A 72,089-nucleotide genomic window follows, 5' to 3' on the forward strand; every position below is an offset into this window, starting at 1 on the left:
ACAATAATAATAGTAGGTACCCCTATATACCTTAATTCGTGTTTATATCGGATAAAAAAGGGTATGGAGATACATGTATTTAAAGTGGGAACCCCATAACCTATTTCTAAATCAGAGACCCCGTAACTGGCCATATGTGTGAATATATATATATATATATATATATATATATATATATATATATATATATATATATATATATATATATGTATGTATATATACACTCACACATATGTTCACACATATGGCCAGTTACGGTGTCTCCGATTTAAAAAGTATCTCCATACCCTTTTTTATCCGATATTAACACGAATTAAGGTATATAGGGGTATGCAAAACGAAATCAAAATTGCTTGCATGCTTCCATTTGCTCGTGCAGAACGAGGAAACCGAAGCCGCGCGGTCCAGAAGTGTAAGAACGGCATGACTTATAGTAGTTTAATGCAAGGATTTGTAGAAATTGCTCCTAAACAACAATGCGCACTTTAATGGCAATGTCTTGATCTGTTTTTAGAAATAAGAAATATAAAAGTGAAGTGTTTGACGAGCCTTTAAGTGTATATTCATTTATGGCTTGCTACAGCATAATTACTATGTTGTCGCAAAAATAGCTGAGTGCACAATATAAGGCACTTTAAGCTTTAAACAGAGAACAAAACTACTCATGATTTTCATGATAAACAACTAAATAATTTCATTTCCAAGTAAACAATTCAAATTATTTTCTAAACGTTGCTTAAAAATATATGTGGTATGAACTGCTTAGTAAATAACAAAACATATATAACATCAATTGGTTGGGTCGAAGGCGGAAATTTAAATATTTTTATGTCAAGTTTCAAAGCTAAACGTTTACGGGCTTATATAAAATGCGAGTTAAAGCTGCTTCGTCACTGCTACGATGTATCTTGTTTATTGATAAATCTTTGTTCACAGTTTGTGAACATAACAAAACTGAAAAACATTGTTTACAATGCATTATCACAAGATACTTTTAACTATAACTATTTCAAATTTCATTGATGACACGATATTGGAGCTCCAAACTTTCTGGTTATGCAATCGTTGAGGTCAGTTTAAAAAGTGTCTCAACTCTCAAGTCGGTTTTTAGCTTTCAGAAACATTTGGTTGTTGTCTGAAATTATCAAGTGAGCGACACTAAGCAATCACATTCACTCACAGGCTACACTTGCTAACAAAAACAAACAAAAACAAGACTAATAGCGTTTGGTATTGTGAATGACTTAAGTGTAGCTGCTTGTACATGCTCTTGTCACGTGGAAGGTTATGTCCTTTAATGCAATATCACAACATACCGGGTACGAATAGAATGTGTCAGACGAATGTCACCATTTATTCGGTATTAGTCAAACTGAAACTTTAACTAAGAGATGGTATTTATCGATCAATCCTATAATGTTGAATAATAAAGACAAGACAAGTGACCGGAAACAGATGCGACGGATAATACTGTTCACTCTTTTCAGCGACGACACAGATGACAACTAAGATTCAGTTGTAACGGCGATAGTTATTCTAATCACAAATCTGACGACGGCTTCTGGAATCGGCGGTAATATGGCAGTTACCTGAGCAAGTCGTGGTCTAGAAACATGCGATACGGAGACTACAATAATAATGTCTCCGTTTCATAGACAAAGTACAGTAGTACTCCATTCAAATGTATGTACAACCATGCCATAGCTGTCAATGACTGAGTCTCATATCTTCTTTACCCATTTCGCATATCCATGTTCTGATGGCTTATATTAAAATGTTTTGAGTAGTAGCGATATTGACGATACACCTCTCTGCAGTCGTATTCTAAAACGAATGTTATTTGACTCGGTAACGTATTTATCAGCTTTTTTTTACAAATACATGTTTGTTGCTTTTCATATTCATCTATGTATCGGTCAAATATCTCATAGTCAGAAAAATAAATATGGTCGGCCTCTTCATCCCAATTTTCGTCCATCAAATGTTCATATGACGACTGAAAATAGGGTAGACATTCAATCTGATTTTGTTCTTCATGATCGACGCCATTGATTTCGTCCGCAAAACGATTGTTGGTTTCTTCTTTATATTTTCCTCCAAAAACCGTTCGTTAGATTCGAAAAACTGATCTTCTATCGTATCATCGATATCACTGAATGTGCAAACCCAACACATTTTTCTATCATTTATTTTTTCATCTTGATCATTGGAACCTTTTAGAGTAATGTAATTATCATCGTCGTTTCTGTCCTGGCAGTATATTTGTTAATCTCGTTTTGCATTGCGTATTTTGTTCTTCGTTTTGAAAGTTGCCTTTGCGAACGCCTTTGTTCAGCCTTTTTACGCTGCTTTTCAGTTTGTTTTCGATAAGATTTGGGATGGGTACGAGTACAAGACTTTTCAATATTCGCCGTAAGCAGTTCATCCAAAATCACTATAATCATCGTATTCGTCATTATTTTGATCATCTTTGGTTTGATCAACATATTTATTTGAACATGTTTGGTTATCATCGCTTGAACAACTATCTTGATCGCTTTCTGTTTCCACAATTCCATAATTCTCTCTTTGATATTGCTTTTCAAACTCGTTTTGCAAGTACCCATCGAATAACTCATTGTCAAGAAATTCAAATTCAAAAGGACAAGCCCTGCGGAACCGTCGATGACTGAGTCTTACTTCTTCTTATGTGTTCATGATCCAACCGAACACAAACGTGCAAACGGGACACAGCTGTCGATGCCTAAGTCTCACATCTGCTTTGCCCAAATGGAAATGTGCGCATAGCAAAACACGCATCGAACGCAATTAAAAATAGTGTTGTACAACTCAATAGGGTCGGAAATTACACAAGGGTCGTAGATTAACGCTTGGTTAGCCAGGTTTTCCTTTGACACGTCGTAACGGGATGGCCTGTTTTCAAAGGTTTGAAGTCTCTGATACACCGACATGTTTGCGAAAGAACGTTCTTAGACGTTTATACAAAAATTGGAACCTAAATTTTTATATCCACTCATGTACCTATCAAATGCCTCATTGTCAGAAAAATAAAACGCCCGGCAAAATTAGCTTGGGGGGGGGTCTTTTTATTCAACCCTCTGATCATTTTCCGGGCATATAATATAGCGCCGCATCCAATCCCTAAAATGGACCCAAGAAAAAAGTACTATTTGTTTTAAATACTTTGTTATTTCAGCATAGTATGATAAATCCAACAAAAACACGTATCTTACGCCTTCATCAGGATAACACAAATAATAACAGAAAGCGGGTGTTACGTCATTGACTTAACGTACATTAAATTGCGGGAAAATGTACGTCAATAAAATTAACGTTAATTTAATGAAGCTTAACTTTCGGATTCAAGAATACACAATTTCCTATAAAATTATATATAAAATTCGAATAGGAAAAAACAAAAGTTAGCTTAATAAATTGCAGAGCTAGTCTTTTATGATAAAAAGAACTTTGTTATTCAAACCATTAGGGTGTTATGTTTAAATCTATGTATCCAGTAAGTTTCTTTACACAGACGATTTATGTTGTTACTAACAACATCTATTGGCATAAAGGAAAAGTCATTTGTGCTGTGCTGATCTTCATTAAAATGTGTTGCGACCAATGTTGAAAATTCAGGGTCAGAAAAGTTTCTTATGACAAATCAATGACTGTTCATTCTCTTTGACACCGGTTGCATGGTTTGTCCAACGTACTGCTTCTTACACTGTTTACATGTAATGAAGTATATTGGTTTAAACACTATTTATTTAGTTCATTGAAAGTACATTTAAGCAATACAATACAAACATACATATTATATTTGAGCAATATGCTAGGCAGGTAGAATTGCAGTATTGCTTTACATAAAGGCTGTACAATACAATTGGACAGAATTGAGAAGGAAGCTCGAGGCCTATACTATGTCTCTCTTCTGTCAGTTAGAAGCGCTGCTGTAATGGTGTAAAAAACCAAACGTATAACAACTATTTAAAAACATGTCAAAATTACGAACAATACATTACAGTGATAGATAATTGCATACTGGTTAGAAATGTAAAAATAATATAACTTATAATACAAAAAGTATAACAGTGTAATGTAGATAGCATAAGAGCTAATAAGTGGAGAAGGAAAGGGATAGCAGTGGAAGAGTAGAGTTTCAGAATAAAAGAAGTTGCAGTGAGAAAGGAAGCAGTTGCGGGAACGGGGCATCGTTAGCAGAATAAGTATATTACATCTTTAGATGCACAGTTCACATTCTTCTGTAAATTAAAATGCTCGCCTGTTACTGCACTTATAAAATTTTCTCCGACGTGTATGGATTCACAGTGGGAGCAACGTGTTCTTCCGCAGGAACTGGACGCACGTGAACTGTTCAAACTGTTCGTAATTTGAGCACGTGTAATGTAGTTTCCTATATTATTTGGCCTTTTAAACGCCAGCATGGGCTTATAAGTTTCATACACACTTCGTTCTTCTTCTTTCTGTGACAGGTTAAGTATGTCCCTATACTTGTTTATTGCGGCTCCTATGTTTGACAATGACGCATTATATTCTACTGTAAATGGGATTACTTTTGTTTTTGCTTTATTGCAGGACTGTAATGCGTTTTCTTGAGATAGAGCAGAATTTTTTTCAAACGCACAATCGATAACTTTTTTCTGGATAATCTCGTCCGATATAATACGTCTATATCGCTTCGCCTGACTGTATGGTATCCCGTCCTTACACTGTTTAGGGTGACATATAGTCAAGATATTGGTGGTTTTTGGTCTTCTTTATGTGTATATCTGTTTGAAGTGTTAAGTCGTCATTAAAAGAAACAGCCACATCGAGAAAAGACACGATTTTCTTAGAATCTGAATACGTAAACTTTATGTTGGGGTGAAAACGATTTAATGCTTCAATAAACAACGCAAGCTTCTCTAAAGAGTGGTCCCAAATCATAAATATATCATCTAAAAAGCGAAACCACAGTGTCGGTTTATGTTCGCATATTTCAAGGAAGTCTTTTTCAAGTTTTCCCATAAATAGTGAGGCATATGCTGGCGCCATTGGACTACCCATAGCGGTACCCATTTTTTGTAAGTAGAATTCATCATCAAATTGAAAATATTTATCTTCAAGTACATGTCGGAACAACTTAGAAACTATGTTGCTATTAATGTTGCTATTATGCAAAAACTGTTCACAAGCCTTGATTTAATCGTCGTGTGGGATGTTCTTGTAAAGCGATGACACGTCTAAAGGGACGAGGTAGGTTTTTTACTATTGACTGTCTTAATTTTGAGCTTTTGTATGAAGTCCGTTGTATCTTTGATAAAAGACGGCAATTCAAACATGTATGGTTTGAGAATAGAGTCTATATATTTCGAAATATTCTCAGTAGGTGAATTACATGCTGACACTATTGGACGACCGGGATATTTCAGCGGAAGATTTTTATTTGTTTCTTTGTGAATCTTTGGTAAAATGTAGAAAAATGTAGACCTTATATCCTTTGGTAACGCATCAAATTCGTTTACAATGCTGGCATATGAATTTTGTATATCTGCAGTGCAATTGATGATACATTTTTTTTAAACATTTTCTGAGGGGTCGCTGGGGAGTTTTTCGTAATGAATTTCATTGTTAAGTTGACGTAAAACTTTATAATCTATTTTGTTCATAATCACAATAGTGTTAGATTTGTCGGCTTTCTTGATAACACTGCCATCATCTTGGGACAGTTTTCGAAGTGAACCTAGTTCCTCCTCAGTAATATTATTAGACTGTGGTTTTTTTTTACTAGTGGACTGTAATATTTCGTCTGTGATAGCTGTGATATAAAAGTCAAGGTACATGTCTCTACCGGCGAAAGGAGAAAACGTAGATACGCGTTTATTGAATAATGACTGTTGAAAGTCTTCATCATTATTAATAAAAGTAGACTGGGTATCAGGGTTATTTAAGTCATTCAAAAATTCTTTTAGTCTTAAACGCCTACTGAATTTAAATGTTTCTTCGGCCAACTTAATTTTATCATGAGAACGTATCTTGGGACAAATTTTAAACATTTTTTTGTTATTCCAGCTGTGGTCTGTCGTGTCTAAATTATACGACTAATCCGCTATACACTTTTGGTATGTCGTATCCCCAAGATACGACTACACCGCATTACACTTTTTGATATGTCGTATCTAGTTGATACGACTACCCCACTATTCACTTTCATGGAGAGCCCTGCTTTAACATTCGAAAGATGCGCTGTATCAGATGCGCTGCATTTAAATAGTTAAAGCCGACGTAATGCCACATTGCAGGTTTCATGTCGGTTTGTTCTTGACGATAAACTTACTTTTGGGATGGTTCAAACATATCGGATATATGAATAATCATCGACATATATTTATCCTGTCAAAAATAATAATGTTGTAACAATATAAAATTCGTTTAATACCAATACCCGCATTCCTTAAAGGTATGTTTGTCTTGAAGCATTAAACTTAACAAAACTCATTGAACAAAAATATGTAAATAAAACACAGACGACTAAGGCGTTAATGTTTTGAATACGTTTTATTGTTAAATGCTTTGTGTTCGTTTTGTTTGACTTTACTGCAGGCAAACTCGGTGATTTTTGTATTAACATGTGTTTGAAGAGTTACCTTATTAATTCCATGTCTAATAAAAGTATGGACACTGTCTCTATTAAAGAAAACGTCGACAATTTCCTTAACATTATTATGTTAACTGAATAAAACTTTACATGTGACGCTCAGCTTTATTTGTTTTTTAATGAGTTTCTTCCGGTAATCTGTTCTTATTTCCGCCTCGCATATAAACCAGGTAGAATAACAATTGTATGTTTTAACGTTCATGTTCTAGAAGGATCAATCTGGTTAAATCATAAACCAAATTGTGCTTTGTCTTGGATCGGAAAAGAAAACGGATAACGATCAATATTACACAAACTTTAAAATCGCTCAAAATTGAAGGACGAGACACCGCTGTTTCTGCCATACAATTTTGAGAGGAAATTTCTGTTTTAGCGATAAAAGTAAAGTAGGCCACAGCATCGGTAACAATGGAAGAATGTTACGCGGTTACTTCTGCCACAGATGCTGGTGTGACAGAGGTCGACGCTACACTGATCAAAGGAAAATATCTCATAGAGTCGGCCACGATGGAAGGACGTGACGAGGTTACTTCTGCCACAGAGACTGGTGTGACGGAAGGCATAACGATCCAAAAGATCTTGGATCGAGCTCTGCAATGCAACGGTAAACAAACAAACAATCTATCTGAGTAAGTAGTAATATGCCATACATTGAGGTCAATCAATCATTGAGATATTCTTATCCGGCATCTTGAAAGTTTACGTATGAATTCGTTAGACATCATGCATGAACTGATGCACTTTAAATTTAATAAGTGATATATAATATTGATTAATTTAGGATTTAGAATTTTAATTAGTTAAATTTTACAATTAAATTGAATCTTGTCAAATTGCCAATAAGTCTACAGTTCTTTTCCTTTGATATTTGTTTGGGGATAAGTTGGGCCAAGAACGGATATTAACTGGAATGGAGTGGAAATGTATTGAGGTTTCGGTTATTATAGGCGCTTTTTTCCGTCCAATTAAAGATCACAAATATTCTTAATAAAATAACTCTGGTCACATTACATCTTAAGACGGACGTAGTATGTTTTAAAATGTCCTTTTTATTTATCTATAAAATTACACGTGATTTCGTAATTATAGTACAAATACATAATAAACTGCAGAATCGATCCGATTCACTAATTGTGGCACCCGATATTTGCTTGATAAGGCTCAGTAAGGACCAGAATATCTCAAATCCTATAAGGTTACATTGGCTTTACATGACAAATAAAGTAACGTTATATTTTTTTAATGTCCCATGATTGTTTTTATAAACTCATATGCCTGTCTGTCTATAATAGTCTGTAATTTTATTCAAAAGTACACTAAAACTATCATGATTTTTTTCGGATGCATGCGTCTAAATTCAGGCATAAGCATAACCTGTGCGGATGAGCTTATTATTGTTGACAGTTTATAAAACGATATTTTGGTAGAAAATTGCAGTGACTTTCCTTTTAATAAAACAACGTTTCAAACCAAATGGATTTTACTTGAGAATGCTCTACCCACCTTCAACTTTTTAGGGGAGATAATCACTTCGACGAAATGGACAAACTCTTCTAAGCGGTTATCTGTTTTATTGATAAACGGCATCACAGCTATCACATGTTAAATTTAAAGTGTTTAATTTTTATCCGAATAGAAAAATATCAATAAAAACATACATAATAAAATGACTTGTACTCTCGTTATCCGTCGCGCGTAACACAAACTGCATCAGAGTTGTTGCATTATTTAAAGGCATTTTTCGTTTGTCGCGAGTGACTAAAATCCTCTTGGTACATAAGAAATTAAACTGCAAACAAATTAATTAAACTTATGAAAATGGTTGTTTGCTGATTTCATCCCCCTAAAAGAAATACAGACAAGTTATGGATACGCGCTAGTCGTCCGTCCACCCGAACAGGTGGTCAATTGAATGTGTCTGTCTGTTTTTCTGTCCGTCAATCTGTCTGACTATGTCTGGTCGTCTGTCTGTCTGTCTCAGTGTGTGTATGTGTGTGTGCGCATGTGTGCGTATGTGAGCGTGTGTGTGTGCGTGTGCGTGTGTGTGTTTATTTGTAAGTTTATGAGGTCCTTATCGAGCAGATCCTGCATTGTGCACCGACTCGGAGTGTGTCCCAGTACCAAAGTTGGGACGAATTTCGAATTATAGTTGCGATTTTAAGCTAGTTCGTGTTTACTGAAAGATTTATCAAATTATAGTGTGGTCTTGTGTTTTGTGGGGTCGGGGGATCATGAGTATCCGGAGGAAACCCCACCTGTCCGGTATGGTCCAAAACGCACATGCTTCCGGGAACGCTAATTAAATTGATCGCCTAGGTGAAAAGCGACAACCACAGCCATAACCGGACAGCCTAAAGATCAATAAATATTATCACATTATGTTTAGGATAGTGTGTTACTTTATTACCTATTTTCGAGACATGTTCTCTTTAAATATTCTAAAATGAAAATTACAAATGTGTTTTATAAATAGAAAATAAGTAACATGCATGTACATTAAAGATAAGTAATCGGGAATTTAACACATTACATTTCTGCTTCTTCATGAGATGTATTACTATGACCTGGAATGTATATTATATCATGTTAGGCTCTGAAGTCATCATCAAGAAATGAATGAGCTGACAGTTAAACGTTTTGGCCACGACGACGCAGCTAACTCGGGTTAAACCTTCGGGACAAAAAGCAACATATTTCTTGATCACCATATACGACAATATTGAAAATTGCTACATGAACAAATAAATTACATTGAGGATCACACTCGCATATTTCATTTTAAATGAATGTATATATTTCGCCACTTGCATAAGTTTAAAATGTTCTTCGAAGTCCTCATAAAGTATTGCATGTTTTTTTACATCTCGTCGATACTAAATATAGCTGAAAGAAGTTCTCGGAAACGAAATATCAATACTATCGCAACATAAATACCAATGGTTTAAAACATGCAAGTTTTTCGTGCAACGTGAACGTTTTTTAGTCATAACGAAGACGGATCGTGAAAACGTTCGCAATATGTACACGAAAGTCTTAAAGTCCTATTTGATTCAACGGGTAGAGGATTAATTATAGCAATCAACACAGTTTCTACATAACAAATATTTATTAAAGAAGATTTACTTAATGTAAATTATTCGGGCTAGATCATTTTAAACACGGTTAAAGTTGTCACATAACCGAACCAGGACTTTTTAAAGTTGTTACAAATGTCCCTTGTGGCGTTCCACCGGACCCCAATTACTGTGTCGGCTTAAATTTGCCCAGACACACTACAATAATTGCATTAACTTCCTTTAATCATGGCTACAAAATTGTCATTTCTGTTGCTCTAGTGTTTCTTATTCATTGATAAATGAAAGTGCAATTCAAATGAATTATTTTTCTCTATTTCTTGTGTTAAAAAAGATAGCGATGCTATGCGGTAAATGTATTTTACACTTTTATGTTTTGTTATTACATCTCGGCTTAGTGTAATGTATTGCCATCATTCAACACGATTTAAATCACCAATATGCTACTTTGGCCGGCGGTGACCTAAGTTGTTATCATTGCTTAATATTTGACCCAAATTGAACCCTTTAAACATTCTTAACACGTTGCATAAAGGGTGAGCAATAAAAGTGGTAATAAGGCTCTTCTAATACTTGACCCGATGACTTTGTTTTATACCAAAAATTGACCAAACATATTTAAACTTGGCCTAGGTATGTTCAATGCAATAATTTAAATCATCAAATGGTAATAAATCTGTAATTATCAGAGCAGATCAGAAAGAAATCAACATTGCGATGTACTGTAATGGAAAGGACACAACTAGTATTGTCTTGACAAAGCAGCAGCCATGAGTTATTTGTATTGAGTTTTAAATCTGTGTGAATCTATGAATAAAGTGAGTTACCCACCAACGAGTTCTGAGTTATTACAATCATGACCTCATAATCTTGTTTTTACGACATGATAACATGTTTTTTAAAGGTGACGTGTTTTAAGCATATGAAGAAGCGATTTTGAACTGAATGAACTTTTTTTCTTAGCATACATACACTGATAAGTTCATTTAATGTAAGTTCTAGTTTAAGAACAGTTTAATACTGAACATTTTTACAACATAACATGATCTTCTGGAGAGTTACATATTCCTAGCATATGATGAAATAATACTATAACATATATAATTAAATTTCTCGTAGACAAAACACTGAGCTCAATTCACACATTGACCAAACGTAATGCTAAAACAATATTTTGACATAATGCCAGGTCGTTTTGATTTAATGATTATCCTTCACAACACAATGCAATCTCGTTAATTACATCATAAGTCGTGGTTAAATATCATGAGACCTTAAATTTAAAGTTCGGGTCGGTTGTAAAGAATTACCAATTTCTCACTACATAGCCTGTGAAAATGCTCATGTCTTGGACTAAATAGGCGTTCAATAACCTCTAGTTATGGAAGATAGATCTTCACGAACAGGTATGCATTTGTTCTGCCAAAACGTTGTAGTAACTAGATCATCATATAATGCTTCTATGTCACTTGTTAAAAGGACGCGTAATTTAAGTGTTATACTAGTAAGCTGCTTAAATGTTACCGTTTGTAACTGCAGGTATGCATATTAACAACGAAACTGATTTTTACAACATTATTGTTGTATATTTTTAACATATAAAACGGAATGAATGTCATAAAAAAAACGAATTATCCCTGCTACTTTCGTTTCTCATAAGGCTATAATGACGCGGGCAGTGTCTACTTTCGATTTCTATTGATTAATGAAACATGTTTACAGACGGGTTCTTGCTGGGTTCACATTGTAATTTCATTAACATAGACGTTAGTGCGCTTTGTCATATAAGTGTAGTAAAAACATTTTGATACACTGAAAGCAAACAATGTTCACTACTATTTAGTAGGATCAATTTTTCTCAGAACTCCAAAAATCCAAAATTTCCACCATATATATTAATCCACGTTTTAAACTATGCTAGTTAAATAACGCATTGTGTCGTATTAAGTAAACATTCTAAACTTATTATGTTTTAATGTTATAAAAACTTACGTCGCTTTTTTGATTGCACGTTAACTAGACGTTAAATCCAGTTCCACGAACGAGAAACGGAAACTTTTTTTCTTAAATGAAAGTGACCATCTGGGTAACATTTTGACACAGGACATAATACAAATGATTTAAAATGCGCTTACCACCCTGATTTGGTAAATGCGAAACATTTTACTGGGCCCGAAACATTTTTAATGGGACCATTATACTTCACACTAAGATCAGACTTCATACTATAACCGTTCAATGCACACAGCAATATTAATGATTTTGACATTCAAACCTTTACACTTGCGAGTCATATCTAAATTGTTGAATATACGCATCTCACAACAATTAATACATCTTTATTTATATATAAATAACGATATTGCGGATATTGTTAGTATAGTATAACACATTCTGCAATTCCTATTGGAATTTTGTTTTGTATGGGATCAGTGATTCTAGCTGTGAAATATCGATAAACAAGCGGTTATTATGCACGGACAACGAACACAATCGCTATTACTACTTTATATGGAATGGTTTACGCTGTGTATAATTATGTGATTCTTCAGTGAGGCAAGTTAACACTCGTGTATTGATTTCACTGGTAATACTTGCTACCGGAATAACATGCTTTAACGCATCCCTAATAATTGAAATTTATGTCCAATACTTACGACAATTGGACACTATACGGTGTAATATTCGAGTCGCGCGTCATGTTTTGGCGTTCATGTTTTTTATTTGACCGTTCGAAGGCAATGGGAACATTTTTGATGATTTCATTCATGTTTATAGTTTGTTTTCTGTTATAAAAGTAATTGATAAGAATAAGAAGTTCTCTTCTGATATAGTGTCTGTAGTTTCATTGTTAGCCACATCAAGTACCAACTTAAAAACTTCAAACTTCAAATAACATGTCGACGTGTTATTGTTACTGTTTTGACTTATTATAAGCTAACGATTTCATGATGTAGATCTAGCGTATAAAATAAATCCATACAATAAGATTATTTAATATTCGTAACAAAAAATTGTGTTTATTTTCATACTTTTGAACTTATTTTCTTATATACTTACTTTCATGCTTATACTTTACAGACTCATGATGTTTTTTAAAGTAAGTGTTTTCAATTACTAAATGGTAGGAAAGCGACCAGAGCAACAGAGTTACAACTTTTTGAGGAACGATGAAATGAAATTACGAACACGTGTCAACTACATCCCTTCTTTTTAGAAAACGATTTAAGAATATAGCATCATAAAGTTAATATTTCAGATCATGCCTTTCATATGTATCAAATTTTGCAAGTATTGTATCATTTAAAAATATATGTCTTTTTCCAATAATTGCAGTAAAAAATATACATTCTCCAAACATCTAAGCACGTAACATTCATTTAAATGCTAAACATGGTTTCGGCAGTGAGATTTCGACAAAAGTACCGTACTTTAATAAACGGAGCCCAAACGTTCATTTTTCAACGTTGTCCCCATTTAAATGCACCAAAATGTTGCAGACGCATATAGGGTGTCGGAAATAACCACAAAAGGCCTTGTTGCGAGCAAAACATTTATATTTAACCAGAAGATACAAAGACCTTTTTAGGGACCAAGGGGTAATACACAATAATTTTTTGTGCGGTTCCCGCGAAATACCCGCCAACGAATAAAAACCTACGTTATTTTTCTGTATCATTTGATTGGATCCTACCATAAGGTGGTTAAATATCCTGATTGCTTAAATTTAACGTTCAGTTCGGTTTTAAAGAATTTTAGATTTCTCACAGCCTGTGACAACGCTCATGTCTTTGACTAAAAAGGCTTAAAAGCTTCTCAAGCTATGGGAAATATGTCTTAACAAACATGTATGCATATGTTCTGCCAAAAGTTTAAGGCACTTGATCATCGAATAATGCTTCTATGTCTAGCGAAAAATAGGTGGAGAATTATTAGTTTTATACTAGTAAGCTGCTTACATATAACCATTTGCAGCTACATGTAACTTAATCAATATCGTTACTTATTTTTACAACATTCATTTTGTGTATTGTTAACATATAAAACGGAATAAAATGTTTCGCATTTACCGAATCAAGTGGTAAACGTATTTTACATCATCCTTGATGCGGTGCTGTGTCAAATCGTTACCTAGGTGGTGATTTTACCTTTAAAAATGAAGTTTTCTTTGCTTGTTTGTAGAACTAGTTTTAAATCGAAGTAAGTCGAAAAAATATGAATACCATAAAAACAGAATATGTTTAGAATTGTTACCTAATTCGACACAGTGTGCTATTTAACTACCATAGTTTCAAACGTTGTTTTATAGATCTGGCGGCGATTTTGGATTTTAAGAGTTATGTCGAATCGTATTTGTGTTGTTAAATTAATGGCACCACAATGAATAAATCTTCAGTTCTGTATAAAAAACGATATTGCGGATATTTTGATTTAAGTATAATACATTCTGCACGTCCGATTCGATTATTTTTCTGAATGGGATACGCGCTTCTAACTGTGAAATATTTTTAAACCAGCGGTTTGTTTGCACGGACAACAAAATAATTGCTATTACTAATGTACATGAATGGTATACACTGTGTTTCATTATTTGATTCTTCAGCGAGACAGGTAAACACTCGTGTGTTGATTTCACATGGAAGAATTGCTACCCGAATTACGTGCGTAAACCTATCCCTTTATCATTTAAATTTATCTTTTTGATACTTACGACTCTTGGACATTAAACGGTGCAATATTCGATTCGCGCGTTACGTTTTGGCGTTCATGTATTTTCTGTCTGAATACGCGCATTTAGTTTGTGATTAATTCTGGGATAAGTGTGAGGTTCTGCTAGTCCTTAAACCGGTTCAAATCCCAATGCTTTGATTTGACCGTTCCAAGGCGATGATTCCATTTTTGATCATGTTATATGTATAGTATATGTTTTGTCATAAAAGTAGTGGGTAAGAACAACAATTACTCTACTGATGTAGTTTCTGGAGTTTTCTTGTTTGTTACATCAAATACTAACTTAAAACTTCAAATATCATGTAACCTGTTATTGTTACTGTTTTGACTTACTATAAGCTCATGATTTCATGATGAAGATCTAGCCTATACAATAAATCCACGCAATAAGATTTTAATATCAATAATAAAGATTGTGTTAATTTTCATAAAACATCAGACTTATGTTGTTTTGAATTGTTCTTTAAAGCAATCGGTTTCATTTTTTGAAGTGTATTTTATGATAAATACAGTTCGCAGTCTACATTGTCATTAAGGCAATGCATAACGCGAAATTCTTCCTGGTCGTTCATTGGACTCAAATGGATTTAAACATGTACACCACAGAAGGAGTTTGAGTAAACTGAATCCAAATCAGTATAGCGCATATTCCAAATTTGAGGACATATAACAAAACACATTATAAATACATAGCTGCACTTTGAATTGAAACGAGACATTGTTAAGCGTGCTTGACACTTGATCTTGTGTAACGTCGGTATGGAGGGCTGTATTCCATATCTATACTAAATGTGAGATCATTTTTTTAAATTTGTTTGATGGATTCCCATTGGCATTTCACAATTGGCAAATATTAATAAGAATCAATCAACAGACAAGCGTCAAACATTAACTGTTAACTTGTATTTAGCAAACACATAATATAACTGTCAGTAACACGCATGAATCACGGGCCTACCATAGAGTTGCAATGCATACCGTTCTGTTGCAAGTTTAAGCATGTCATTTGATCAAAACTGAAAGAAAGAGACAGAGCATCGGACAAGTACTTATAACTTCTGAACAGCACGCCGTTACAAAACTTTATACTAAATGCCAAGGATGTAATATAATATAAATAGAACGCAGCATATGTTACAAGATGTGTTTTATTCCTTCTTTCGTTTTCCGATAAACTGTAATGGATGGTATTTATGCACATTACGGAAAATGTGTGTGCATTTTAGAATGAAGAATTTTAAATTATAATGTGTCAGACTATGAACATGTAAAGACGGATTGATTTTATGATCTCCGAATATAGGTTGTACTTATTATAGCGTGTACCTGAACAGTAATGTTCTTTCATGTTAACATAATTATGAACAGTTTGTGCTAATGATCTATGTGTTAAGGTTGATGGATTCATATAAATATATTTGTGAAAAGTTTGGGATGGATCGTGTTTAGGAGATGTTAATTTCATTTATTTGATTATTAAGGTATGCATTTGATAATTATTTAAGAACATTAAGTACGTTATAAAAACATAATTATTTAAATTATTATATATATTTATTAAGTGATACATTATTTACTACATGAACATAGTATGGTAATACATTATGTCGCTTGTTCCATTATTTAAAATTATTGTGTTCCCCTGTACCATATAGCTGGTACCCGGCTTGTACCCGGATTGTGCGCCTGACACATCACAATAATGTCAGACGCAATGCTTTATTTGCCCTATATTTTGTCGACAAAACAGACGTTGATATAAAAAGCATAAGGTTTTATTTTAATATCAAATATACATTGAATGCTATAAAACGATGATTGCATGCGGCGTGGAAACTAGCAATGCTTTATTCGATGAAGTAAACGAATAATGTTTCAATCTGTTTGTTATACTTGTTTACGTATACAAATAATTAAAGAGTGGTAATTTTTGACCACTCTTCTCATAATAAAGTCAGCAAATAGTTAATGAATATAATTTGTTAACTCTTTAAAACAATTATTGATTACAAATTGCTGGAAAACATAACTTAAGAAGCCGACATATGTCTCCACATTGTTTTATCCGTTTATTCTTCAAGATTAATTTTTCAGTATCAAGTTTCAAAGATATATATCATCATAGAAAAAGTCGCGGTTGCAACAAACGGGCAGCTTTTTCACTTTCCGGTTTTCAAATTCACTGTTAATATGTTTTTACTTGTAATAAGGTACATTGTATAAATCTTTTGTAAAACCGTGTTAGAATCGAAATAATTCGTGTACGTTATAGTTTGTTGTCGAATAGCCCAAGGCCGGAAGTTTAGATGATTGGTTTTAAATCACTCGTGCTTCGCACTCATGATTTAATCCATACGCATTTAAACTTCCGACCGTGGGTTATTCGACAACAAACTAAAACGTACACGAATTATTTCTTGAGTATACCAACATTCGGTATATTTCTAAATATCCTAACCATGGGAACGTTATATTTGGACATGTTTCTTGAGGTACGTAATTCAGTGTGTCTAAAGCATTGTCGTACTAACCATTAACAATTAAGACATAACCTGATGGAACACACGAAAGAGATGCTTGTATTTAGCCATGTAAAGTCTTGTGAGTTTCAACTAAATATGTACAATTTAATTAATTACAGTTCTGATAGTTGACGTTTATACCTTTATACAATATATGTCTACAAGTGACATTTTAAACTATGCAAATGTCAAAAGCTTTTCATATTTCAAAGTTAAACGTGCAGGAAGTTCAATCAATTAAACTCAAATAATATAGTTTCACACACATAGTAGTTTTGAGTAACACATCCTTTGCAGGTGAGAAAATACATGCATGTTTTATTTTGTTGAACTGTTGAATGTCAATAGCCATTTAGAGAAAGATTAAACAGATAGACGTCGTTTTTAATGTAACGTCTTTATATCAAAAGATCCCTTATTTAATATCAGCATATTAGTATATGACAATTAATTGAACATTGACGTCTTGCCCTTCCTCCCATTTCAACACAGTGCAACAAATCTAACCCCTCAGTGGGGTCGTCTTTCGTACCGGCCGGTGTTCTTTTTTTCTAAATATAATACACGACGCGGATGAAAAACGTCAGTATCAGGATCGATACATTGGAACTTAATTACAATAGGTGCTATATAAAACATGACTGCGTTCTATCAAGTGAGCTTACACACAATGACGTGTGAGTCATTCAACAATCACTTATTAGACTTATTACAGTATTTAGCTAAAATAACTAAATGAAGATAATCTTATTTTATTTTTTTCTTTCTACAATTATTTAGTGAACTTTAAAACGATAGAGGTGTCTAGTTATGAAGTAATTTTGGATTCATTATAATTTACATTGTACAAAAAATTTAATAATCGCAATTTGGGGATGGTAACTCGGTTCAAATTCACATTCTTTAATGTCAACGAATTATTTAAATATTTTACACGGTACGTTGTTGTCTCATTTATTATAGGAATTATCTGCTTTTGACATATCTTAAAGGTTTATTAATGACATCGAAATGTGTATATAGTAACGCGAAATATCTTATTAAATACGATTAACTGTTGAAATTAATCAAAGACGACATCTTTGCAGGACTTATACAATTGTATTAAATCCATCATTTTTAAACGTTCATTTTATGACATAAAAACTTCAGGGCACGAACAGTTTCATTCCAATGAAATAATGTTTATCAACTTTTGAAAGTGTCTGGGTAATGATCTTTCACCTGTTGACATGTCTTTTCTTTGACAAAATATCACGCACAATTATTAAATTCACGTCAGACCCCGATTTCACGATAGTGAATAAGGACAACGTGATCAAAGAATATTTCCACTGCACCGCGTCATTTTGACTTATACAATCCGTGACAAAACACTGCATACTTAAGTAACTAGACTGTTAACGTTAGATCTGTTTTATTTCTTGCAATAACGGCTCACATTGGGGATGTTATCAAAGCATTTGGCAAAATGGTTTACATGTTCATAATTGGATGGATGCTGAGTATTTACGTTTCAATGTATGTTATGTGCACTGTTTTTGTATTAAATTTATAAAATACTTGAAGTGCTTGTAGCTAAACTTAAGGGCAAAGTTCAAGTTCGAATGTTAATTGCATGAAACATTTTAGAAAATTCTCAAAATAAACTCAAATTCAAATAGACAATATACATGCCAAAATCAGCCGTTTAGTAGGGACAATTATATGTGGAAAAGTTATACATATGTTCTTTTATATTAAGAATACAGATAAGTATTGTTCGTTATATAAGCAATACGAAAAGCGTTTAAGTCTCATTCATACAGTCTTATTAGCAGCATATACTCTTGTAAATTGAAACAAATACATTAATTAATGAAGCTTTATGTCAATGAAACATTTTAACATACGGTAAACATGTTTCGATCAGACTAGTTAAGAACACTTCAGATAATAAAGTTATCAAACAAAAGTAATGATTTCTCATAAAGGTATACAAGACAAAATCCTCTTTCATTACGATTATTAATTTCAATCTTGCAAATTCATTTACAATCATTTATAATATTAAATCTAAATAGTTAAATGTAATATGAAACATATACTTTAAAACATCTCTTTGAACAAAAATGACATTTGAATGGAAACAGTTATATAAATCAAACACATATTTATTTATACATACAATCTTGTCAAATTAAATCATAGTTTACAATTAAGATGTCACACTGCAAATGTAGATGCACCACTTCCCTCTGTATTAAAGAGCGGTATTTATTTAAGCTCACCTTTAACATTTCGTGATGACCCTGAGAAGGCTATGTGCGGCGTCCGTCGTCGTCTGGTGTGATGTGTCAATGTTTAGCTCGCTACCACTATATTAGCAGCTTTTTTTCAAATCTTATTCTATCATGGTCTTAATGTTTACATAGACAATATCAAAGACGAGTTTGAATCTGGGTCACGTGCGTCTAAAAACAAGATAAAAAGGATCAAACCTTTGAAAAACCTGTTAAGCACCCAGAGGCCACAAGTAAAACTAATCTGTATGGACCTTGGTCACACTTTTTATCTGAGTCAGGTTTGAATGCAGGTTGCGTTCGTCTAAAAATATCTCTAGGTTAAGTTTTGGAAATCCATGTTACCACAACGGATCGTATTTAACCCTTATTATATGCTTGACAGATTTCACTCAGATTTGTACATGTGAATTACCCACATGTAAAGATGTTAAGATGTTAAGAAGGAAAGACATTTTTTCTGCGACCACTTTTGGCCGAAATATGGCCTTGTGACTATTTTTATACTATTAAATGCATGCATGGGTCTCATAAATTTGCGAACTAAACTTTTTAATTGTTGTTTTATTATTTCGTGGCAAGTTTAACAGCTTAATAAGCTGAATGTGGGGTTGATTTTAAGTTTGATTGCGACCAATTTTAGCGGAACAATGCCATTAGCCTTTGCGATCATTGTGAAAATAAAGTGTAGAAACATGTTTCGGCGGGGCATCAATGTATGTTACCCATATAAATTGTATGAGCTCTTTAGTTTCTTTCTTGTTTGAAATGAATTTGCAAATAGGTCAACCATCCTTAATATCATTCTTTCAGAACGATGCATTGATGCGCATTACTGGTCACAATCTACAACATAATGAACGGACAGAGATTAAGTAAGACTTCTTAAATTAAGGTTGTTATAATAATAATAATAATGATAAAGAATGATACTAATAAACATACTTCTACTACTACTTCTACTACTAGTGCTGTTGCTGCTACTACTACTTCTACTACTATAACTACTACTACTACTACTACTACTACTACTACTACTGCTGCTGCTACTACTACTACTACTACTACTACTACTACTACTACTACTACTACTACTACTACTACTACTACTACTACTACTACTACTACTACTACTACTACTACTACTACAACTACTACAACTACTACTACTACTACTACTACTACTACTACTACTACTACTACTACTACTACTTCTACTACTACTACTACTACTACTACTACTACTACTACTACTACTACTACTACTACTACTACTACTACTACTACTACTACTACTACTACTACTACTACTACTACTACTACTACTACTACTGCTACTACTACTACTACTACTACTACTACTACTACTACTACTACTACTACTACTACTACTACTACTACTACTACTACTACTACTACTACTACTACTACTACTACTACTACTACTACTACTACTACTACTACTACTACTACTACTACTACTACTACTACTACTACTACAACTACTACTACTACTACTCCTACTACTACTACTACTACTACTACTACTACTACTTCTACTACTACTACTTCTTCTACTACTACAACTACTACTTCTACTTCTACTTCTTCTACTACTCTACTACTACTACTACTACTACTACTACTACTACTACTACTACTACTACTACTACTACTACTACTACTACTACTACTACTACTACTACTACTCTACTACTACTACTACTACTACTACTACTACTACTACTACTACTACTACTACTACTACTACTACTACTACTACTACTACAACTACTTCTACTACTACTACTACTACATCTACTACTACTACTACTACTACTACTACTACTACTACTACTACTACTACTTCTACTACTACTACTACTACTACTACTACTACTACTACTACTACTACTACTACTACTACTACTACTACTACTACTACTACTACTACTACTACTACTAGTACGACTACTACTACTACTACTACTACTACTACTACCACTTAGTATTATAATTATAATTACGAAATACTACTACTAATAATAATGATGATTATAACAATTATGATTTTAAATATAACAATGCTTATAAAATTATAGTGATAATTATTATTAATATTACTATACTGCTTATTGAGATGTGCATATATACATGAATTAAAAATGCTTGACCCTGTGATATTATAAACTTTGCGAAAGTGTACTCGCTATAATTAATTCATGTCTATAGATCCAATACGATTACTCACTATATTTTGTATCATTTTGTATCAAATCTCCAGTAAGTTTATATATTTATGATAATTACAGCCGATGACATATGTCGAAGCGTCCTGAACAGGGCTCACAAGAAAATTGTTGAGGAGATGGACCCAGAAAAGGTGCTGGAGAAACTACGAGAACGAGAATTTCTAACGCATGAGGATTACAGTGCCATTGGGGTATACAATGCATTCACAAAGCCTGGTTACACAATACATTAGTGGTGTAACTATGAATTAATATTTCAAATGTTTAATGAATCGAGAACACTTAACGTGCTTCTTTGAGATAGCGTTTATAGCGAAACGGTATTTTTCAAAATTATTTTACTTGCTTTTGACAAGAGTGGTATTAATAAGAATAAATCGTCAATGGGATGCATACAAACACAATTGGATATAGCTTTGCATTGCATTGCCAAAAAATATTTTTTGCTTTTACATGTGGCAATTTAATCTCATTAAAAGTGTTTAATTTGTTGACATTATGTATTTTCAGAGAGTGGCCGACAGGTCCACGAAAAATCGCAGTATTGTCGGTAAGATCAGACAAAGCGGCAAAAAGACGTATTGCGATTTCAAAACAATTCTTGAGGAAAACGGTCAGAAAGTAATAATTCTAGAGCTCGAGTTAAAAGAAAGAGAGTTAGGAATCGAGAATTCTGAATATTCTTTGCACCCGGCTGAAACTACTACTACTACTACTACTAGTACGACTACTACTACTACTACTACTACTACTACTACTACTACCAGTTAGTATTATAATTATTATTACGAAATACTACTACTAATAATAATGATGATTATAACAATTATGATTTTAAATATAACAATGCTTATAAAATTATAGTGATAATTATTATTAATTTTACTATACTGCTTATTGAGATGTGCATATATACATGAATTAAAAATGCTTGACCCTGTGATATTATAAACTTTGCGAAAGTGTACTCGCTATAATAATTAATTCATGTCTGTAGATCCAATACGATTACTCACTATATTTTGTATCATTTTGTATCAAATCTCCAGTAAGTTTATATATTTATAATAATTACAGCTGATGACATATGTCGAAGCGTCCTGAACAGGGCTCACAAGAAAATTGTTGAGGAGATGGACCCAGAAAAGGTGCTGGAGAAACTACGAGAACAAGGATTTCTAACGCATGAGGATTACAGTGCCATTCGGGTATACAATGCATTCACAAAGCCTGGCTACACAATACATTAGTGGTGTAACTATGAATTAATATTTCAAATTTTTAATGAATCGGGAACACTTAACGTGCTTCTGTGAGATAGCGTTTATAGCCAAACGGTATTTTTCAAAATTATTTTACTTGCTTTTGACAAGAGTGGTATTAAAAGAATAAATCGTCAATGGGATGCATACAAACACAATTGGATATAGCTTTGCATTGCATTGCCAAAATATATTTTTTGCTTTTACATGTGGCAATTTAATCTCATTAAAAGTGTTTAATTTGTTGACATTATGTATTTTCAGAGAGTGGCCGACAGGTCCACGAAAAAGCGCAGTATTGTCGGTAAGATCAAACAAAGCGGCAAAAAGACGTATTGCGATTTCAAAACAATTCTTGAGGAAAACGGTCAGAAAGTAATAATTCGAGAGCTCGAGTTAAAAGAAAGAGAGTTAGGAATCGAGAATGCTGAATATTCTTCGCACCCGGCTGAAAGGTGAGTAACCGATTCAATAATATACGAAAGGTGGTTTTTAATTTATTATAATGGGTAACAATGTATTTATTGTGCAAAGACAATCAAGAACAACGTGTATTTAATAATGCCGTATAAGCATAGAAAACAAGATACTTGTGAGTTTACAACCGATATATTCAATATGTCAAAAACTCGCATAGCTCAAGATAAGTTTTTGTTAAGAGGCTATGAGAACAAACTAACACTACCAGGCGAGTTCGAAATATATACAAAAAATTGTTTCGGACAGTAGCTTGAAATGTACCAGAAACGCTATCATGAAATATATTCTTGTCCGCTAGTCTTTATTAAAGGCCAGTGACAAACTACTAGAAAATAGTAATGAACGAAAACATTTTAATTGGTAAATACTTAACATATTGAATTCAGACTGACAAGTCACCTGATTTGAAGTATTTAATATGTAGCAGGTATCAGTTAATTTGTCTCAAAAAATTTCATTTCGTTTGCGTATCGAAATTGTGTTGAACGCCTGTACGCAATTTCATGGCAAACTGCTTATATAACGCTATCTGAGCAGGAACGTATGTACAAAGGTCACTTTACAAACGAGGATAAGGTTTCTTATGAAAGCTGTTTTGGTTATTTATTTTACAATAAAACATATGCTATAAACGGAAATAGAGATTATATCTCTGTCTAATAAGTCAACCCACATCTAAAAACATTCAACCTTCGACGAAAAGTGTATTTCTTATGTTTTACCATTTTTACGACGATACCATGAGATTGTTTAATTGTTATTTCACCAGAGCACTCAAGATGAGCTATTGTTATCACCTTGTGTCCATCGTCGTGCTGTGGGCTGTATGCGGCGTTCTCTTTATGTCGTAAAATTTTAGCTTGTTACCACTGAAGAGGTTTTATTGTTCATCCAAACTCGATTTTTGGAAAAGGCCACATGTACGGCTCGATCTGGAAGGAGCTTGGTCATATTGTTTATCTTAAAAATTGTCTTGGTTAATTTTGAATCTTTGTTACGAGGCTCTTCAACCTAGTTTACGATAGCAAATCTTCAAAAAACATGGTACCACTAAAGGCCACATTTATGACTCACTATTGATACAAATTGTCAAAATCTTGACAATATCCAGTACGAGTTCGAATCTGGGTCACGTGCATTTAAACTTGGGCACAATGTCATCTTAAACTTGAATAATGTTTTTTATGCATAATACTATGGCTGAACTAGTATTTGGGTCACATGCCATATTCAAACTAGGTAACCTGGTCGAATGTTATTGACAAAAGTAGTAACCACGCTATAGACCCTATTTGTCAATCAGTCTTAATTCAAAATGATCAAACTATTCCTATTTACAATATCTGGAACAGGTTCGACGCTAGGTCAAGTGCGTCTAAAAAGTATGTCACATGGTCCAGATTTAGACAAACAATGTTACCATTATAGTCCACATTTGTGCCTTATTATCGATGCAACCGATCAGAATGTTTATCTTTCCAATAACTTAGTCGATTCCATTTATTGGTCATGCTCTTTAGAAACCATGTCTTCGGGTCTTATAAAACCAAAGCCAAAATGAGAGTGGCTGCTATATGAACTGTTATACAAAAAGGATCGAACTTCTTAATTATTTCTCAAGCGATTAAATATAATCTTAAAGTATGCAATTCCCATATATTTTACCTTCGAAATACAATTGTTTCTATCGAAATCGCACACTTATGCCTGTGTTATTTTAGCTCGAACGTAGCAATTTGCATGGCTTTCATTTACCAATTTATCTTGCGATTGACCTGAATCTTGAGATTTGTGAACGTCATGAAGTATGCATGTGAAATATTATTCATTTTAAGTAAAATGGTACACCTATGCCTGAGTAATGTGTCCTTGAACTGAGACAGAGACGTGGCTGTCATATCACATGCTATTATTTGTGAAGTGAATCATTGCAACATATATCAAGCGATTACATTAACACTTGAAATAGAGGTCACTTCAATATATTTTTACATTGACAATATACAATTTCTGCCATTAATGTGACAAATATATGCGGGTATTAGTAACGTTTGTGATAAAGCGTTATTGTTTAGGATGGAAACTGACCAAACACCAGAACCACCTGCACAAATGCGGCGGCAACCTACAGCGGACAATCCATTGTTCAATTAAGATCGTAGAGTTCTTGTTTAAAAACAATTAAAAAAGACTTGCATGACGGGCGACTGATTAAGCTTGACAACATTATGGTTGATCAGTTGAAGAGTATTTGTAGGACGGAAAATAAACTAAAAGGTGGATTTGGAAAAGTGTACATATGTGAGTATTATAGTTAAGCTGCCGAAAACAACTATGTTAAATAACAATGAGATACATTAGTGCTAGCATGCTATATAACACAGTACTAACCGATAAACATAAACTCGAGAAAAGATGAGAACAGCAGCTTAGAATGGTCAAAGCATAAACATTGTCGGCTTGAGCGTGTTAGCCAAACCACCGTCAACGTAGTACGCAACTAGTCACCAAATACATACGTTTAAGTACCTATCAACACCATTATATTGCATATTAAACATAACATAAATAATTAAGGATATCAATTCCATTATAAGAAGTGTCGTCTGCGGACTCAACATAGTAATTTTGTCCTGACATGAAATCACAAGCATTATATGGATTTTAACAAAATAATTCCACCTGTTCTAGCTAACGAGCGAGCTCCAGGATTCAACATCAGAGTTGTCCTAGAAGAAATTGATTTGCAAACAGTGGATTTGTCTCAAACTCGAAAGCTAGGATCAGTTGCAAATGCAAGTTGTTTGCGTTTGATTTATATTTTGTTGTATGTGCAGTTTTTTCGCATGCGCAGAGCTCTTCAGAAGTATTTCCTCTTGTAAGCATTAATGCAGTGTAGTGTAAATCATCTGAATCAATACGGACTTATCATTTGTATATAATTTTATTGCTTATCTGAAGAAAGTTTTATATATATATATATATATATATATATATATATATATATATATATATATATATATATATATATATATATATATATATATATATATATATATATATATATATAAACACCTCTTCCTTATATCAAGCATTGTAAATTTTCCGGCTACGCGCATGGATTTGCGATGTTCCTATTAACATGGCCACGTCCCTTGTTATCAAAAGAAGAATGATTTTGAATGTTAAAACGACTTCATGTATGGACCAATTCACGCGTGACGACACAATCAAGTATCTGATCTCGTACGGGCACGAAGGTAAACATAAAGCATAACAAAGGCCGATGAAATAGAGCGTAGTCGACAAGTTTTTTTGGATTTGACAAGTTTATTTTTAGACATGCCTACGAGTTGTTGTTCTACAGGATGCAAACAGATGAAAACTTATGGTAGCACTATACAGTTTTTTAGCCTTAGTGTCGAATTGGCAGGGGAGAAATTTCTAATAAATAGGGATACAATGAAACTGAGCAACAATAACAGTGTTTTACAAGTTTAAAGTACATGTATCAGATTTGAGTGGTGGTGGTTTGAAATGCATGCTTAGTGAATTCGAAAATGTGTCCAGTGCATAGCCAGTGTCTCTGCTGGGCTGCCAAGGTCATGAAATACGAACATGCTGGTTTCTAGCTCCAAAGGCTAATTTTGCATGAATTTTAAAGGTGCCTCCACTCAACTGAATTTCTGTGAAAATCCACGTGGATGACCCTAGGATTCTTCGGTGTCGGTCAAATATCTGGTTAGTGATGCAGTAAAACAGAAAGTGTTTAATGAACTGGCATTTGCAGTTTAGTGGTAAATTTGTGTTGAAAATCACGGAAATGGCCGCCAAAACAGGTGACATTCAGACCCCAAAATTGGCTGATTTTTCATGATAAGAATATAGAGCACGTGGCTGCACCATGGCTATCCATGTATTGTTTGGAAGAATTACCCCAAACAATACTGAATATATGTTTTGTATGATTTCAGGTGTAGACGTTGTGTCAGCAGTGAGGACGGACAGTGCCCCCACCCCGGCAGCCAGTAGCCGATTTGTGAAAAACTGTAGTGTTTCCCCTTAAGGTTCAGTAATTCGGTTTTATCGCTTAACTTAAGATAAAAATCGAAGAATGAAATGGAGAACTGCAACGAAACGAATATAGGTCGAAAACCACAACAAGCTGTGGGAACCATCATATCACGTGAGACGGTGCAGTCTTCATGTTGTGTCCGGTACTTAAAACTTAGTATTTACGATAGAGAAAAAACTAATTTAAATTAATTATTTTAAACAGTTAAAACTGTACTTGTTTATCTGTCTTTTAACATGATGTGTAGTTTGTAGAGTTTATCACTTTTCAAGGCAGTAGCAACATTATTAATTGAAGCGTTGTTGTTTTGTTGTCTCATAAAAAGAAACAAATAAAATAATTAAAAGAATATTGCGGACGTCATCATGTCGTACTATTACATATTGTTTTACAGGTCAACCGTCTACACATGATTTTTCTTCTAATAAGTTTATGTGAAATAAATAATGTTTCGAAGGTATTTAAAGTGCTGAACCTGAGATCATCTGTATGTTTTCAATAACAACACCTTTCAGCTACCCTTTCCTTATATATATATTTATAAACTATTGATTCGAATTTCGCTTTCATGTAAAGTTTTTTTTTATATGTTAAGCAAAATGTAGATGTTTAATACAATTACAGTGTCGAATTCAACATATATATTTCCTAGAATATTCTATCTTTGCCTATGTAATTAGTTAGACAATTATTAGAAAAAAGTAACATGCTAGTCAAATTCACTATTTCTGCTGCATGTGTATATAATTATATTGATAAATCAAACCAGATTAAAGTGTTTATATTATTGTAATTTTTTTTCTACAAAATGAACATGCGTGTCACTGTATATTATTATATGGAAACTACACAATTAAACCAAATACAAGTGTTTATATAATGTTACTTGTTCTTCAAAATCTACATGCTTGTCAAATGTTTCTCTTGTATGTTTATATTGTTTACAATTTATTCTGCAAATTAAGGCAAACACATATGATCTTATGATCAAATTAAGTCAAAAAAAAATATTATGTATATGTAATGATCCTGATAAAACTAATTCTGTACAAATTTACATGCATTAAATCACCTCAATAAATAGCAATTCATTATATTAAAATAATTAAACTTAAAAAAGTGCTTACTTCTGCACTAGAGTGTTTGATCTTAAAAAATCTCTGTATAATACTGTTTGTCATAGCGACTGACTTATCAACCTATATATTTGCTCTGTTTATCTGATATTTTTATGACTGAATTATTAAACTTATATATCTTCAATTTCTCTATAATAACTTTTTCCGGAGGTTTTACGCAAAGCTTTCAGATATTAAGCTGATTTTTATGCCCCAATATGTTGGCATAGTAGAGCAGTCGGTCAATCTGTCAGGCAATCCGTCTGTCCGTGTCCGTCTGTATGTATGTTGACCTACATGACCTACAGATGAAGTATTAAATTCGTTCCGGTCCGTTGATTTTTTAAGACAAACGTGCCTTTGACTGATCAGATTTTTTTCAAGGGAAGTAATAAGCTTTAGAACGTGATACATTTTATTTTTCATTCGTTATGTACAAGGGCTATTTTCGACAATGGAAGTAATTTTTTTTAAAGGATATAATCCAAGATATGAGCTAATATTAATACAACGTAAAATGCATGGAGATGTGAGACAAAAGTGGGTATATATCTTTTCTCTATTATAACCGTTTTCCCGATGGTTTTACACAACGTTTTCAGATATTGATCTTACTTTGGTATGTGAGTCTATATAAATGACTAACAGATGCAGTGTGGAATTCGTTCCTTTCCGTTGATCTGTGGCGAAATTATGGGCCTTTGACTTAAAGCAATTTTGTCAATATTAACCGTGTTCCATGTTTTATTTTACGCAAAGCTATCAGATATTGAGCTATTTGCATCTACCTAAATGAACTACAGAAATTTGTTTTCTATAATAACGGTTTAAAGATATTTAGCTGATTTGTATGCTCCCCTGTAGTCTGTCTGTCTGTCCGTGTCCGTCTGTCTTTCCGTCCGGAATTCCGTTTTCCGGAGGTTTTTTACCCAACGCTTTAAGATATTGAGCTGTTTTTGGTATATGAGTCGACCTACATGACCTACAGATACAGAGTGAAATTCGTTTCTGTTCGCGACGAAGATATGGGTCTTTGATAAATCAACTCCGGAAAACGATTATTATAAGGAACTTATAATAATCGTTTTTCCGGAGTTGTTTTACGCAAAGCTTTCAGATAATAGGCTAATTTTTGGTATGTGAGTACCAACCTGCCAATAACGACCACTCAAGGCATTTGGTCGTTGTGGTCTTTGTTCACATGTGGTCTTTATTGGCAGGGTCGATTGAAATTTTGCAAAATATGCTAGTAGGCTTTTAACAGGTACCTTAACTACCAATGTACGCGTTCATCCAAGTTCAAGAACTTGCGCTTGGATGCCATAATGGTTAACGTTTACTGACAATTTACTTTAATCTATAATCTATGCACGTCTTATCACGGAGAAATTTAAGTAAGGAATGAATATCAAAATGTATGTGCGTAGTTGGCATCGTTATTGTAACGAAACCGTAAATTTCATTAATTTGTTGGTGTAAGCCCCAAACTTTTCTTTGATATTTTTCGGCAATAAGTACCTTAATCGCGATACATTAAAATAAAAAAGCAACTCTTCTTACACTTTTGACAAACTGTGAAATGCATAAACGAAGCAGGCGGCTACCCATAAGCAATGTGTGTTTAAAAAAAACAACTGCTATCGAGTAAAGTGAACTGTGACTTGCCAATATCTCCATTACGACCGACCAGTGCACTGGTCAGATGTTTATCACGTGACTATCACAGCATCATGGCGGCCTTAGTTTTATTGACGGTTGTGAAAGGAATACAAGATTATTTTTTTTTGCAAACCGATGAGAACGTACAATGTTTAATAGAAAATGCTGCAAAAATATCGTATCGTTGTATTAATAAGTTAATGTATGCTGTTTTGTCAAATCAAAATTATTTGTATTAAAACGATTTTGTTAGTAAATCAACTTTAAATTTGGGAATGTAAAATGGTGGTCGCTGGTCATTGGAGTGGTCGTTGTAAGCTATCAAAATCGACTTTGGGAATGTAAAATGGACGTCGCTTGTCGTTGTTGGCAGGTGGGTGTTATTCGCAGGTTCCATATATAGTGAAATCGTTCGGGGAGAAATCGATGTGGTCGTTATTGACAAGTGGTCGCTATTCAAAGGCGGTCGCTCCGGCAGGTTAGACTGTATGCCTTCATTATCCACAGATAAAGTGTGAAATGCGTTCCGGTCCATTGATTTTGGGCGAAGAAATTGGGGTTGGACTTAGTAATGTCCTCTAAAATAACCGTTTTGAGAGTTGTTTTACGCAACGATTTCATATGTTGAGTTGATAATGTGTATGTAAGGTTACCTAAATGACAAACGGATGAAGTGTGAAATTTGTTCCGGTCAATTGATTTTTAGCGAAGTTATTAGGCCTTGGAGTTAGAAAGTATCTGTATTATAACCTTTTCCGCTTTCTTTATACTGGACGCTTTCAGATATTTAGCTGAGTTTGGGTAGTTGAGTCTATCTACATGACAGGTGAGTTTCGTTTTGTTACATTGATTGTTGGCTAAGTTATGGGCCTTGTTTTCTCTCAAATATTGTCGTGCGGCTTCAAAGCGCAGTTTGGCGCATTGTGTTTCACAAACGCAGCTTTTGTTTAAATCATGGTTTGAAACACGCCTTCATTTAGTTGGTTACTTGATGCGCAACGCTGAACTTTCAACCTTTTACTGTTATGATGAGTTTTGAAAAGTATTGAATTTCAATCATTTCCTATTTTTCATAGGAATTATTAACGCAGTTAAACAAAAATATCACGCTTAAGCACTTATAAAGCGTTTAAAAGCCTTTTATTCCCAGTAGCCTACGATTCATCTTAGCTCACACAAAGGGTACACAAACTATGAACGAAATAATTAACCAAAACGAGTTTACGCCAATTTGCATGAATAAATTGTCAAATAGTTTTAGAAATATTGAAACAAAATAATGGCGACACACACTTAAAGCAGCAAAATTGTACCTGTCCTAACATGGCCTTGTACTACATGTTTTGTTTTTTTAAATAATCTGAGGTTATGTAATGAATGGGTACTTTTGTCAAGACTTTTTCAGTAGTTGTTAAAAGTAGTTATGAATTGTCAAATATTCCTTTTACAATTGTTGTTTATATTGCCACCACTTATCCAGTTCTTGTGAAAAGAGACATAAGAAGTCAGGTATTGTCAAATATTTCTTTTTTTGCAAATGTTGTTTATATTGCCATGTTAAAGCTTTTGACGGTAAAATGTATAAGATGTATTCTAATATGCATGTATAGTGTGTAAACTCTGTAAGGTATGGAGTGGGATGCCCTCTACCAACACACACCTTTTTACAATGAAAATAAAATGTATTCAACGGAAAAAACAGCATGTTGAGGGCATCTCTTGCAAAAAAGTGTGGACATGATTTTTTCTTTCCAAGTACGTTGATCTAATAGTATACATTATACTGCACGCCCCGATAAATTATCTGATATTACAACTAATATATGATTTTATTTTGGACTTATATTATCAAATGTATCTTTTCATTGTTTAAGATTCAGACCAGTTAAATGTTATTTAGTATTACAAGGTCGCAGATAGCTATCATATATTCAATTGTTTTTTTAATATGTGATTAGATCTATATCGTTTAATATGCCTGTGTTGTCATAGTTTCGAAACGCATTTACTGACGTCATAAGTAACATGCCATTCAATTATGACTTAACATCCAAGCAGACTCATAAGCTACTGAACATTCGCAAATGAACATTGATTCTTTAACAACTTCCATAACATAATTTGCTGAAAGGGAAATTAAAATCTTGTTACGGTGTGCTTTTATGATTCAGTTTCAGAAAATCTTACTTGCGCGCACATGCATGTACAAACTATGCTTTCACATTTCTTTAGTATTCAGACCGAATATGTATTGTGTTATATAAATAAGCTTTTGCTCTAAATGTATATGTCGCGTTCTGAGAAAACTGGGCATAATGCCAGTGCGCACAGTCCGCACAGGTTAATCAGGGACGACACTATCCACCTAAACAAGATTTTCGGTAGGAAGGGACTTCCTTTCAACGAAAAATACCACTAAAGTGGAAAGTGTTGTCCCTGATCAGCCTGTGTGGACTGCACAGGCTAATATGGGACGACACTTTACGCACATGCATTATGCCCAATTTTCTCAGAACGCGACACATATGATCTCAATTACATTGTTTGATGAATAAATTTAATAAGTTTCGATTTTAAGACAATTGCATTTATTGCGTGTTTACGTATACAAACAGACATCATTTAAAAAGCCAACCTGCTCTTAACCTTTCGTAATTTAAGAAATTGAAAGCAAGTCTCCTAAACGACAAACTTAATAACAAATGAAGCTTACTATATCGTGTCTCTTTTGAGTGGTCGCTTTAAAGTGAAATGGGGTAAACAAGTGCAATAAATCGTGTCATGTTTGTGTGTTAAATTTAATAACCCTATCTAAGCAAAACAAATATCAAATAAAAATGAACCATAAAGGCGATATTCTCACGTTAGATCCACTTGAATAACATTCCATTCATGCTCCGAGATCTTAATTTCCATCTTTAAGTTCAAGTTCTTTTCCATTGTTATTATGTTCAGAATATAACGATTCATCATTTTTGCCGGAAACGGTATAATGTGCTAAAGCATATCTTATCATATTGCAATGTAAAATGTTCACCAATACTCGATATTCCTTGCATTAATGTAATACATGAGTCAACATAACAACAGAACTAAGTCACCGTGGGTATGATGCATATTAAGTTAAGTGTAATTATTATCCGATTACATCTCTACAAATATATGCCTTATATTAACTATATTAAATGTGAATACTGCTTAGACAATGGGCATTAATTGTTCTATGAAGCAATTTTATTGGTAAATGCAATCTTTATATAAAACGGGTTTTCACAAGTAAGGGGCTACTGTTTTGTACTGCCTAAGTACTGTTTTAATATGAAATGAAACAATTCATTAATACGTTTTTTAATGCAGCCACTTTAAATTTCATCTTCATCTTGTTTGAAAAAACAACAACACCCATTTTGTGTTAAAGTTGTGCGCATAATGGCTTTCTGTATTTAACATTTAGATCCCATCTGTTAACAATCATTTTTATTAGCTGCCTTCAATAAACTTGCTGAACAATGCTTTGCATTTTTTAAGGTTTCTCATCCTGACAAAACATTTCTGGACCGAATTATATGTCATTTATGTTGTTTTTACGAAATTGATTCCTGAGGTTCTGTGTTCGGGACATGTACTTTTAATTATGTAACCCGTAATTTACTTTTCAAATTATTATACACTATTCCAATAACTATATAGATGTCAGTCATAGCATTGAATTACATAATTACATAAAAATAAATATGCAAATCTGTAAATAACGTCTTTTAAACCAATTTTTAATACTGCTTTAAAAATTGACTTTTAATGTTTTTAGGAAACATTAAATGTGTAAAGTGCAGCACGAAGGTAGAGATCAATCTTCAAATAATTTTGGGAGAATACTTACATAAATGTCAGACCGTTAGACAGATAAAAACAAACCGTGATAAAACTAAATTAATAACTTGTGAATGAATTATATTCATTATTATCATGGTGAAGAGTTTCAAACTTACTAGGCATTAGGCATTTATAACCAGAAGATATCATGAAGTGGTCCTTCATAGAATAATTAACCCATTATATGCGGGTGATTGTATGACCGCATATTTGTTCTAGTTAAAAAGTTCATCGCGAAACAAAGTTAGAAGAAAGTTATTGCCCTTAGCCAATATTGATAACGTTCATCAAGAAATTCGCTGCGTTTGTGAATTATATGTCATAATTTTACAAAAGAGCAAAACACAAAAAAACTAGAGCCTTTTAGTCAGGTCATTATATTAAAGTACCCTTTCAACCAACAAAATATTGTTGCAATATTTATTTTTACCGATCTTTGCAGGATAGAATGTCCTTGATAACACATCATTAGTTTACCAAAATCGGACCTCCGGAAAGATTTTTTTTAAAGATGGCCGCCTAGATGGCCGTCAATGCTTTTTAATGATCATAAGTGTTTAATTATCCGCTCCAGCTTGAAGAGTTTGATGTCTATAACCGGAGGTCAACGAATACTTTCAGATTATAGGACAAAGTGTAAGTTTAATATGTTAATACACAGAATATCAAAATGTCGTCCAAAAATGGCGATAACAATACGATGGACCATACGTCAGAAACTGTTGACTTTATTCTAAAACAACGAACTGTTTTAAAATGTTCAATTCACTTTATTCAATTATATATGTTAATTTGTCCTTTGAAAAATATACATTCAGAAAGAATAGTTCCATTAACAGTTTTTTATCAACAATAACACAAATTGAGCGGACCCGTAATAGGTATATGTTCATTTATTGAATATTGAAAGCGATTTTCAAATTGTTTCTTCAAACCCAAAAGAAACTGTTCATTAATAGATAAGAATTTGAGCAAACATGTGATCCATAAATTTATGTTAACCATTTTATAATCTAATACTACTCTACAAAGATAATATAAAACATATTGTCGTTCACAACAGTTATAAAGATTGGTCCTATGGAAATAAAAATGTAGATGTCATTTGCTGGAATCAACTGTATATACGGATTATCCCAGCAGGTAGTTTGCAGCAGACTTGGGATCGTTGGACGTTAGGTAGCCTCTCCACAAGCTCGCGAACTGATCACGAGTGATGTTCTTACCCTGAACGCAATAAAAAGAATAAACATCATATTTTCAAACTTAAGCTTTACATGATTGAAGAAAGTATACACAAACTTTGATTATACCTATGAATGCAGTTGATATAGTTTACCCCTTATTTAGATAACAACTGCGAGGAGATCAAACACTCCTTACAATGATTACCTTTTTAACGGTTTATAGTCACACCATGCAGAGGTTTCAATGTCAAACATTAGTAGCTGATTCATATGTATTCAATCCGAATAATACGTGTTGTTGTGCGGGTTATAGTGCAATTAGAGCTTTGCTTCGAAGCAGTCGAATCGCAGAGTAGGTAATCGAACACAATCGTAATAGAAGTTATAAATATAAATCGCATATATTCCACTAACAAACAAAGAGTAAGAAACAGTAATTTGTTAGTGAACGATTGGTGAACGTTGTTTTTTACTAATCCTGCCCCATGAATTCATTGCGGTATGTTTTATCAGTAAACAGACTTATCCCGGAATCAGATTGCCTTAATAAACTGCCACCTATCTGCTGATAAAACGTAGGGTACCGATTTATGATCTTTTCGAAATCACAAACAATATTGACCGTTATTATTTGAATAAAACTCCCGTTTTTCGACATAATAGACTTATCTTTGATATCGTTACAAACAATGAACTATTTTATCAACCTTTTTTCATCGAAATAATAAAGTATATCATGGCATGCATATTTGAAAGGACTGCACGTTTTTCAGTTTTGCTTGTACCGGTACATTAGTGGGGTTTTCCAAAAGCAAGCTGATGCCTGGACACATCGGATTACCATGATTTATTTTATCGCGATGTTAGTTTTTTTATGTAAGTACAGCGCAGACCGATATAAGTCTACTGTCATATTTTGACTGTTTTATTATAAAAATAATGACATAAATAAAAGTAGCAGACATTTCTCTGTTGTCTATATAACTCATTACCTTACTAATTAACTGGAAAAGTTAATATTTTGTATTATATTTGTGAATTATTTTGAATTAAATTGTTCATGTTATTAAACCTAAATATTTTCAGATATGCCGAAAGTGTTTTCTTGACACATGAACTCTTGCGTTCGTTCCGTAAGCCGATTATGATGAGTTGCTGTTTTGAATGCTTTACTAATGATAAATAACTTTAAGTACGCACATTAGGGCGCCTACCCACAGGTTCATATACCTAACCGCCATTATTTCAGTTGGATCGACTTTTCCACAACGTTTCTTGACGAAATGCATATACAACTAAATCCCAAGATAAAGCTTCTACTGATTCCACGCTGACTTTACATGTCATTAGATTATGTTCTTTTTTCGCAAGGTAAAGGCATACAGGCATGCATTACACTCAGAAAAAAGACCCTGACTAGAAAGTCATTGAAATTATGTACGTATTATATCTTAAATTAATCTATCTGATCATTGTTTATAAATGTATGATATATTTAGAGTTGAATAGGTTTTCCACACTAGTGTACCAACAGTGTACGTACGCCAGAGATCTGCTGGAATGCCTGGCCGCACGCCTTCTCGGTTACTCCAAACCGCGTTAGGAACGTCGTGTATTCGCTGCAGTCGATAAAGTCATCACCTAAAGTCAACAGTTACACATAATGCAAATAACATAAAAAAAGAACGGCAAACGTCATTAAATGAATCAGAAGTAAAGTAACCACTGATTCATGGCATACTATGTGCATTAGTTGTCTATTTGTTCATGCATTGAGCTGATACACTTGTTGCCGCTACACATCTCAAAACTTATGTCACTTGATCGTAAAACAAAAATGTCTTCTTGTTTACCGTTTTAGGATATTGCAAGTTGATCAAGAGTGATCGAAAAACTTACTCCATTTAAATCGAAATAATGAAAAACTACAACTTTATCAGTATATCAGCAAGAGAGAAACGGAATAATCACAGCACGGTATAGTTTCATATTTCACAAAAATTAACGAAAACTAAGCAAACCAGAAAATCCAATGAACTCAACTTTGATCCTCGCTAAGGAAAGGCCGATGCAAAGCAAAATATTAGGAAGTTTAAACCAGTTCACTAAATGGTCAAACTTATCCCAATTTATTCACTAAAAAAGGCACATTTACACAACGGAAAAGACGAACCACATAAAACAGAAACAAATCTGAATAAATCTGTTGTATATCCTTTGGAAAACATCATGTCAAAATCATATGCGTGCTTTAACTAACTTAAAGACGCCTTACCATATCTCTCGGTGCAAATTTATACACATTTTGCATTCTAGTAGACTTAAAATAGCATATGTTTGTTTCATTTATATGAACACCAATATTCAACTGTTTAATTTAATTATGGCTTATATAATACAGGATCAAAATCTCAACCTGTTCACAATCACTTATTGTTTTCATCAAATAAAAAACAAACAACACATCTGAATGTTTACCAGATTTGTCATTGACGTCGAACATGAGGTCCATGTATTTCTTCTGCCAAGCAGGGAACTGCCCCTTTTCGATATCGGCCAGACAGTCGCCCCACATTCGCAACCATTCCTCCTCAGTGATCTTTGAGTCCTGACAGAGGCGACACACCATTTACATTATTTATTTAACCATTCAATAAGCGCTATTTATTTCGCGTTATTATTGATGTCGATAAATTTCGCAATACCTTAAATGCTATGCGGCCAGTGTGATTGTGCTCAAAAAAGCCTGTGATCTCAAAACTTTCAGGTACCCATTTCTTTGCGAAATAAACACAGTTTTTGATGATAAACTCCATTAGGCAATACCTACTTTTTTCAAACGTATCAATTAACAAAGGCATTATTTCTTACATATTTTATGAAGTTTTTTTAAAATCTGCTCGAATCGGTTGGTTGCTTTTCAGTTATATTCAAATAGTATTTGATATCTTGGCATAATTTGGACGTTCGCTGGATGGCAAATGTTCGAATTGTAACTGTATCGGTCCATTTGGGAAGGTGTCTCTATTCAATACAAGCTGAAAGTGTTCTTATGATGCTGTAGCAAGCTCCAGCTCACCTTGTTTGTGTCCGCATACTCGACGAGTCCCTTCCAGACAATGTCCAGCGTCTCTTGGGCATTCACGTACTTCTCGCTGCCCTTGCTCCACTGTAGCACATCGCTAACTCTCTTCAGAGGCACAGAACAGAACATAATTATTAAAGGTTTGTATCGTACGAAAATCAACAATACAAATTAAATAAGTGAAATCGTGTTTGAATCACTCACGGGAAAAAATAGTTCACGTTTAAGTGTTTTGAACTGCAAAGTTTTCCATTTCAGGTGACACCTATTTTTCAGAGTTAATGTGAAGAGTATTATGCAATAAAATCAAATCCACTTCAAGTCAAAATATGCCATAGTACCATTTTAAGTATGATGGTAATATAAGAAAAATCAGCCATGTAACTTACAGCTTGTTACAGGGAAACAACTATATTTGATTTATACTGTAGTGTTCCTATAGGTTAACCGCACGCAAGATTGTGCAGCGTTTATTACACGAGCCCGTAATTTCACATAATCGACGAGTGCGTTACACATCATCGAAAAACCACAACCGCCATAAAAAGTCATTTAATATATACCTTCTAACATTAAAAACGACGTTAAAATCCACCAACGCAACATATGATGCATACATTTTTTACATTAAAAAAAAATGAAGTACGTTCATATGTATATGCTATCTTTAATACAATATGATGTTTAAATTCATTACGTTATTCAAATGTCCAAAGTGTTAAGCTGTTAAATACGGCAACGGACTTCAAACAGTATGATACAGCATTTAATATGGTCGTCTACAAAATACACTAGTATTTAAGTGATATTTTCGCAAGATATACAACTTTTAACTAATAAATATACTGTTTTGTTTCGTTTCGGAAAACTAAAAGCAAAACACCAAAATATTATACATCTGATAAAGACACCAGTATTCGTTTAGTCTGAATGTTAATCTGCGTGAGTCTACGTCTCTAAAGCTTTTAAATTATGACGAAATCGTGTTGATACTCGTTTGTGTTTCATTTCATCGTGCCTCTGTATATACAAATCGAGTAGTTAAATGTAAAGTATGGTTATTAATTTAATGATAATTAAATTGACATGTTTTTTCTTGTATTGCTATTTAAATTAAGTCGAAATGCTATAAAACCAATTAGCATTGGTCTTTAAACTTTACATGAATGAACCAAGTGTGAGGTATTGGGCCCCGAGAAATCGGTTGAAACCCTCTTTGCTTTTGCAATGACCATTCTAGGTGGGGATCTCAGTTCTATTCATGATTGTGCGATGGTTATTTATGTATGCTTCATGAAAATAGCTTTTTATGCCTCACTGTTTTGCAATTCATCCTTTGCCATAAATATATGACCACATTGTGTAATAAAGTTGCCTTATGATATTGAATCTGAACGTTTGCTAAATGTGTATTCTTTATTTCACGCCATTTTGGAGTGTTTGTGACAAGATAAACATCGTTCCTGTTTGTTTTTAGTCATTTCGATAATCTTAACTTTTTTAATTTTATGCTTTCAAATAAATTGTATCAAGACATTGACTTTAAATGTCAACCTCTTCTAACACTAATTAATGTCTCAAGCACACAAAAATATGTTAAAAAAAAACTTTATGAGATTACATTTATTGACTACCTGCTTCGTTTAAAACAATCAATTGTCGTATATACGTACTTATAGAAAACTCGTCTAGTTCAAAAAATAAAATCAACGTTGCAGTTTTTATTATTTAAGTTTTATTTCTCTGAAGCCAAAACGTTTATCCTATATTTGTATCCGATAATATTATAATGAGCATATAACACCATGACGTTTTGTATACAGATACAGATACCTGAAGGTATATGTCAAAATCCTGCTTTTCAATCACCCCATCTTTGTTACTATCTGAAAAAAAAACACATAAAGAGAGCGTAATAAAAATTGCAAAGACAATAGCATTTACGTCTTAAATATTTTTAAAACAAGTAACAAGCAGCAAAGAAAGACGATATAACAATATTCGTCCAATGAAATTTGACAAAATCAATGTTTAACATAAAAACGATATAAACCAAATTAATGTCAATGTTCCAGTATGATCTCAATAACTGTTTACTCGATAGATGTATATGAAAGCCGAATATAAAATGATTTTTACAGAAAATCCTAATATTTTGGTTTGTAATTAAGGCTGTTATAAAACTTTATTCAAATTTAAATCTTTCATATTGGCTATAAATCGTCAGATGTTTTCACATATGAGCCGCGTCATATGAAAATGGGTCTTATGGCTCTATGGGCAGGCGTAGAAACAAACCAACCCGTGCAATCGCTCAGCCTCATATGGGATATGACCCATATTCACATGACGCAGTTAACATGTTGGTAATACAATTCTCGTTCGAGAAGAATATTGGTTTATTCTTATCATAAAGCCATTTTTGGCAAAACTGTAATTGAAATATATTCAACTTCTATATGAGATGATTTATACCACACAGGAATTACCGTATAACATGGTGAATAATTTCAGTATCTTCTTCTTTTGGAAATCAGACAATGGAGCCATTATGTTAACGGGGCCTGAAAAATATTTCATAATGGATTTTATTGCCGTAAATAAAACAAAATGCAATCTGATCCGTGATTTATTGATTTCTCAAAGACATTGAATTACCAATACAATGCTCCTTGCATAAACAGAGCTACTGTGACGGTATAAATAGAGGTACACGTTTGTACTTCAATCGAGTGTAGGCAATCATTGTTTTTAATGGTGAAATGTAAGTGATCATTTAAACATAAGTCGACGAATATACAAATACCATTAATACTTATAATATGGAGTCTGAGTTCGCACTTTTTAAAATTAAGTTTAATTCCGAAACCATATTTAATTTCAATCATTATACGAGAGAATATCCCGTTTATTAATCGCTGATTTATGTCACCAAAGCGACCAACGTGCTTTGTTTGACATATTTACAAACGCACGATATTGAATCTGAAAAACTTAACATGAGTGATACGGTGAAACATTTAAGTTGATTCACTGGATACATGTTTTTTTCAAAATTTTGAAATTTCGACAGTCTAATTTGCTTGACATTTATTTGCCAATATACTGATGGTCGCGCACATAACAAAACCAGACTTACATGATGATGAAATATTAAGCCATTTATGCCTAGCGTCCTGAAAAAAGGACATTGCAAACAGCGTAGACCCAGATGAGACGCCGCATAATGCGGCGTCTCATCTGGGTCTGCGCTGTTTGCTTAAATGAATTTCTTTATGGAATATTCAAAATATAAAAATAAATAAACTTGACACCCCTAATTTTGGAAATAAATTGATCCAATTTAGAAGGATGGGAGAGTCCACTGGGCATAAATGGGTTAAGCTTAATATGTTAACGCATTCTATATATTTGAGAGTCATGGAGTCTTCCCGCAAATCTTGTTAAGTAAAAATTTGTTTTGAAAATATTAATATATTCAGTGCATAGTTTTGTCATTTTCAAAAGTAAACTATAATCGTTTGCACATTTATCCTTCAACTTCAATATCTGACCTGCTATTTGTAAACAATTTACACATACAACAAATAATGCAGTTTTACAATTTGGGAAGATACTAAAGGCTTTATACTTATATTTATTACTTCGCGTTAAATGCTTGCGATTCATTATGGGCATAGTTTAAGTTAACCATTGAACCGATTTAAGCCCCCTATTCCAAAAATAGACCGTTACGTAGGGTCTACCCTAGCTTCAATGATCTAATTAGTTTTGCGCATTCCCTGGGTTTGCCGGGAACTCCGCTGTCCGTTAATGAGACCGCGAAACCATGTGAGACTTTAAAGCTGCGCTCGACACATATGGTATAATACCAATTGTATATAATGAAGATTTATTTTCTAACATGCACATATATCAACCAACAAGCAGGACAATAATCAAATTCCAAGATATTAGCGAATGCTTCCACATATCTCATTATATATAACGAAAATGCTTTCTTTGCACCCTTCGATATGTTTATATCAAAATCATAGGAAGCGTTAATCATGAGAATTAAAAAATGGGAATTTAGAGTAAAGTTTATGAACTATATTGTAATTTAAGTACATTGTATCCTTTTACTAAAATACATTAACCGCGGTAGTATTATCAATTTTTTTGTTGAAGTCTTTTATGATGAAAACGCCGTTCTTACAACGAAACCATGTTTATTACTATTGAATTACACATACTAATATGTATAATTCTCGTTATGTAATGTACTATTTTACAAGATCATAAGGGCACTCCCACCCTTATGCCAAGTACCAGCTGATCATCATTCAAAGCGAATACGTCGGCAAAAGACAGAACGCATTCGACTCCAACTTGAAACATTACAATGATGTCAAGTGTGTATACAACACCGTTCCCTCGGGGCGTCTGTCGAGCTCCCACGTAATTTCTACTGGCGATACGACGTGGGTAAAATGAGGACACTTGAATTAAAGCTACATATTTACAAGGTATTAAAAGGAAGTATTATCATTTCAATTTTTAATTTGAGCAAACGCCAAATGCGTAGTATTACTATTGGGTGCATACAAGAGAAACGATTTGTTACTAATACTAGTAAATATCATATTACTTGCGTACACATTTTGTTTTCGTTATATTTTTTTTGGAATTTTGTGCTTACTTAAAATGCGATATATTTTTTAGTTATTTTTGTCTTTGATTAATGGAGTATCTGAATTTGATTGGGAAGTAACCTTTTATTCAGCAAGCTTAATAATTCATATTTATGTATTAATGTCGTTTTTAATCATATGTACGAATGAAAACATTCTATATGACACTGATAATGTTATCTCAAAATCTCATGAAATACATGTACTATACGAAAGTCCGATAGCATTAAAAACCTACTTATATGATTCTTTCGTGTTTTTCGTTTTGCTTTGTAAAATCATGTGGGTTAATAAATATATATCTGTCTCATTCTACCTCCATATACTAATTCCATACTTTTGCGCTTAGTCATATATATATGTATATATATATCTATATATATATACATATATATATATATATATATATATATATATATATATATATATATATATATATATATATATATATATATATATATATATATATATATATATATATATATATATATCGTATAGGGTAGAGTTCGTTCAGGTCATCAGATCGTGTTGCACCAAAGGGACACGCATTGCAATGTCTTGAACGTTATCAGTGTCGCAAACCCTGTTGCAGCCACATTTTGCGCTTCAATTATCTGTCATCTGTGTTTGATGGCATTGGTGTGAAATAAAACCATAGTTTATTTCATTGTCTGTTTTATTAATGTAATTATCATTTTAATTATTAAAATAATCGTTAAAATTACTTTTGATTTTTACTCAGGCAATTAATTAAATCGAGGATATTTGTTGGATTCGGTGGATTATCGATGTTAATTCACGAGTGATCATATAAAATAATATTTTCACGAGTGGCGCAGCCACGAGTGAAAATCTATTTTTTATATGATCACGAGTGAATTAAAATCGATATTCCACCGAATCCAACAAATGTTCTTTTTATTTTATGCTTTTTTTCACCGTTTATATACATTGTTTAAGAGTTTAACTAAAGCATTTCGCTGGGATAATGACGTCATTTCGTCAAAAATGACGTCATTTCACAGTAAACATTGACAATTATCGATAATTTTCACTGATAATTTTCACTGTTTGAAACAGTGAAATTATCAGTTTTAATTCACTGATATTTCTCTATAAACCACCGGAAAGCATAAAATAAAATCTACGCATTTTAAATGAAAAGGAATGAAATTTAATCGGTTAACCGTATAATCAAATATTTCGAATAAAAAATAAAACCTTTTTAACAATCATTTGTTTCTGTTTTAACATAAAATAAGGAAACCAGCGGGCTTCAATCGTGATTAATTTGACTTACAAACACATAATTAATCATTTTTTTTTATATTTTGATTTGAGGGATGAAGTTGTGTTACACATAAAATAATAATTGTGTAGCTCATTGATCATGAACGTAATCAGACAGTTTGATACAAGTGCTAATAATTGTATAAAAAAACTTCATAATTCATTTCGTCTAGAAATTTTGAAAACCGGTATCATAAGTTTAACTAAATGTGCACAGCATTTGCATATGGACGTAAATTCATAAAGATTTATTATGACCAATGGAGGAAATTCTTTCAGTGAATTCAAAGCGTATTAACAGCATTTTTCTACTGTGAATTGGATAGAAAGTGTTAAATGTTTTGCCTGAATAAACATAAGGCAATTTGTATTGAAAAAAGTGCATACAATTTAAAAATATGACTTTCTGTTTGGAAAATCTGACGAATAGTTGTTTTATTCATAACTACATTTATACATTTGTCAAACATTTCGGACCAATCAGCGATTGACTCTCATTAAAAACTACGTATTTGGAAGTTTTAAATGATAAGCAATAAAAATCCTCAAATCCCCCATTGACCATAATAAATCTAAATGAATAAATCAAGAACTTTATTAATAAAGCAACACATTGTACTGATTGTACAGTAAATTAATGCTACTACTACTACTTATTATAATAATAATTTTCGTATTATTATAATTTTTATTATTGTAACAATTAAAACAATTACTTGTTTCATGTATTAATTTTATTATTTATATTGCGTTTACAGAAGCTTGTGTGCTATATCAGAACGACAAGATCCTAATTTTTAGAAATAATGTTCGACCTTGTAGTACATATTTTTCAACGGCAATGTATTTTTCCACAAAGGGGAATAATTCTACCATGACTCTGATTAATCGCTAAACACGAGTGATCGAATCACGCGACTTGTATTTGCAAGAGCAGCCGTTCTTACCAGCAACCGTTGACTGTGTGTTTACTTAGAACGATTATTTATCAATTAGACCTAAAAAATACAGAAAGAAATGTATCTGAAAACATAGCAATCGACATTTTGTTAAACATGGGCCCGTATTTACCAAACAATTCTTAGACTTAAGTCTAAGAATAAAGAAAATTCTTTAAACTGGAATACTCAAATGCTGCTTTAATTCTGAGTCAAACTTGGCATAGAAAATCTCTACCTAAATCATTTTTCTTGAAGAAAGTGAAAGTTTTGTTTATGGCAAAATTACCAATGGTTGACTGTATATATTCAAGTACTGAGTATATATATATATATATATATATATATATATATATATATATATATATATATATATATATATATATATATATATATATATATATATATATATATATATTATTTTTTTGGGGGGGGGGATGGGGCTGTCTAAGTCTTCTCGGCATTTTAAAGTGTAAGAATCGGTTGGTGAATACGGGTCATGATACCAAAAATTACCGTATTTAAACCTAAATCTTAATCATATGCTAATGGATTATTTATTGGCATTACTTATATAAAACAATATCACAATATAAAACAAATTTACTCGAATCGATCTAAACGTGTGGATACACGCATCAAGATCGATAAATCTGAAACGTATGTGTCATTATATTAAAACAGATCCTACTAGAACGGAGTCGAAGTATGAGCACCACCGCAGCCCAACTTGCTTATCACAAGTACATAATGATAAATACTTTTTACACCTTTTTAGCCGAGTCATTGTAACTTGGGTCTAGGGCAACATGTGTCCAGCAGAGCTCTAGACACGCCTGCACAGGATATAATATAATTATATTATAATGATATAACGAAACCTTTTGGCATAACACACATTGTAACACGCGCGGCTAAAATAATTATTGAGTACAATTTTACTGCGCATTTAACTTTTTATATATAAATCAGTACCGCTACGATCACCGGTATTGCAAACACTGTTTAAAAACGTTATAACTGTGTTGAACCATTGCAAAGGTTTCCCTCAATGCATGTAATTTCAATAGAGTAATGCTTAAACATTTCATGTTGATAGAATTGTGTTTATTTACAATAACAGTGATACAAATGCAATATAACTTTGCTTTCAAACAACCAAAAACCCAAATATTTAACATACCAATATTTTCATATAAAACATTCATGCATTTACAATTTTATGGATACTTTATAATATCCATAAAAAGTAAATCGGCTTAACCTTGAAATATTTTTACTTACAAACTAGGGCGCAGGTTAATCACAGGATTTTTGTCAGAACTTAGCCACACTGCGATCTGAATCCTTCTGTAGCAACTTTCTGACTGGTATTGAACTCCACGATCACTAGGCAGACCGAGTCGACAATTACTTTTAATCGATAGCCAAGGGTCTCAAGCAAACATTGCTGTATGACTTTGCAAAAAGAAGTGAGCGTTTGAAAAGCGTCTGTGTTTGCTTGTTTTTTTTTTGTGTGCGTAAAAAAGCTCCTCTTAAAAGGATGCACTAAACACAATAATCGTTCTATTGTGTGCAATTCTAAGCATGCGCAATCCGTAAAATTACACTATATTTATAGCAAAAACTGTTGCGTGCATTTCTGCAAGAAACATATTACTACTACAACAGTAATATAATCGGACATTCAAAGCTGGAAATTAACGTGAAAATGCGGACCTCTTGTGCGTCATAAGATCATCATATAAAGAAATTATTAGCCACATTAATATAGTCCTGACGAGAAAACTATAACATTACAGTGTCAGACGACAATGAAGATTACGTAAATTATATCTGGGCAATACTCATACACCGTTAAGTGTACATATAGAATGAACTGTTTGCACTGAGTCAACTAGATTAACGGACATCGAGTAGTCTTTATTGGCACTATTGCTGGCTATGGTACGCATTTGTTAACCCATTTATGCCTAGTAGACTCTCCTATCCTTCTAAATTGGATCAATTTATTTCCAAAATTAGGGATGTCTAGTATATTTATTTATATATTTAGAATATTTCTTGCAGAAATTCCTTTAAGAAAACAGCGCAGACCCTGATGAGACGCCGCATCATGAATCTGGGTCTACGCCGTTTGACAAAGCTTTTTTCTAGACGCTAGGCATAAATGGGTTAAACCAGATCACTAGGGCACATTTGATAATCGAGTGTAAGCGACAAATATGCTGATACAGCTGTTCACGGCCGTAAAAGCAATTTAATGACGTACCAACTCCGAAACTCCGAAAAGAAGAGAACATAATGCCAGCTTGTCTTTTATATAAGGCAATTAACCAATTTATAATGTAATACACAATAATAAATAAAATCATAAAGTCATGATTAAAGCTAAGGTAAAGAAAAGAAATGTGAATGAGATACTAAAATATTTTTATTCATATTTATCGATACAGACATAGTTATAATGATACATCAAGTAGGGCTGACATTTCGCATTTATTTTCTCGCTCACATACAAGCATTCGAGGCAAATTGTGTGACGTCTTATGATTCCTTATTGCTTTGAAGCAATACATTTATAACATGAGATAACATTTTTACTTGCATGCTTTTTTCTTTATCACAATTAAATTTGCCAACCGCACACAGTCATGTTCCTGGTACACGTGATAAGCACGTAATAAGCTTAACGTCACTGCTGCTATAGTATTGTAAAATATTGGGGCTTTAAACCGATTTTAGAATCGATAGGGCATTTTTGTCTTTGTATATTTTCGATTTCTAACATCAGATTATTTTGTCTGAGTTTATCAATACACTAGAACAAGAGAAGCACGTATTGATTTCTTAAATCGTACAGTGTTAGTTTTGAATAGGTTACCGTAATAATTTACTCGTCTACACATAATTTTAGTACCTTATTAATTAAACTTTTGAATAAAAAGCATTGCCAAAATCATACTGGGTCGTGTAATGCCATTTAATTTTATGATATATTGTTATTGCATGTGTAATATTTTATTATTGGCTGGTTTCGTTGATTGAGCATTGTAATCACAATCTTTTTGACAAATAAACACTTTTGATCTTTTACAAAACATGGAAAATGTTCACTACAACTCGTGATCGACGTTGATGAAATTCCACTGTTACTCCGGAATCTCCTTGATCATGTTCAATCTGTGTTGTGGTCGTTATCAAGGTCTAGTGTTTCAAAATGCGTCTTTTTTTTGCAACAGTAGTATTGTTTCTTCACATAGGGACTCAACGAGGAACGTTATGAATAACAATAACATTTATCTGAAATTATGAAATCTTGTAAACATAAACGTATATATCACATAAAGTAAATGCAGGCATGATAAATATGTATGCAATTTTATAATTGTAGATATCACTGTTCTAAATTTGTTAAACAAGAGGTTACGTCAATATGCGGTGTGTAATAAATGTACATTGTCGTATTAAGACTGTGACGACATTTTGAGGAAACAAATTAAAGCTAATTAATTCTAGTTATTGATCCGAAAATCCAAGTGTTATATTTAGTATAGACGTGCTAAAAAAAGTTAACCGCTCAACGAACAGCATAATATGGCGTTAAAATACGATAATAACCGAATGTAATTATAGCATTTGCCAGTAATATTGCATTTTTCCAAACCAACACTGATTACTGAGTATTGGATAACGATATTAATTTATGGTTGAAAATCAGGTATGAGGTTAAGTAGAAGGCTATACAGTTGAGCAGTTTGATTTAAGCGTATTAACATCATGCGTTATATAATAAACATGCGCACATTTAGTTAGTTATTTGATATTTGTGAAATATGAATTAAAAAAGTAATTTCGTTGTATTTAACATTAATAGTTTGTTTCGAAATAAATAATCACATTTGTGTGTATAGTTACTATGATTGCTAAACAATATTTTACATTAGATGCTATGCCGTGCTTTTCGATGTGTGGACGACAGTTTGGGCAACTCCGGTGACCTTTCAACAAGCTCTTTCCATTGCTCTATTCTTTAGGACAGTCTCACGTGATTCTTTCTTGTAAAAATTAATGAGTGATGCACACGTCAACCAAATGTTTTTCAAACCCAGTTACATACATGTACTCAGTTGTATCAGTTAGACTTAACTGTATATCTTAAATCAGGAAAGCAAGTTCGACACGACACAAAACAACATACACACGGTCACACAAATTTTTAATAGTATTACAAACGATGAATTTTGTTCACTCATAAATTTGCTTACACTGTGAACTATTCTTGCTTAGTGTACCTTAAATGAGCATAGTCGTTTTCTGAATTCTACATTGTAATGGTGAAATTTTGCGATAGATAAATGAAACATTGGAACCGTCATTTTCACAAAGTATAAAGTACATCACATTAAGACACCTTAATTACATTATCTGGCGCCATTTCTGTCAGTCTCAAGAATAATTTCAATAACGGAAACGCGATAATTATGATCATCGTTGCAACACATTTAACGAGAAAGTTGAACATTAACTAAATTGGATTTTTCTCATTTGACGGAACATAACAGTGTTGTTCCCGAGCGCATCATTAATGACACTAGATTTCGAAAAAAATATATAGTGCATGTGTAAATTTCACATAAAAAATATTCAGTTATTTATTCCTTTGTTTCAGTTGGCGTAACAGTCTATTCGCATGCAATTTCCTGTTAATATGGTGTTGCTATTATTTTACAAATGCCACGACATCATTATGCGGTATATTCAACAAATGATCATTTCATTTGTTTTAATCAAATTTAATAATTGTGTTTGCGTATACATGTACATAGCTGCTAATCGCGGAGCCCATCTTATTACATGCTTTCGAACGAAATAGTTAAAAAAACATTATAAATTTTCAACGCCAACCCATAACGAGACGTCAGTTAATGTTGATTACAGTACGTACCTCAAACGGTTTACTAAGATGTGTTTGATAATACAATTCGTAATTGAAGTAACATAAAATTTGAACGGTAGTAATGTTAAACAATATAAAGCTGGTTATACGTGGCATTTAGGGTTTGCAACATAATTATCTACTATAATAGCGTTAAATAATAAATAAGGTGACAATATTTAGTTTTGAATGCTTATAATTGTTCTTATTTTCGCACACACCATTAATGGTTGTGTGATAAATATAAGCTCAATTGGCACTTTGAACATGCAGTAAAGTTATTTCGTACATGTATGAAAACCAGAGAATATCGTATCATTAAATCATTTGTTATAGAAGTCATATTTAAATGAAAGCTAATAATCGAAATTAGTGCGCACACACAACAGATCTGACGGTCCTTAAATAAATATTGCTTGCCATAGAATTGTTCACTATTCATATATAAATAACTTATTAAATATGAAAGGGCATTCATCATTCTTTTATCAGCTCTATACTTGGGTATGAACGTTCAATTTCTATTGTGAAAGCCTTAACAAGAAAAGAAAATACTGAATTCGTTTTGAATAATCACAAATAAGTAACGTTCTGTAGGAACATGTAAGCAAATATTTGAATTAAGTATACGTTGAAACGTGAATGGTTATTTCAAAACGTAATCCTTCATATCAATGTATGTCCAGTTTAATTAAATGAAAATAAAATTCAGCAATCGATATCAATAACGTTTCGGTTCCTTGCGTCAAAAAATAATTAATCGTACTACAGCAAACTAGGTTAACAAATATGAATTGTAAAAAGTCGATAACAGACAAAAACACACTTGTATAAGCCATTGTTATGTTAATGTAATAATGTTTGTGTTTCAAAAAGTTATATTTATTTTATTTTGAGCAAACATGGTTTGGTTATCGCACAAAAACACACACAATCTTATGGCATATTATGTTTTTGTTTGTCAAATGGCAGGTTGATAGATTCATATGGACCAACTGTTATATTACCGATCATTTACGAAACAATCCGAAGATATTGACACGCGGTATACATTTCATTAAACTATATTTGCTTTTGAATTCTGAATGAATAAATTAAGTTGTGTTACTAGATAATCATATTGCAGTCATAGGCGAAGATAAAACATGTGTGTATATAAGTAAATCATTGATAACATATTGATGCCCTGCACAAACGTACATGTAAATAAAGCCCTTTGCTGAGCACGTTATCTATCACACAATAAAACTCTAAAGAACAGGGCTTACAAATATGGACGAAAATAAACTTAATATATTAATTATAAGTGTAATATTCATCAAAGCTCACATTAATGTCTCGTTTACAGATCTTTGTAAAAAACGGTCACACCTGTTTAATCATTATGTTGCAAGACAGATACCTTTCTTAATTTAAAGTTACTTCAGTGTCTACGGAAGTATATTTATGTTTTTTACAATATTTATAAAATGTGTATAATACCACTTGAACAATAATCAAAGGATAATTATATCCACATATTACTTAACTTGGCTTGTGTTAACATTCAAACGCAAGACATTCGGAAAAAAGGGGAACGAAAAACTTCCTTTGATGAAGGAATCACAACTAAGGGCACACAATGCGTGTTGAGTTTTGTCATTCAGTGTATTTTCCCCAAAATATAGCTACATCCTTTTAACACTTATCTGTAAAAAGTATGTCGTATGTAGTTTGTCAGCTGAATTTCATGGAATAAATTCCGATTGCATGATTAAATATAAGAGCTCAAGTGGAATAGGCCCAATTTAGTCACATACAATTAAAACAGTTTACTAATAGACGTGTTTTTCACACGAAATAGTTCACCTAGCACCAAAGAAATTTTTAGAATGGCTATAGTCCAATATTTTCTAAAAAAATTAAGGGTAATTGACATTCTTCTTTCCAGCCAAACTTTATGTAATATATGCCGACTGTATTATTAAATATAAGAGCTCAAGTGGAATAGGCCCAATTAAGTCGAATACAATGCAACCAGTTTACTAAGGGACGTTTATTTCACACGAAATAGTTGACCTAGCCCCAAAGAAATTTTTAGAATGGCTATATAGAGAATACATGGTTGGTGCCGAGATGGAGAAAATTTATTTGGTGATGCTTAGACAAAGAAAATAGGGCGAGCTTTTTTTTCTTTTTTAAAGCTCGCCCTATTTTCTTTTTCGGGCCGAACCGGATAAACACTCGGATAAACCGGATAAACACTCTCCATCTCGGCACCAACCATGACGACCGAATAACTACCGATTGTGTCATGTAAAAAATAGTTACACATTAAACTGTTCCTTTTAATACTTTTCTATTGAACATATTAGAAGAAATAAAAAATGAATCGAGAATATAATATTTTTATTGTTAGAAATGGAAAACAATCTAACATCAAAATAAAAACTAATTTTTCGTTGAAGTTCAAGGTCATTGACTGAACGAGTGTCTGTGAAAAAGGATGACCAGTTAAATGCCACACTTAACGATGAATTATTTCATATAAACTGAGAAATTGTGAATATTTACAGTTGCGGCTACAAATACGGATAAGGATTCTCATTCCAATATAGTTTAAGTCTGTTCGATTTAATGATATTTCATTGAACAATAAAATCAATTGCATGCGACCGAAAATAAGTGTGTATTAGTGGACTGTAACCTTTCTATTTATATAAAGAAACGACGTATATTAAAGGTTATGAGTAAACAACTTTAAGGATAATATTGAATACTTCATTTCGATATGTTTGCTTGAATTTAAAACACATTATTACTTTTACTATCATTTTGTTTTGACAAAACATTTATCAGAAACTTCGCATGTACATTTTGTACAAAATCAAATATTAGAACATGTTAATCGGCGCGTAGGAATGCGTACTTACGGTTGCCGGAAATCAACTAGTTTATTCGACCATGCTCTATTAGGTCAATGTTTGCAACAGAGGCAGGATAAAGTCCAATATTTTTTACACGATTTAAATGTAAGTGACATTCCTCTCGAGGGTTTCTGTGAGTGAACTATTGACCCGACCCGTCCGAAATTCAACTTTTTTATTTGTTTTTTGACCTAACCCTTAGCAATTGTCTGACCTGTTAGCGCCTTGATAAAAGCCATCGAAAAAGGCAAAACAACAGTTAAAATAAAATTAAATCAATACAAAGAAAGAAAACTGGGCTCATCGCCTTTTAACATTGACTGCTAAACATTCGGCGTTTAAACAGGCAATCAAGCAAAGAAAGTTCGTTTTATACTCATACCAATCATTTCTTATTAGTTTCATGTTTTGTTGTTAACCATGTTTCTGATCAAATAATTGCAAACAACATAAAGAGGGATGTGCAAGTTTGATCTTTTTGAACGACATCCTGTAACTGGTCCGGATATTTTATTTCCTTCGCCATGTCCAATTTTCATTGTCAATCGTTATTCAAGGCAGAAACCGACGATTTAGAAGGCGACGGTTTAGCAGTAGAGCTGTAACGATTCACCTATCATTCGATTCGATTCGATTTCGATACCAAATGGTCCGATTCGATTATTTTCGATTCGATTCAAATTAAACTATTTGCTGCTTATTTTGCAAACTATTTCATGTTTTGTTTGTCCAGAGCATGAATTAATATGTTTGGTATTTGTTATTAACTTATTCTATTGTACATTTAAAGTGTTTATTTTTTTAAATAAAATTTACAAACGCAACATTGTTTTATAAGTAACACATTTATTGAACAAAACTTCCTGTTGAGTTATTCTTTAATAACATAAAATGCACAATGTATAACATGTGTTTAACAGGTAAAAAACATGTAAGTATATAAACAGCTTCCAGTTGACTCGTAAACAGAATGCACACAGTTTAGTAAACAAACCATATGGGTAACTTACGTCAACAAAACACGTTTTACAAGTTGCCTTTGCATCAGAACCTCTGCGAAACCCGAAAAGTTCCCATACCTTCGATTTTAATTTCGACGGTGCGTCTTTCGGCGTGGTTGAAGACGCCATTTACCGGCTGATGTTATGATCAGCATGTTATTCAGTTTAAAATGCGGATCAATCGGGATTGCAGTGAATCGAATCGAAATTGGCCGTATTGATATCGAAATCAAATCGGCGGCATTGAACCGGTTTTTCGATGCATCGAACCGAATCGTTACAGCTCAATTTAGCAGTGTGTACGGAAATCGAAACATTTCCCTTATTATTAATCGCGTTAATTGCATATAATAATGTACCAATCAAACGCACTTCCGATAATGGTATGTTTCACATAAGACAATATTAACGAAATGCAAATTTAAATTAAATAATATATTTATGACAATATTGTTCAATCATATAACACTGTGAAAAGTATAAAAGCGAAATTGTCTGAACCCAAAGGGAACAAGGATCATATATTGTGGTTCAACATTTCCAATCCGTCTTCCAGAAAACAAATCTACTTCATGAAATATTTGACTACCAGTAAATTGAATCGAAAATAAACACATTTTACCCAAAAATCCTATTTGCCTTTGTATTCGTAAATATTTGATTAGGGTATAAATACAATGCAAGTTGCGAAGAACCTTAAAGTCAGACAAAATGAAATCAGTAAATCTGCTCTACAAATATACCGCGAGCTAAACCGCCTGTGGGTTGTGTGCTGATGACACATTTCAAAGTTTTCGACGACAAATTTAGAAAAATTGAATCATAAAGTCATTTCATCCCAGGTCGTGAAGACCCACATGAACACAAACTAACCTAAATTAAGACATTTTGAGAGTCTAGCTCTAAAGTAGTTGCTGCCTCTCTTTTCTGAGATGAATGATAAACCAGTTGTAAATCATACATATCTCTCAACTTTGTGTACGGGTTGTACTCATATGTCATTTTGAAATCGATACGCAATGCACATTTTGTCTTATTTCAACGAACTGAAGATGGTATATTGAATTTTAGTATTAAACCTTACACAACATGTACCCGTATATAATTATATAATTATTATAAGTATGTCAGAGCTTGAACTTTTATGTAATACTACATTTTGGTTTTCTATTCGAATTAATGTCATTAGTTATATTCCTCGAATAATGTTTGCTCGAATGTTATTTACCTTCATAGTTAAGATTAAAATTATTAAAGTCGCCGATAATTTAAACAAATATATTTCTTTTACAGGTATCGTTCATTAAGAATTCGCAACTGGGTTGTCACGTATTTCTCTGCCTGCATGAACTTACTTATACATGTTTTGTTTAATGTCAAATTGTAGTTGAATAATAATCGGCAAAGCTTTCGCCAGTAGACTAATCGTATTGCATGATGAGCAATAGTGTTTATTTGAATTTCAAAATAAAACAGACATATGCAAGGCCGTTTAGTTGCCTCGCTCTAAGATACATACTGAGGTTATTAGGTTTATGCGATATATTAAATTGCATGCAGTGTATTTATAATTCATATTGTAGGCTCGAAGCTTTATCGTAAGTTTTATTGCTGAATTAATGGAGTTGTTGTTGTTGTTGTTGTTGTTGTTGTTGTTATAATGTAATTAATTAACGTTCACTCAGGACATCAAACCTATTTGTATGATAGCTTACCGGTATATCTAAATTCTCTCTTTATGAAATTTAAGACGTGTATCAAGTTTGCAAAGATTTTTATTCGATGGCATATTTAATAGTGTTTTTTCCCATGAATAACTGTAGAAAGATTAATTTAAGACTGCTTAATACTTATTATGGCATGTCTATGTTAGTATGACACACTATCAAATAAAGTTCTTTATAAAATAAGTTGTTTTAAAGCATATTGTGATCTTAATATAAAGCTTTTTAAATAGTTTGATTTTAATTATATTATGATTTAAATTCAATTTAATTACATATAATATTTTGGACATGATCCTTTTAAATGAGTATATTGTAAACTCAATCAAAGAATACACAGCACATACACATAACATAATAGTGTCGCCACTTTAAATAAAAATTAAAACCCTCTTTTTAAAAGTCGATTATTTATTTTATATCAGATGACATATAGTTTGTGTTCTTCACATAAATCAATTCTTTGTTACTCAACTACTTTTGCTTGAGCATGTGAAATCACATATATACGAAAGTGAATGAATTCTATACCCATTAAAAATAAGAAAACAAACTATAAGGCTTTTATTAGAATTCACTCAATATGCTTTGTTCAATAAGTATTGGTCTAAGTAAAGGTCACCTTCAAATATACCAAATATACTCCTCCTCCTCCTCCTCCTTCTCCTCCTCCTACCTCTTATCATCATCATCATCATCATCATAATCATCATTATCATCATCATCATCATCATCATCATCATCATCATCATCATCATCATCATCATCATCATCATCATCATCATCATCATCATCATCATCATCATCATCATAATCATCATCATCATCATCATCCTCAGTTATCATCATTATCATCATCATCATCATCATCATCATCATCAGCAGCAGCAGCAGCAGCAGCAGCAGCAGAATCATAATCATCATCATCATCATCATCAAGTGTTTCCTTATAAATATTTACACAAAAACAGAACAAGCAGTTTGTATTTGAAGTTTATTGGCTTTAAACATAAATAAAAAAAGAGACATATTTTTCCACCCGTTAATTTTTGAATGTGCGGCGGAGAATAACTTAAATTGGACCACTCAGTTGAGTAGTCTCGAGACGTCCGAAAACGTTACGACATCCTTCTCCAGCAATGGAGTTATGTTCAGATACCATCCCTCATGAACAACAAACTGGACTTTACTAATTTGAAATCGACTTTTATCATTGTAAAATAGACACACATTAAAATAATGAAGCCGATTATTTGAACACAAATACACACGTGCACATAATTTGTGCATGTGTCTGTGAAACGATTTACAAATTGATTGTATTCAAAGGTTTAAAAGATTTCGGTTAAACGATATACAAATTGATTGAATTAAAAGGTTGAAAAGATTTCGGTTAAACAATATACACATTAATTGTATTGAAATGTTTAAAAGATTTCGGTAAAACGATATACAAATTGATTGAATTAAAAGGTTAAAAGGAATGCGGTTAATCGACATACGCATTGATGTATAAAAAGGTTTTAAAGCTTTCAGTTCAACGATATGCAACTTGATTGTATTAAAAGGTAATACGCACTGTAAATATATGACAAAATGTATTCATTTCGCCAGAACACAGCCATTTGTTCGGAGTCGCTGTAAAGAAAATTAGAACCTACTGATTACACTTAATACGAATCGGCAATGCCAGATTGAAATTCTAGAATAATCATGCAATGAAAATGTTTCAAGGGAAATCACGAATGCTAATAATTAGTCATTCTTATCTAATTGTCGGTTTGTTAAGAAGACACTTCCATCTAATTCATCAAAAGCTTGCTTTACACAGTAAGTAATGGGCGTCTTAAGTGTTAAACGGCTGGTAGGATTTAGCAAAACATTTTGTATCGGGTTAACAAACAGTGAAAATATCAATTGAAAAGTAAAAGCATATTTTTAATCTTGAAAATGTGGCTTTAAGTGTCCAAAACGTGCTTTCTGTTAAAAGAAATGCTCAACTAAAATTGTATAATACCAAATTTTAATAAATATATCAGATGCATTGTGGATTTTGCATATCGACCAACCAATTGTAAAGCAAGAATTGCTCAAACATATCGATAAATAAAAAACAAACAATATCATCTCATGAATAATCGGCGCGTGTAAGTCTGCCCGAATCTAGAACCTTTCAAGCCGATCCAAAAAAAACCCCACAAACATACCTATAGTGCTACCTTATTACCAAACATTTATTATCTTACAAATAAAATTAAGTTTAAGCGTTGAGGTTGTCAATCTTCAATCCCTTGCGTTCAGATTGTTTTTTTTATATACACGAATCAAATGCATGCAAAAACGCACTCTTTTTATAATCTCCGCATTCGCAGACAGTATGAAATACAAACAAATTTTCCCGAAAATTATCATGAAAAGCCCTTCAAACTCAAATATATATTACTCGACTCAACAAAAAAGGAATATTATACAAACAATTTATGTATTACGGCTCACTAGTTCGCTACAAAATATCGACATCATTGATTCGAGGACTTAAAAATGATGACCATTTAAATGCACTGACGATACAATGAACATACATACATACATTTTCAAATATCAACCACAAACCCTTTTAACGACAAAAATGACTCTCAAACTTATCATTACACATACAGATCGACTTCGGATAATGTATATTATTGTGCGATTGTAACATTAGGCCATTTCTTCCTCAAACAAGCAAACGCGCACATACACTTCATCTAGCGCGATTTCTGCATACAACACAGTCTCATCGTGGAGAAATTTTCGTCAGCGTGGACAATCAACGTGGTCCGAAGGTTGTTCCATCATGATAGATCGCGGTGAAAATTGGTGAGCACCAAGAACGTTGTCGGGAAATCGATCTAACGGTAAACCACCGCGGCCACATGAAGTTTTACTTGTTGTTTTATTGAAATAATTGTTTTTGTTAACATTTCAAAAATGCTTTCTCGTTTGTGTACATATAGCTTGCAAATATTTACATTTACACATGTTACATCTACATGTAATTTGATATCAGACTATTTTAGTGATGTCCTGTTTCGTTGTTACATGTATTGATATGAATATACATTCGAGACTTCGGCAGTAAGTATGCAATTCAGTGATATTTTAATGAAACTAAATCAGTTGTTATGTTAGCGAGTGGCTATGTACATACATGTTTTATTCAGTAACAAGTTCATTTCGTCACATACTATAAAGAAAAACGTAATCGAAGGAATATTGTGATAAATGTATGTTTTATTTAGTATACAAGATATGTGGGTTTGTTATTAGTTTCTGAGAATGTCAGATTAGAGATACTTTTTACCAATTAACCTACTATCAAAATATATCTATATAGATGAGAGTGTGAATATGTGTTGTGATTGCAATAGATAATACAGTCAGAAGTTAAAACAGGCGTGCACATACCATCTGTACAGGGTTGTTATGTGAAAAGGATGTGAACATCAAATTCTCCATCTTTTATTAGATATTGTAAAATGATGCAGACATAAAATTTTACATCGATTTTTTAAGTAAACAATCATTTTATTATTATTTATTTTAATAAGGGACATGTTCAATAAAACAATAAATCATGCATATTTGTAATATTATGTATTTTAATAAATGATTAATATATAAATAATAAAAAATCTCGTCATCGTTGTTGCATGGCGGAAGGCAGAAATCTCGCTAGACGTAGTGTTATACGAATTACAGACAAATATATTCATATAATGCAAATGATTAATCGTACACAGTATTTGTTACCTCTTATACTTGCATTTGAGTCGAAATATGCAATCGAAAGTTGTTTAACATCAATAAACTAAGCCAATACAATGTTTTACTAATTATCTTTATAATATAAGACGAGAATGTGTTCAATTTGTTCGCCCCATACAAGTTGAGCCTCGCCAATAAAAGCTCGAAACTCGCCTTATACGGCCAATATGGAAAAAACACGGCCAATACGGAAAAAGGTCGGCCAATACGAGATTCAGCCAATCAGAAACCAGGAAAAACTCGGCCTTATATGAGAATCTAAAATTTCGAAAATTTTGGACGCCATCTTGAATTGGTGTGCTCAGCGCCTTATATATTCAGCTCCCATTTTCGACAATAACAATTGTACAGTGTAACCACTACAGTAATGTTCAATGTTTGAGAATATGTACATTAACAACAACTTGAATAATTTCAAGCTCAAACAGCAAAACCAAATCATGGAGGATTTACACATTTAAAATGCAATTCCTTATGGCAATAAGTAAATTTTCACTCCTTTTTGTATTTCTGAGTTGTATTAAAAACAATGGTAGTGGATCCAGTGTGGCTGGAATGTTATTCATGTAAATTTTGCATAATTTCGTGACCTGTAAAATTGTGTTCCTGCATCATGTAATGTCTTGAAAGCATCTTTCGTCACATACTAAGTTTAAATGCTATTGTTCCTATGCTTTATCAGTAATATCACCTTCATATTACAATATTAATGAAATAATAATTATTCTAATGCAATTAAATACATTGCACATATGTTTCCTATTGCATCAATATTCAATTTTCGTTTTAAATTAACACGATATCTCTTAAATGGTATTTTGGTGTACATAACATTTTCAAAGCATTTTGCATGGGAATATAAACAGGGAAAAAGTTGAATAGAACATAAATTTTGCTATTTTTCACACTCCATACTTCATTCAATAGCTAAATACTGTGATTCAAAAGTGAAATTTAAGCTATTCTTGTTAAAATTAGAATAATATTATAAAGTTAATTAATAAAGTTGTCATTAATTAGTTGAATTCATATTGGCTTTGTTATTGAGCTTCAGACAGCCGTATCGTCCTTGGGCCTGCGGCCTCAGGCCAATACGGCTGTCTTCAGCTCAATAACAAAGCCAATATGAATTCAACTAATCAATAACATTATATTATTGGCGTCGCACTGAAGTGCGGCGACTCGTATGTAATACGTTTTTTTTCGCTTATGGGAGGAGAAGTTATTTTACAGATCAATGTTTATATTTTTGTTGTCAGAATATCTTGCATAGTGGTGATTTTTTTTTGTAAATTAGTGTAAATAAGTACTGCATTTGTGCCTATTACATTTACTACAACATTTATTGCCAATAATGCAAAGCTAATTATTTTAATTAATAACTGATCACAGGGACTGGGCAATTATAAAAGATCACAGGGACTGGGCAAATACGCGAACCGGTGAAACGTTCTGGTTTTGTATAAAAACAAAACTTAATCAAAATATATTTATTTTTAGGTTTTTGTAACAATACCGCAGACTTTTGCTGTTCGAGTTTTGGTTAACGCGTATTTTCTTCAATTTTACAAGACGACAGCGATTACACGGTTTATTGCTTTATTGATAACCGTTACACTACAGTCACTTATTAACATCTTAGTTATAAGGTGATTTTTTAAGCGGTTCCGTAGTGTAGCGGTTACACGCTCGCTTCACATGTGAGAGGCCCAAGGTTCGAGCCCCAGTATAATCAAATTATTTTATTTGTGTTCTATGTTAACATATTGTTTTGATGTAGACATTTAAGTTTAAATAAATATGCTGTTTTATTGTAACCATTTTTTGTTGAACATGAAATATATGTGTGAGAGGGTGGGGGGGGGGTCGTAAACACATTAAAACTTTTACAGTGTTTTCATATCAATGAGTACTCAACCCCTATCGTAAATGAGCAACGTAAGAATAAGTTCAGAATCATCTTCCCTTGAAGTTGAGAAAAATATGAAATTACGCTTACAAGATGAAGCAGATTTTTTAAAACCTACACAGTTCTGTTCCATTAATGAAAACTGCACACGGATGCCAGTAAAAAAAGAAAGAAACCAATGTAAATAAAATGAACTATGAAATATTTGGGGGTTACAACACAAAATCATAGATAATGAGTATTTGGGGGTTTATCACAACATCATAGATAATGGTTGTTTGGGGGTTATAACACAAAATCATAGATAATGGTTATACCAGTATCTATTTCTATTTTGTTTAAAATAATCGGCCAATATATTAATATTTATAGTAGAAAAAAATCGTTCCATGTAACTTCATTGAGTGCCTTTTACACCGAAATTCCCGACGCCCTTTGATGCTTTGCATCAATAGTTATCTTGTTTATTCATGGATTTATTCCTTCCGGTGTACTGGAGGAAAATGTTTCAACTTTCTATGGCTATTGATATTTGACAATAAAGTTCAAAACCTGGGATAAACCGCCAAGCCGCGAAAGGCGACATTTGTTGAAATATATTGTTTTTACAAAAACTTAACAATTCAATCTTAAGTTTACAATATACATTTAATAGCCTTTGTAGTTAAGAATATGTTTTTTTTTTTTTGCGAATAAGTGTATTTGTAAAACCATGCTCCTGATGAAATATACGTATGCAAATAATGTTCGAATTTAGCGATTGTCGAACGTTGAAGGAATCAATCGGCTTATCCGAAAACCCAGCTGCCTTCTCAATATCCGATCATTGTTCTTTGTCGATATCAATATCATGTAAAACGACAACGCACAACTCTACTGAATGCAATGGAATAAACGATGATACATTGGTATTAATCTTCGTATGGGATCCAATTTTCTCATGAAATAAAATAAACATGTTAATATATATATATGAAACAATACCAAAAATATATATGTATATGTTATTAAGATGTGTGTGTTGTTGATTTGGCATAATACTACGTGAATAACTGTTCATTGATAAAACATTTTTGCGATTGTATCTCATTACAGCTTGAATGTTATCCTTTACATTAACGTTATTTGGTTCTGATATAACCCACATCACACAAACAAAGAATGTAAGGTAAATGATCCGAGTCAAACGCATGCTGTTAAAATTAATCGAATGGTTATGGGATGATGTGCATTGTAAGTTTCGCACCAATTTTGTTAAATCAATCTCGTTAACTGTCAGCAATATCAGCATTCGAAGCCTTTGAAGATGACAATATAACCGAGATAACAGGAAGCTTAGCCGCAGAAAATGCACATCAGACAAAGAAAACACACTATAAAACAAATTCGCTATAATACTATGTAACAATGGTGTACGGACTACGGAAGAATTCATCGATTGGATTGGGGATTTATCAATCATGATTTGTTGTATAGATTGTCTCATGGCTGTTTTGTAAGATTTGTCTCGTAATGTCCTAGGCAGTATAAGGAATCGGCACATTATAGTAAGCAAGAATGAGATATCTTCATTAAAGAGTATAAGCAAATAAACAATATTAACCCATTCGCTTAAAGGAATTTCCGTGAGAAATATTCTAAATATAGAAATAAATATACTAGAAATCCCTAATTTTGGAAATAAATTGATCCGCTTTAGAAGTATGGGAGAGTCCACTAGGTATAAATGGGTTAATGCAGTTCTATATATCATCTGTGTCTGACAAATAACAAGAATGAAGTTCCATGTGCGCGTTTTAGAAGGCCAAGTTGATAAATCAAATAGCACACAAGTAAAAACTATTTAAACAACGACAGGTTATAGGTTTCATATGTAGGAGCAATTACTTTGTGTCATTAATACATACGCGTACATCTTTTCAATTTTCTCAAATCAATAAATACCATACAAATCAAATCAACCAACAGTAAATTATTTCCTTTTTCGAAGAAACAACATTTTTTGGGGATCTCTAAAATGTTTTATCAAAACTTTGCATTTCGTTGATTTGTGAAAGCAACACAACTAAATTTATCATATCGCTGCATTGATATCTGCCTGATGTAAGGTTGCATGATATACTTTTTATATCAGTTCAACAGGAAGTTTTTATATCAGTCGATGATAGGAGGTAGGTCATATTACTCGGAATCAATTTTAAAGTAATCAGGTTTAGTGAAATCGAATCATATTCAGCAAAACAAACAATTTGATACCAAGATGTAATATATTTTAAACACAAAGTATAACATAAACAGCAAAAACCTGTTTTACAAATATGAAGCGCAAGTGCTCATGACGTCATTATTAACACGTCAAGCCTCGCCGTTATATTATTCTAAGCTTTGCCTGATATATTACAAAAAGATCAGGCATTGATCGGTTATTCTGTATGTCTCACCGACCTACTGTTGTCAATAAATATCAAATGCTATAAAATAGTTCAATGAGCGTATTAGAAACTGATAACAACAGAAAGATAATTGAGATAGCAATAATTTAATATATTTTTCACAGATATCGTTCTTTTATAGAAGTATATAAGTATGAACATACGATGTTAATATCAACAATTGATCGTAATAATTACCAACCAAATTAAAGACAATGTAAACGAGAAATATATACCTGAAAGAAAATAAAGAGCTTAATATGATATAACACTGATACCACCTTTTGGAACATGCAATGCCTTAAAGCGAGATCATACGATTTTGTCAAATATGTATGTATGTATTTATATAAAATGTGTAAAAAACTTATTATACATATATTTCAATATAAATAAAATAAAGGTTTAGAACAACATGTGTCGAAAAATGCAAAATAAGCCAGATATTAAATCATGAATTCGAAAATGTCTGTACAGTCGAATTCGCCAGCATGTATATAATACATGTACAATGTGAAAATAAATTTAGTTAAACGGTTCGTTTTAAATTCATGCGACGATATATATTCCAACGACACACCAACACTTACTCTGATCCTAATAAAAAGACGAATGCTTAGGTTATTGTAGGAAAATATGTACGCAATATCTTCGTCACAATCGGCTCGGGCGCTATTTTGTCTTTGCTACAATTTATGAAATTCGTCGTCAATGTATAAATTTTATTGCCTAGTTTGTGTAATTGTAGCATATTTGTATCAATTTATTACAATTTAACACATATAAAAATCCTATAATATCGCTTTAACGTTCCACCAATTCGTTCTATGAATATGTTGCTAAATTTTTTCTGGTTAATAAAAAACACTCAACTAGCTTAATGATAGATTAAAATGAATGAAATTAATGAAATTAATGACATGATGGAAGCCTTGATGACACGCATTTTATTATTACTGAGTATAGAGCTTATTTGGCATGATTAATAGACAATGGGGTATTGTGAGCAACAATTTTTAGGTGGGATTGATATGGTCGGCTCAATTGAAAACACAGGAAAATTACAATTTGCATTTATATTAGTTCGAATTATTATTCCGTGGTTTTATATGCTGTATGTCTATAAATGCGTATTTTCCAACGTATATACTCTAATATAAAAAAGCGAAAGTCAAATTTCAATTTTCATTTTACGTCATGTCATAAAGTTATTTTATTTTGAATATCTCATTTTGAATTGTGTCGCTCAATGAGCTTTTTTATCACAATTGTTGTACGAAAAATACATTTTTGATTTGTACAAGACATGAACAATGTTAACAACAACGCGTGATCGACGTTATGGAAATTCCACAGTTTCTCCATAAATATAATCGCTTGATAATGTTCAATCTGTGTTGTGGTCGTTATCAAAATCTGGTGTTTCAGGATGCGTCGTTTTGGGACAAAAGTATTGTTTTTTTTCAAATAGGAAATTAACGACGTACGTTATTGACAACATCACCACGTATCTTTAAATGTGCAATATAATATACATAAACATATCCATAACATAAATTTAACAATTAAATATAGGCATGTTTTATTTAATTGTAGATTTGAATCTGCAAAAGTTATTAAACAAGAGGTTACGTAAATATGCGGTCACATGGTGTTTTTTAAATTAATATTGTCTTGATAAAATTGTGATGACCTTTTAAGAACACAAATTAAACCGATGAATTTAAAAATCCAAGTGTTATATTTAGTATAAACGTGAATCAACATGTTAACATTGAAGTGAACAACATAATAGGACGTTAACATACGATAATAACCGAATATAATTATAGCATTAACGGCTAATATTGCATTTATCCGACAACAACTCTGAATACTGAGTGTTGGACAGCGATATAAAATTATGGTTAAATAGCAGGTTTGCATGAGGTTAAGTAGAGGGCGATACATTTGTGTTTGACCGCGAGCAGTTTGTATTAAGTATATTAACATCATGCGTAATAAATAAACATGCGAAAATTTAGTTAGTTCTTTTATATTTGTGAAATGTGATTTAATACAATTGTTATTTATGTTGTATCAAACTTTTATAGTTTGTTTCGAAATAAATATTAAACTTGTGTATATACTTACAATGATTTCTAAACAATAATTTACATGATATGCTATGCTTAGCTTGCCGGTTTGTGGACGACCGTTTGGGCAATTCAGATTACCTTTCAACAAGCTCTCTCCATTCCGCTCGTCTTTCGGACAGTCTCAAACAATGCTCGTTTTTAATGAATGAGTGATTGTGTAATAGCATACATTAAATAATAACACCAAAACAAATGAACAATATGATTCGTGACACATCCAGCAAGTAGTCTCAGGTAAACTTGTTCGTGCTAAACACTGCATAACCCTTTCCAAGCAAGCACACTATCAAATGCAATTAAAACATAAAAATGCGCTTTGTTTACGTTCAATCCACTGGAATATCATGCTATGATTGTTCCGGAAACTCAATTTTTTCTCTATTTTCATCCGTTTTTTATCATGTTTATCCTATTCTTATTGTAATGATTCACCGGAAACAGCATATTATGCAAAGTGCATGTCACATTACAATCCAGAATCCAAGAGTGTTGTATTTATTATAACCATGAGTTCCACTGTAAACATTTCATTGAGCAACAAAACATAATATTTACAAACGATTACACCGCATCTAATGATAGCATGTTCGGGAAATGTTGCATTTATCCGACAACCTTGCATATGGTGTACCAGGTAAGTTACTTAAATAGGGCAAGTTAACATCTAAATTATAGTCGACGCATATACTTAAATATATTAATTTAAATTACCTTGAAATTACACTTTTACCATTTTAGCCTTATTAGAACGTGTATAACTGTGATCAATTAAATGTCTTCTAAGAAATAACAGATATGTAATTGTCCAGGCCTAGAAATGAAAACATGTTTTACTAGCTATTTTACATGATTCATTTTGGTATAACTCTGTCTTGTCAAGTGTACTTAAGTAGTATCTGTTTCGAGAATCGCGTTCAGTTGAGTTATAATGCACATTTGCTGTTTACCCCTAAAACTATTTCATGGTTTGATTGAGACACATATTATATGGTCATTAGTATCTTACGATGAGTTTAATAATATAAAAAAATATAAATTAATTCTTAAATGTCTACCATCTTTGAATATTAATTTATGAATACATTTATCTATGGAAACAATAGTGTGCTTTCATGAACACCTCAGAGATGTACTTAAAGTAACTTTTTAAGGAGAGATGCAAATATTAGCAGCTGAAGTGTAAATTTGTCTGATATTTAATCAGTTTCACACGTCGATTTTGCGATATTGATTAGCTTTTACAATGCTTGAGTTTATTTTATTGGTTGCAGCAGTTATTGTTACCCTATATTGATTAAGTATGTGCTTAGTCCACACGTTTGAATATCAGTAACCGGAGTCACAGTAATCAATTTATGGAATACTGATTGTCATACGGTCAATTTTGAAAATGTCCAGTGTGATGCTCGATCCATTGACCATTAGCCCCGTGAGCGAACACCCAGCATACAGTTTCTTATACGCATAACAGAGCTAATGCTATAATAGTCAATATTGCAAAAGTGTTGAGGTAATACGGACATATCGTCTCTAAATAAATATAGAATAGAAAGTATACTATTTACAAATAATCACTTTATTTAACACCCCGTGTGAAATTACTTCCGCAATTCGGCTCTCACGATGCGTACATCGTCGATACAGAAATATTCTGCTACTAAACAATATACATTTGAATAATTGTTTAGGTAAAAAAATTGATGAACACGAAATTTTCATTATCATGCGGATAAGAAATCGATTCGTTAATAAGTGACCTACATTAGGGTCGTCATAAAATTATAAATAATTATGGCATGCCATTCGAATCACATCAACAGGAGACATGTGGTCGTCAACATATCCCATGATATGGAACTTATGTTGTTTATTCTTACCGTGTAAAATTCGCCACGTGCAGACTGTTGTATTTGCTATGAATATGCTCAGTATCGGCATATGCGTTGAATGAATAATATCAAAATATTACTTGCAAATTTATATAGTAAACGCTATTTTTAGAAAATGATACTTAAAACTAATCCTGTGTAAGAATATCCTCTAACGGTCAACCAACCAATCGAAATAAAAATACAGATAACATTCATGTCATATATATATACACTTGTAAATAAATCGTTGAGGAGACTTGTTCATGATGAGAAATACGTCAGCATTTATGTACATATACGAAATAAATGATCTGTACGAAACAACCCTTTAAAAAATTGCAATGTTTTATAATGCTTAAACTTTTCAGAATTATATGCGATGATATATGCGATGCACCAAATGATTGTTTTACACTCAGTTATATACTCAGTTATATCAGTAAGTCTACATCGCATATCTTAGAACAAAAAACAACATACACACGTTCACAAACATTCTGAATAGTATTCCAAAACGATTGAATTTGTTGGATTTTAAATTTGTTCACGCTGTGAACTATTCTTGCTCAGTGTACATTTAATAAGCATAGTCGCTTACTGAACGCTACTTTATTCTATTGAAATTTGGCGATAGATAAATACAACATTGGAACCGCCATTTTCATATAGTATAGTGTACAACACATTAATACACTTTAGTAACATTATCTGGCGCCATTTCTGTCTGTCTCTAAGAAGATTTTAATTACGGAAAAGCGATAATTATAATCATCGTTGCAACACTTTTAACGAGAAACATTATCAAATTGATTTTTCTCATTTGATGGAACATAAAAGTGTTGTCCCCGAGTGCATCATTACTGACGCTAGATTCTGTAAAGCAAAAAGCGCACGTTTTTATTTCATAAAACAATACATTCCAGTTATTAATTCCTAAGATGCAGTTGGTGTAACAGTCTGCGTGCAAGAAATTCCTTGTCAATAAGTGGTGTTTGCTTTAAATTACACGACATAATTATGCGGTACATGCAACACATGAGCGTTTCATGTTTTTAATCAAGTTTTATAATTGCGTATAGCTCCGTTGTTCGGAGCTTGTCTTATTAAATGCTTTCGAACAAAATAATTTAATCAAAATATAAATCTTAAACGCCAACCCAAAACGAGACGTCATTTAATGTTGATTACAATACGTATCTCAAACGGTTCGCTGAGATGTGTTTGATAATACAATTCGTAATGTCCTGTGAAAACAATATCAATATCATTAAGGATTCGCAACAAAATTATATATTATACCATACCGTTAAATACTAAATAACCTGATACTAAGTAGTTTTGAATTTGCATAATTATTTTTATTTTCACTCACACACAATAGTCGTTGTGATCATTGCACTTTTGGAACATGCAGTAAAGTTATTTCGTATATAAACCAGAGAATATCGTATTAATAAACCTTTTTTGTTTACAGAAGACGTATTAAATCGATGCGGTACACTAATAATCGAGATTAGTGTGCACACAACACAGCGCTGACTGTCTTTAAATAAATATTGCTAGCTATGCCATTGTTAATTATTCATACATAAATAACTCATTTAACGTGAACTTGCATTCATCATTCTATTATCAGCTGTATAACTTTGCGTGAACGTTCACTTTCTATTGTGAAAGCCTTAAAAAGAAAAGAAAATACTGAATTCATTTTCAAGGATCACAAATTAGTAAAATTATGTAAACAAATGTGAGCAAATATTTAAAGTAAGTATACATTGAGACTAGAATAGTTAGATCGAATCGCAAACCTGCATATCAATGTATGATTAGTTAAATGTATGAATACTTAATTCAGTAATCGATAGTAAGTACATCACGGTTCCTTGTATCACCAAAGTATTTAATCGTACAACAGCCCACTAGGTAAATAAAGATGAATCCTAGAAAGACAAAAACACAATTTTATAAACCATTATTATGACAATGAAATACAGTTCGTGTTCCAAAATAGTTCTATTTGTTTTATTTTGAGCAAATACGGTTTGATAATCGCACAGAAATGTATTTGCATATTTTATTTCGCGAATATCAGGTTGATAGATGCAAGTGGACCAAGTAATATATTGCCGATCATTTAACAAACAATCCCGACGATATCGACTCGCGGTACACATTTTATTAAATATATATTTTCTTTTAAATTTTAAATGCACAAACATAAGTTGTGGTAATTAATAATCAAATTGAAGTCATTGGCGTTGAAAAAAGGGGAATAAAAGTAAATCATTGATAAAATATTGATATTCTGTTAATACGTAAGTAAAGCCATTGCTGACCACTTTATCCATCACGCAATATTTCTTTAGGACAGGGCTTACAAAGATGTAAGAAAATAAACAAAATATATTAATTATTAGAAAAATATTTATCAAAGCTCACGTTAAGCTTGCTTTTAGAGATCTAAGGACAAGGAAAATGAACGATCACATATTTTGAATAATTATTTTGCAAGACAGATACCTTTGATTATTTTTAAGTGGATGCATAGTCACCGGAAGTATATATATGCATTTTACAATATGTATACAATGTGTATAATGCAACTTATCTTGAACAACGAGCATAATTTCCAAGCCCAGAATCGTACAATAAAAAGATAATAACTTGCACATATTACTTAACCTTGACTTGTGTTAACATTCAAACGCAAGACATCCGGCAAAACAAGTGGACCGAAAAACGTCCTTTGTCAGTCATTAAACGATCAAGAACCTAATAGAACATGTGCATGCAGTACAACACTCTGCTCTCGCGAGTGATGGACGTTTACAAAATTCCTCAGCTTCTCCGGAAATTTCGATTTCCTTCTTGATATTGGTAGACGGTTTCTGTTTTGTGCCATAAGTCTTATGTTTAAACGAAATCGGATGTGCAACTGTATTATTGTTGGTGTTGGTGTTTGTTTTTAAATTTGAGGTTAATGAGATAATCCTTATTCAGCAACATGCAAACATACAAAACATCAAAGACAAACATATTTCCCATTAAGACAAGCATTTTTAATAGCCATGCAAATGAAGGCTGTTTTTTTTTCAATCTATGAATCGTTGAATGTAAATATCCTCATCTTTGCACAAATGAATAATAAGTTAAGTGAGCTACTGATCCAACCCGTCCCAAATTCAACGTAACGGTTTTTATTTTTATTTTGACCGTCCGAACCGACCTGAAGCAATTGTCTGACCCGTACGATCCCTGTTAAATGTCGTCGATTAAAAACAAAACACATGGCATATAAAATTAAATAAATACTAAGAAAGATAACAGGGCTCATCGACTTTGAACGGTGACTGCTAAGCATTCGGTGTTTAAACAGGCAATAAAGCCAATAATGTTCATTGTAAACTCATTCCAAACTTTTCTTATTAGTTTCATGTTTAGTTATAAACGATGTTCTGATAAAATAATTGCAAACAACATGAAGAGAGATTTGCAAGCTTTATCTTTTTGAACGACATCCTGTGACTGGTCCGGAAATTAAATTTTCTTCGCCATGTCCGATTTTCAGTGTCAATCGTTATTCAAATCTGATGCCGATGATTTAGATTGCGACGATATAGCAGCGTGCACGGAAATGAAAAAATGCGCTTGTTATACATCGCGTTATAGTGCCATATAATATATTACCAATCAACGCACTTCCGATACTTGTATATCTCACATTAGACAATATGCATATTTAATTTGACCACCATATTTGTGACATTATTGTTAATCATATACCACTGTTCAAATTACAATGGCAAAATTGTCTATACGAGAGAAAATGATACTTTTTTGGTTCAACAATTCCAATCCGTCTTCCGGAATACAAATCTATCTCACGAAACATTTGACCACAAAAGTTTATTGAATCGGAAAATAAACACATGTTTTCCCACCAATCCTATTAACATTTGTATTCATAAATATCTTATTAAGATATAAATACAACGCAAGTTTCGAAAAACCTTCATGTCAGATAATATTAAACCAGGTCAACAAATTATGCGAGCTAAGCCGCCTGTGGGTTGTGTGCTTATGATAAGTTTTCGACGACAAATATGGGAAAATCGAATCAGTGAGGCATTATAACCCAGGTCTTGACTTTTCTAAATATTCAATAGCAAAATAAGAGAAATATCCGTGTTTAAGACCCACATG

General features: G+C 32.6%; 2 protein-coding genes across 4 annotated transcripts; one reads left to right on the forward strand and one right to left on the reverse strand.

Moving 5' to 3' along the window:
- The first annotated feature begins 15,655 nt into the window (after positions 1 to 15,655).
- Positions 15,656 to 28,486, forward strand: LOC127846648 (coiled-coil domain-containing protein 124 homolog). Of its 3 annotated transcripts, XR_008033593.1 has the most exons (8): positions 15,659 to 15,944; positions 20,081 to 20,142; positions 21,580 to 21,710; positions 22,030 to 22,285; positions 22,597 to 22,727; positions 23,046 to 23,236; positions 25,337 to 25,562; positions 27,236 to 28,485. XR_008033593.1 is itself a non-coding variant. In XM_052378084.1 (7 exons), exons 2-7 carry the CDS (start codon positions 20,124 to 20,126, stop codon positions 27,291 to 27,293), a joined length of 786 nt encoding a protein of 261 aa, XP_052234044.1. In that variant the 5' UTR covers positions 15,663 to 15,944; positions 20,081 to 20,123; the 3' UTR covers positions 27,294 to 28,476. The 3 variants fall into 3 exon arrangements, 1 of the variants encoding a protein (XP_052234044.1); XM_052378084.1 differs by lacking the exon at positions 25,337 to 25,562 and having other exon boundaries at positions 15,663 to 15,944; positions 27,236 to 28,476; XR_008033594.1 differs by lacking the exons at positions 21,580 to 21,710; positions 22,030 to 22,285 and having other exon boundaries at positions 15,656 to 15,944; positions 27,236 to 28,486.
- Positions 28,487 to 34,741: 6,255 nt separating this feature from the next.
- On the reverse strand, positions 34,742 to 46,586 carry LOC127845090 (calexcitin-2-like). Its single transcript, XM_052375778.1, has 7 exons — positions 46,444 to 46,586; positions 40,748 to 40,822; positions 40,092 to 40,144; positions 38,253 to 38,363; positions 37,652 to 37,781; positions 36,717 to 36,814; positions 34,742 to 35,213 (listed from the first exon to the last, which is right to left on the reverse strand). The coding sequence occupies exons 2-7, from the start codon at positions 40,806 to 40,808 to the stop codon at positions 35,118 to 35,120; spliced, it is 549 nt and encodes a 182-aa protein (XP_052231738.1). The 5' UTR covers positions 40,809 to 40,822; positions 46,444 to 46,586; the 3' UTR covers positions 34,742 to 35,117.
- Between the last annotated feature and the right edge of the window lie 25,503 nt (positions 46,587 to 72,089).

The sequence above is a fragment of the Dreissena polymorpha genome, chromosome 9 (assembly GCF_020536995.1).
Source record: "Dreissena polymorpha isolate Duluth1 chromosome 9, UMN_Dpol_1.0, whole genome shotgun sequence".
NCBI lineage: Eukaryota > Metazoa > Mollusca > Bivalvia > Myida > Dreissenidae > Dreissena > Dreissena polymorpha.

Bases quoted from the DNA above. Each gene is read 5' to 3' on its own strand.
- LOC127846648 (XM_052378084.1), top strand. The intron at 22,728-23,045 runs GTATACAATGCA...ATGTATTTTCAG, and splicing joins AGGATTACAGTGCCATTCGG to AGAGTGGCCGACAGGTCCAC. The intron at 23,237-27,235 runs GTGAGTAACCGA...GTATGATTTCAG, and splicing joins TCTTCGCACCCGGCTGAAAG to GTGTAGACGTTGTGTCAGCA.
- LOC127845090 (XM_052375778.1), bottom strand. From the start codon at position 40,808: ATGGCTCCATTGTCTGATTTCCAAAAGAAGAAGATACTGAAATTATTC. The intron at 36,815-37,651 runs GTAAACATTCAG...TGTTGACTTTAG, and splicing joins CGACGTCAATGACAAATCTG to GTGATGACTTTATCGACTGC. The intron at 35,214-36,716 runs GTACGTACACTG...TATTGCGTTCAG, and splicing joins CATTCCAGCAGATCTCTGGC to GGTAAGAACATCACTCGTGA.